Source organism: Etheostoma cragini, chromosome 15 (assembly GCF_013103735.1).
Source record: "Etheostoma cragini isolate CJK2018 chromosome 15, CSU_Ecrag_1.0, whole genome shotgun sequence".
Taxonomy (NCBI): domain Eukaryota; kingdom Metazoa; phylum Chordata; class Actinopteri; order Perciformes; family Percidae; genus Etheostoma; species Etheostoma cragini.
The window spans coordinates 18302920-18370664 of record NC_048421.1 but is presented as its reverse complement, the minus strand read 5'-3'; the positions used below and the strand labels follow the sequence as shown (position 1 = coordinate 18370664).

At 39.6% G+C, this 67745-nt stretch overlaps 3 protein-coding genes and 2 long non-coding RNA genes across 6 annotated transcripts in view; 2 read left to right on the top strand and 3 right to left on the bottom strand.

Annotated features, from left to right (window-relative positions):
- The window catches only part of cbx2 (chromobox homolog 2 (Drosophila Pc class)), an 8033-nt gene extending 3128 nt beyond the window's left edge, over window positions 1–4905 (top strand). Inside the window, exons 4-5 of the mRNA XM_034894465.1 lie at window positions 1115–1184; window positions 1261–4905. Coding sequence (XP_034750356.1) covers window positions 1115–1184; window positions 1261–2619 — 1429 coding nt within the window. The 3' untranslated portion in view covers window positions 2620–4905. The remainder of the gene's footprint in view (window positions 1–1114; window positions 1185–1260) is intronic.
- A 2433-nt stretch (window positions 4906–7338) lies between these two features.
- On the bottom strand, window positions 7339–58143 carry LOC117958192. Its single transcript, XR_004659656.1, has 4 exons — window positions 58060–58143; window positions 37304–37439; window positions 35602–35767; window positions 7339–7982 (listed from the first exon to the last, which is right to left on the bottom strand). It is a non-coding gene; the product is annotated as an uncharacterized LOC117958192 (long non-coding RNA).
- Window positions 23296–24768, bottom strand: nog1 (noggin 1). Its single transcript, XM_034894467.1, has one exon. It carries the CDS (start codon window positions 24354–24356, stop codon window positions 23688–23690), a length of 669 nt encoding a protein of 222 aa, XP_034750358.1. The 5' UTR covers window positions 24357–24768; the 3' UTR covers window positions 23296–23687.
- A 2868-nt stretch (window positions 58144–61011) lies between the features above and the next one.
- The window catches only part of LOC117958571, a 6794-nt gene continuing 60 nt past the window's right edge, over window positions 61012–67745 (top strand). Inside the window, exons 1-3 of one of the 2 annotated variants that reach the window (XR_004659755.1) lie at window positions 61012–61023; window positions 66315–66318; window positions 67712–67745. The exon at window positions 67712–67745 is cut by the window's right edge and continues 60 nt beyond it. This is a non-coding gene — a long non-coding RNA (uncharacterized LOC117958571). Of the gene's footprint in view, window positions 61024–61954; window positions 61967–66314; window positions 66319–67711 lie in introns of those variants that run through there. The other variant, XR_004659756.1, reaches the window with a different exon arrangement.
- pctp (phosphatidylcholine transfer protein) overlaps window positions 66346–67745 on the bottom strand; it is a 7082-nt gene continuing 5682 nt past the window's right edge. Inside the window, exon 6 of the mRNA XM_034895035.1 lies at window positions 66346–67249. Coding sequence (XP_034750926.1) covers window positions 67175–67249 — 75 coding nt within the window. The 3' untranslated portion in view covers window positions 66346–67174. The remainder of the gene's footprint in view (window positions 67250–67745) is intronic.

Below are 67745 nucleotides of genomic sequence, written 5' to 3'. Positions count from 1 at the left end.
CGGAGGGGCGGAAAAAATAAATGACTGTACTTTCCCGCAGTACTTGTCCCTTGTAGGCTATTTGCAGTATATTAAATCGTTTTTTACCTAATTATTTTGCACTAAAATGCCACTCGGCTGTCGGCTCTGACAGCGCTGCATCAGCGCTCTGTGTCCCCGCACGGAGACATGGAGACATGGAGAGACTATTAGTTTTAAGCTTTTACTCTTACTCGTGCTGGCGCTGTATATTAACAAGTTCTTAAAACCTCAGCCCTCCACAACAGCAATGGGCCTCATATCCTGAGCAATAAAGTCAACAATTCCTTCCGTGATATTATTTTAGCGTTAGGATGACAGAGGCTTAACATCCAGCGGGGTCTGGGGGGGTCTGGGGGGCGCTACCGTAGTTGCAGGTAGGTGCGCCGTTAGTAATAAAACAATTATTATACTATGAAATATGCCAATTCTGATATGTTCATATAGCCTACTCAAAGCAGACAAGTTAGCTTACCGTTTTTAGGTGATTCGCCATGTTTGTAGTCCAGCTGCGATATGCAAACTGTTGCTTGCAAACTTTGTGTTCAACTTTTTCCCGTTATCTGTTTTTGTAAAATGCTGCCACACTGGCAATGTCTTCCACATGGTAGAGGAGGACTGACTGGAAATTAAACTGTAAATTCTGAAGACAGACTGTTACCTGTGAAACAGGGATGCTCTGAAAAACCCCCCATTGGCAATTAGTGCTTTCCACCCATAGACAGTTACGGTCTATGCTTCCACTGGATGAAATAACGCGGCAAAAAAACGACCAATCAGAATTTTGGTCGTCCTCCCAATCGACTAGTCGACTGGGAGATTAGAGCCCTAATTATTTTTCACACGCTGCCTTTTAAAATGTTTTTATTTTGTATGTATTGTAGATTTGACATTGTAAGGAAAGTTTTATTGTACAGGGATATTTGATTGATATTTTGCCGTCTTTATTTAAATGTGTTGGCCGTCATATTGCTCATCTACTTAGTTTTAATCAAACTGAACACTGAAACAACAAAAATGTCAAATTTAGGCACAAAACAGTCCTACAAAATCCCCAGCTAAGCACGCATTAACATTATTTTTTATTTATTTACAGAGAGCAAGAAAAAGAGTTGCTACTGCGCAAGAAAGGAAAAAGGCCAAGGGGACGACCACGGAAAATCCTGGTAAGTACAATTTAAAACCCAATGTTTTTCTTTGTTGTCGTAGTACACTGTATCTGACACATGCTCTTCCGTTTAGGAAAATGTGCCTGAAGCTCCAAAGTCAAGCAGCTCTTCATCTGCGTCGTCATCAGCGTCCTCCGATTCCTCCTCATGCTCCTCCTCATCCTCCTCGTCAGAGGATGACGATGATGATGATGACAACGACGGCCACGGTAAACAGGCACCCCCGGGTGTCAGAACACGAGATCTTCACCCTGTTCCTCAGAAGAAAGCTCAGATTGTTGTTGCAAAACAAGAGCCCCCAAAGAAGCGAAGCAGGAAACCTCAGTCCACTGAAGCAAAGGAATTTCCACAGAACAAGGGCCCTCGCAAAATCCTGAAGTTGTGCAAAGATACTGATCTTCCAGGGGCAATCAAGAAGCCCGTTCACCCAGCGAGCTTCACCTTCATGGGTTTCCACCGGGGCTCGCCTCGGGATACAGTGGGTGGTCTAAATAGCTGCCCTCTGACCCAGGTCGGGGCTGTTAAAAACTCTGTGAGCACCGTGGGATCTTGCAGGTCAGTCCAGCCTGCCTCCCTCTCCCTGAACAAATCCAGCCAGAGCAGAAATGTTGCTGAGGGTAAACGGTCCATCTCCTGTATGAGCAGTGGGACAAGTCTGGATTTGAAAGCAGCTACTAGTAAATCAAAAGGGGTAGCCGCGTTGAATTTAAATGCATCCAAACAGCTCGTTCAAGGAACCACTCAGCATACACTAAGCTCCCCCAATGGACAAAAGAAACCCCAGGTCCCTGTGTCAACGATGCAACGGATACCCAATACTACAGCAGTGGCTTCCTTACCATCAAAAAATGCCTCCTCCAATGAAGGTGCTGGCCCTCCGCCAATCAACCTTGAGAACAAACTGGTGCAAAGCAACGGCGCTTCTGGAAATGGCACTACTCCAGCGTCAGGCCTGAGAAATGCAACAAACCCAGCAAGGAAAACCACTGTCTCCCAGAATCAGGAATGTAATTTGCCTAAGAGTCCAGCGACCCCTGGACAACTTCAGGCAAGAAAGGGCCAGCCTGGAGCAGACAAGGCCAGGGAGGCGATAGAAATCCAGAACCCTAGAGTCCAAGCCAGGCCGGACAAGAGCAGTGTGCAGAAATCCTCCACAGAGGTCCAGAGCCAGCAAGAGAGATCAGCCTCCAAAGACAAGAAAGCGAAAATGAATGACATGAGCACAGGCGAAGAGGAGAGCAGCTCAGACTCCGACCAGGATCCTTCCTACGTTGAACAGGATCGCTCTGTGGCGGTCCAGAACCAGGACTGGAAGCCCACACGTAGTCTGATAGAACATGTGTTTGTAACGGATGTCACTGCTAATCTAGTTACTGTCACAGTCAAGGAGTCGCCGACCAGTGTGGGCTTCTTCAGCATTCGCAACTACTGACAGGACTCCAGACACTGCAAACCAGATGGGCTTCGAAGCTAACGGGGTGGGGGTTCTGAAGGAATTAGATAAAACCTTTGGCTGCGGAGTTCCTGAGGAATGCATCATCGGTGGTCAATTTATCCTTCATCTTCTTTTAGAAAAAGACCAGTTTTTAGTTTAAAAACAAAAGATAACAAAGAACAGAACACCAGTTTTTTTGGATTGTGATTATTTATTTGCTCATGTCTACAAATTGTTCAAGAAACCGCAGCGGAGGAAGAACAATGCCCACCAAGGTGCAAGAGGCTGTGTTTTGGTCAAGTCTGATGAAACTGATCTTTTTGGTTTCAGTGAGTGCGTCGTAACTGGGGTCCTGGCAAAAAACATATTCAATCATCACTCATGCCCCGTGTAGGTTGCCGGTAGGATCATTCATGTTGATCTGGTCTGTGTTTTCTCTTGAGATCTCTTTTGTCCGTACCATACACCACAGCAGATAAGAGGAATGTCTTCATGATGAAAGGGTGGGCATGAACAGGATGCGTAGCTTCTCTTATGGGTAGGAGACATTTAGTTCATGTGTCAGTGTTGTATATCCATTTCAATCAATTGCTAATGTAAACCGGAATTTTTAGTATAGCTTTGTTTATTTTTTTAACATTTCAAAAGTTAGCTACCTCGTTCCTTTGACATTTGCTGCAAATGTATATTAACTTCTCGGGGGATAGGAAAACCTTTCCCTCAAGGATATACCATCATGGTGTCCATATAATTGGTATTCACATAGCTCTAAATGTATTATAACTCTCATGCTGTATGAACTTGTGTCAGTACCAGCGACAAGCTGAAGCAGCAGACAATGGCTTTGTTTATGGTGTAATGAAAAGCTCCATCAGAACAGCCTCTGAGTTCCAGCCGGTGTTGAACTGTGCACACCATTATCGTCTCAAAAAGAAGTTTCATTCCACAGTACAGCCAGTTTATCAGCATGGTTTCTCCAACCAGGCTGAAGCATGTGCGGACTCAGATACAGTATCTTAGTGTTCAGATAAGACTCAGCCTGAGGTTTTCTCTTCTGCCTCTGCATCACTTCTGGACTTAATTCAACAGCAACGCCACTCTTCTCTGACTTGTAATTAAAATGGACAAACACCCAGGAGTAGATGCTTGTGTTGACATGACAGGATGATCTCGGTCAGTACACCTGACAACGCCACTCCCTCAGTCTGTTGGAGCTTTCCCATGAGCCTTTGAGACTAGGCAACTTCTTTGAAACCACTGTGGGAAACAGTTGGGTGTGGACAAAGCTTGACAATAAAACTGCTCCGCATTGTTTGTCGCCAACCACAAAAACACCAGATGTTGTTGGGTCGATTGCTGCTGGTGTTTCAAAATGTCGTGGACTGAAATACCAGATACGTTTTGTTTTCTTGTTTTTCTTTTCCTTGCAGCTGCAGACGTCTCATTTTCACCTGCCTGCGTGGGTTCAGGAGCTGCAGGCCAGGCCTCCCAGAAAAAAAAAATAAAGATCTTTATCTGATGTAACGGAAAAGAAACCACAACAATGTGCGCTACTTTCTGCTCCCTTGAGAGGAGTTCAGCAACAAAGCACTTCGACTGAACTCTTTTGTCTAATCCTGCTCTGCAGAGTGTGCCTTTCCTTCTCTCAAAGACTAAACACAAAGGCATTACCCCAAAGATAGCTAGAATTTCAGGTTGTTCAATAAGAGTACCCGTAGATGGCCTAAAGACCGCGTCATTTTCATGTTCTTGTCTATTGTTTTGAAAACGGGAAAAAAAGGACAACACAAATGTATGGAACAGACACATATTTGATGCCTTAATGAAGCAATAGATTAAAGTTATTGAAGTACTTTCCATTCAGGACCAGCTGAAAACAATGTGTTAATTCTCTTGTCAATATAGTTTCAGCATATATTACTTAAAAGTCAAAAACATGCATCAGGCAGTAGAGTAGATACAGTTTAGTCTAGGCGCAGTCACAATGTCACTTATCACTACTATGGTATAGGCTATGGGGTAGCGCACAGTGTTTATATGAGAATGTTTTTTGTTATTTTTATTGTATCTGCTTATCTTAATGAAAAGAACGAACGTGGCATAAGTAGGTTTCCAGTTGTGATCTTTTGTTTTATTTTAGATCTACTAACCATCTCAATGGTATGTTCTCTTTATAATCTATTTATTTCAAATGTAAGATCCTTTCAGGGTAGGACGGTGTCATCAATCCTTGTATTGTGCCACTTGTCAAATTGACTAATAAATACAAGAAGTACAACCTTATGTGTGACTCGTTTGTTTTGCCAAACATTTGCTGGTTCCAGCTTCTAAAATGTACGAATGTGCTGCTTTTGTCTGAGTTTAATGACTTTGATGTACAAAATGATTAATTTGAAGACATCACGCTGAGCTACTGCAGTTGCTATTGGACATATTACAGACTAATCAATCAGTTACCCTACTTCGAGCACAAATCCTGGATTTGATCTTTCATTCCCTCTTAAGCAGTGTAGGTGTAGTCTTCATTAGCACCACTGCTAAATAAATCACAAACAGAAACTCCGTTTTTTATCATCTTTTTTTTTTCTCGTCTCCGCTGCAACTCATGGACACATTTACTATTACAATCACTAGATGGTGCTGTTGTACTTGAAGGCAAAAACACCCAAGAGTGCTTCAATTGCTTAATTAGCCATAATTATATAATCTGTTCGTTATGTTATCTGTTCAACTCAATGCATCTTATTATGCAGCAAACAAACTCACTTTTTTGATTCTCTTACCGGAAAAGCTTCCACTACAGTTCTACTTTAGTATCCTCTATAATAATAGTACGACAGCATTCACTGATATTTCCTCTGTATTAAAAGACATTACCATGATACAAACCGCATCAGGTTTTTGTTCTCAACAATGGCTAAAGTTTTAAGTTATCTACAACCACAGTTTCTAATTTCAAGAGCTTGACCCACTGGATCCTCATCTGATGATCTTTGTAACATTGTAAACCTGTACATGCCTCTGACATGCAAACACTTACACTGTATGGCCAGTGATTCAAGGGCAGCCGCTCATTCACGTTGGATTTGCCTCGACTCTGTGTAGGTATTGAGTGTGGCGTGGCTACACAATACCTTGTGTGTTTTTAACCCGCAAACTTGGAGTCCAGAATGCCACTGAGGACAGGGGATGCAACTGCAGAGTAACTCAACTTTTGATTTGGCACTTTCAAATCAAATAGTCTCTTAGTAACAGCCAAGTAGATTTCTAAAAGGACAGATGACAACACAGCCAGTCTGTCTGTTCGGTTTCCCATCATTCCTCAGCTGCCAGAACTAGCCATTTTGTTGTAATAAATGGCTATTGTCACATTTAGCTTGTGTAGTATGCATCACCTGTAATCATAACAGATCAGAAAAGTAAAATGTTCTTTGTACAGAAATGATTGGCTGATTAATCAATTTGTCAAAAGACAGAAAAATACTTGACAATTTAACAATTAATTTATCTATTAACCGTTTTAGGTGACATGAATTCAGAGTTTCCCCAATCTGAGAATCTGCAGCTTTTCTATAATTCATATAATTGTATACTGAATGTCTTTAGGGATCTTAACTGTTCAGACAAAAAAAATGATAATTGAAGATGCCACCTTTGTGTTTCCAAAAGGTTTTGATTATTCATATTTTAGAAGCCGATGTATGTGAAAACTGAATCTGCAGAGTAGTTACTATACCTTGAATAACAAGTACAACATTTCCAACTGAATTGTAGCATAATATGGAGATACTCAACTAAGGTGTAAATATATCAAAACTGTACTTAAGTACAGTACTTAAGTAAACAGAAGTAGGTATAATTGGCCTGTATTCTGGTTCCAGTAGCATACATGTGGGGAAAGTGGTGTAAGCAGCTCATTTTACAGCATTGTTCTTGTTCTGCTGAAGAGACTAAATGAACAAGAAAGTCTGCAGCACCTTCCAACACACAGACACCCCTCTCCCTCTTTCACCACCCCTGTATTTACACACTCTTAAAAACACTGTCACACACCCTGACTAACTGACAGAAGTTATCATTACACAAAGCACTCGATTACATAATTTATAGAGATCCCCGTCCCAGTCATGTGGAATTCTCCCAAAATAAATTCAAGTAAACACTTATGCGACAAAGAGGCACTCACAGTGGCCTGGTATGCATAAACAGTATGAACAGTGTGACAGTGTAATCCCAACACCCCCCCCTGGAAATGAGCATAAACCCCCACCTCGTCACCAGCGTCGATGCACCAACCCCGATTCCCCCCCACACCTGACTCCTGGCAAAATAAGCCAGACTCTAATCCATCTTCCATCGCAATAACACACACCCCAGACCATGTTATTTTGAAGAGCATTCAGCAAGTTCATCTCCGGGGATGTTTTTGTTTTTTCCCCCAGAAGGTCTTATTGTTTTAGCAACACAAGATGCCGTAAATCAATCAGCTCTTTGCTTAACTCTGGCCTTTGTTTAAAAGACAGAAATATGCTTTTTCCATGATGCATTGTTGTAAGTAAGCAATTGATACAAAGGATGCAACCAAAGGGATGAGTAGGGATGCACGGGAACTTATTTTACCTACCTTTTCATTTGCAGAAAAAGGTTTTACTTTTCTTTGCAGGCACACAATCTACACTATGTAAATTACAAGTACAAAGTATAGAATTTTTTTTCAGAAAAGTACACAGTGGTTTCTCATTACAGTTGTATTTTGTTCTTTTATTGCTTTATAAAGGCTCCATATTGCAAAGAAGCCATAGTAAAAAACTTTTTTAATTTTCTACTTTGGCCAGACTCCAAGCTGGGTGCTGACTCATATTAGTATTTCAAGGCCAATACGGATATTGATATTTCATTTTCTCTGTTTGTATTTGTGTTTGGAATCCTCCTTGATGATTGTAACCAAACAGGGCTGTTTGAGTTTAAAACGCCTGGGATGGTTGCTATTCGATTTCAAAGGGAATGTTTAGAAACCTGATCCGACCCTCCAGCGAGCATACCTTCTACACCCACGTCTCCCTCGCCCCTCATTCTAAATCACTCCACTGGAGCAGTGTAAACAAACTTCAGTTTGCTCTCTGATATTGAGAGGTTAAGACAAGCGGCAATCCTCCACTATGACAACACGGCCTCAGACAGACGATGTCATCTGTCTTACCTCACTCTCCATCCATCACTACGCCGGAGTCGACATGTCTGACAGTCCCACTCTTGCTTTTCTCGCTGGCACAGGCCTCCACATCTGTCACATTTTCCTCCAAGCTTACTTTTATTACGCCGGATGAACTCCGCCTCCTTCCCTCTGAATTCACTGACACCTGAAAGGCAAGCAGGCAGAGAGAAAACCTATTGATTAGTTGTGGTATTTGATGTCATCATGGTTCCATAAAACACCTTTTCAATTGCCACTTAGCTACCTGTAAACAATGACTGATGCAATGCAAGAGCCATATTGTTCCAATAGAATTCATTTCAAGCTTCTACACATCAAATGTCAAAGTAATAAATATATGAAGTAACTCAATGAATGAATGATGAGTAAAATCTGAAGGAAATTAATTTATAGGGTATTGAAGTCAATGGTTAAAGTGTGTATGTTACAAATTACATAATTAACATTTCACAATAAATTACATTGAGTGATTTTAGTTTTTGAGCTGGAAAAGGCAGAACAAATTGATGAAAAAAATTATTACAAGTTATTATTAATTAAGATTAATTAATAATAACTTTGACTGTACTGAAAAGGTTGGAGTTTGGGTCAGAGCTTGTGTTTGATGTGATCAATTGCTTATCTCACCTCCATGTTGAGGCTATTTCAAAGGACAAGCTAATAAGAAGTTAATAAAATAAAATTGGGGATCATAAGCAGGTCAACTCTAGATACTTTGGAAGAATGATAAATGTTATATATTACGAGCACACAACTTTAAAACAAATTACTTAAAGTTTCACTTCCTCCAGTCCTTGCCCGCCACACTTGGGATAACCACAACTGATTTATTGCTATTTAAAGAAGTCAGACAGAAGCATATTGCATATGAAAGAAAAGTGTGTAAGAGTTTGTCAGTACAGAACAGATAAACTTAATGGATGGAATTAATTCGAAGCAATCTTTGTAAAAAGTCTTAATATGTCGTTCAAGTCAAACCAATAATTTAGCCCATTAAAACATGGTAGAAATACCGTCAACTGTCTGTAGCTCAGTTGACAGTATATCTTTGGTCAGTAAAGCCAGTAAGTAGATACTGTAAATCCTTGTAGAGTGGTAAGATGTTCTTGGACATCTGTGTCTAACATACAGTTAAATAGGAACAACCAGGCCCAGTGTTGTGTGAATGGCAACATGCAGTTTCATAACATAAGCACAGATGTGTCTATAGATGACATCGTAGTGTTTACAGATTACAAAAATGTAAGGACCTAAAACTGAGCCTTGAGGCACACCGAATGATGTGTCAGAGTTCAAAGACAGGTGAACTGCAAACCAAAAAATCTCTACTTATCAGGACACTGGTTTCTCTTTTATTTTTACCTATCTAAAAGATGTGATGCCTCAAATGTGTCAATACTTATATTTTCCTGTTCCTGTTTCCTAAATGCAAAAAATAAATCTAAAATATCTACCAAGAAATAATGAAAACCATTAGTGCTGCGATTGAACCTTTACATTGTCACTGATTCAATGTAAATATAAAACATTGATAAGAGCAGTGAAAACTATGGACATAACTGTACAAGCCAGCATTTACATTATCGTTTATTGTCCACACTAGCGGCATGGCTTTTTATGTTGGTTGGTCCACAACTTTTGTCCAGACTAAAATATTGACTGGGACTGGATAGACTGCCATGATTATTTATAACCGAATACCTTAAAAACTAATCCCATACTTATCAGACTCTGCTTACGTTTAGAGCTAACTAGCAGCATGCTATCGCACTAAGCTAAGGTGATACAAATTGTACACATTATACCTGCTAAAAATCTAAATCTAAATCATAAGCATTTCGCTAAAAGCACCACTGTGCAGACTCACACAGCTACTAGCTTAGGTGGTCACAGGGGCGTAGTACCCCCCCGCATCCACAGCTATTCATTCTAGTATCTTTTTGGGCCCTCCTTACATGAGCGCCCAGGGTACTCAGTCCTCCTTTTCCCCTCAGTCCGACGCCCCCTTGGTGTTACAGATATTATCTGTCTGTTGCCTAATAACACAAATGATTAAGTAATAATACAATAAGGGAAAACGTAAAAAAATGGCAATAAGAACAGGATATAGTAATACAAAAAGTAAGGCAGAAAGTAAGTACAACAAAGAGTCTGAGGAGTTATTGTAAAAAGGCCATTTTTGATATGAAAACCAGTTTCTCTTCCAGTTAGCGCTTTCTTTTAACACCCGCAGGGCAGAAATAAATAGGAATCTCCCTCTGCTGTGAAACCGAGGTAACAAAGTCAAACTGTATCTACCAGACAGAAGGTGCCAGTGGGAAGTTTGCCCCTCTGATCTTTGCATAATCTGCTCTGGGGAAGACACAGCTACTCTCCTTACCACCTTCAAAGGCTCATCTACTTAACTTTCAGCCTCACATCCTAATCAGATTGAGGAGAGAAAATATTGACTATTTTACACGACAAAGCAATGCAAATATTTAAAACCATTGGTATTATACACTTGTGGAAATGGAGCTCAAATATTGACAAGTTAGTTAGAATCAACACCTGAAAATGTATCTTTTTTTTGTAAGGTATTTCAACAGTTCCAAATACTACATTAATATCCCCAAAACTGGGGCCCTTTGGTCAACCCAAATAAAACTCCATTAAGCCAATGGCACCAGGAGAGGCGCTGATAAATCAGCGGCAGGCCCCCGAACAAGGCCCGGTGCCGGCGGACCTGTGTGCAACAGGACAACTCTATCGATGAATTTCACAGGTCATTACTCTGGCTCCAGCCATCGCAGCCTCCAGTGGCTCTGGAGACGGCCAGCTTTTTCTCAGAGACAACGGCTTACTGGGCTTTGTGCTAGCTAAACAAGCGTGTCTGTCTCACAGCAGTAGATTAATGTCTAGATAGAGGGTTTGCTCCTCGGGGAGACCTGTAGAGGAGCCATCCTTCAACCTTTGGAGGCCGTTACACAATAACAAACTAACAAAATCTGAGAGTGGGGCTCATTGACTGAATCCTGTCCTCTGGGGCTACAGAGAGAGGGGTAGACAGAGAAAGGGCTTTCTGAATTAAGTCTCACCAAAGAGGGGAATCAGAGTGAGCACAGAAAAAATGTGTTTTTATGCTCTGCATGTTCAACCAGCGCTGTTAGCTGATGGATGTGAATATTGAGAAACAGTTAAAGAAAAGTATTTTCTTTTTAAAAGAGAACCGCCTTCCAGTGCAGCAACTAATGATTATTTTCTTGATTGGTGAATATTTTTAAAATTTTCCATCAACAGATTTGTCTATAAAATGCTCAGATTATTTCCCAGAATCAAAGAGGAAGCCTTTGAAATTCCTTTATTCCTTATAAACTATAGCTGAATCCAGAGGACGTTTGGCTTTTTTAAGTTAAAGGAAAGACAAAATAGTTGCCAATTAACTGTTGGCCAGTTGACTAATCAATTAATCATTGCAGAGCAGCGAGAGCATTTTTATTGAGTGTCACCTGTGAGAAGGTTTGTGTGGTAAACACACAAACTCTCGCTACTTCACATGAATGACAGTAAACAACACAGGATCTCTGGCTGCCTGCACCCCCCACCACCACCCCTGAGGAGAAAGGGGGTCACACAAACACAACATCTGACTGGCTCTTAATTTGTTTAAAGCAGCCCATTCAAACAGGATCATCAACAGAGAGAAAATCTCGTTTCCAAGGCTGTCGCCATGGCTCGAGCCACGTTGTTTAGGGGAGGGAGATCAGGACGCAGCTGACAACTCAACTGACTTCCAGCACACACAGCTTCAGAGGCGCCAGGTTGTAATTAACACTTTGCAGATTACGTTTACAGGACCAACATGGTCTGCCTGGAGTTTTACTACCGCCTGAGTTGCACTTCTGCCCTTACGGGGATACAAAACACTCTCTGTTTGACGTTGGCCTGTCCTGTGTGAGAACGTATGACTGATTGCGGTGAGAGTCTTATGGCTGTTTGCTGTTCTTCAGAGATAATGAGAATCTCCGCTTGCCTCTGCCAGTTTTCCAGCTATGGCTGGATGAAGACACACGCCGCAGTCTGGCAATATTAATCTATTTCTGTCCCCCTATCGGCTGCTTTCACTTATTTATTTGAGCTCACGCTGTTGGTCTAACGGTCTTATTAGAGGAGCCGTGAAACTAATCCATTTCTTGGCAGCAGGCGGCAGACAGCTGGGCAGTGAGGAGTCGCAACAAAGTGGCTGATATAATTGCGGTGTAATCATTTTCATGCAGCTCCTCGGCTTCTTCTTAGACTGCAAGCAGTGCTTCAGGTTAACATGCCATGGTAATAAAGCCGCCATTAACAGTGCCAATGACCCCAGAATATGAGAGCCAAGTCAAGCCAGCTTTCATCAAACATGCCATTTTGTGCAGATTTCTCACACAAAGGGAGTCTTCAAACGCACACAGACATGCACAGTATTAAAAATGTCAATGTAAGGTTCTGTCTGAGGGACCAAATGGAGCAAATGTTTTGAGAGCTCTTGATTTACCAAGTCAAAACCGTTCAAACAGATTCTTTAGTGTCAGTCTTACATATATATATACACACAATGTATCAGATGAAGGCAGCTAATTTCCTGTTCTAATATTAGCCTTGTTAACATGCTGAACACTTATGCTTTTTATTTAAGGGACCACAGAAGTGCAACAATTTGTAATTGCAATTTGAGTGCATCGTCACTGACACAGGCAGAGGAGAATCTGAGTTAGTTACACTTTAAGTGCAGCTGTGGAAAACATCTGCACACATCTGTACCACTAGATGGCAGATATCTCCTGACATACTTCAATGCAGTTACGTCCTGTTCAGCAGATGATTAATATTGATTGATATTCCTTCAATGAAAACTCAAAAACTGATGGCTTCCAGTCGTGCCAAAAAACAAATTACATTTTACAGGCTAAAAATAAATAATTTAGTTTAAACCCAAAACAAGACATTCTTCAAATACTAAATCAACATGCAAAAAATTACCACTGCAGCCTGTCAACAGCTAACTGTGAAAAATATTACTGAGAAAGTTGATATAGATCACAATACAGAGAGGTGTCAGTCTCAATGGAAAAAGCCTGGGTTTTCCATTTATCTCCCCAAACCACACTCATGTCTTAACCACTTCACACTGAATTAAACTGAAGTGGAAACCCACTCTCCAGACTAGCAGTGATTTTTTCCACTCCACGGCTGGGTGATAAATCTGTAGTCTTCCAAACTCTGCCGCCTCAACCCCTTGTTCCTCTCTTTTATAAGCTTTCTTCTTCTCCCTCTGTTCAGGCATCAGTAGTTTGCTTTGCTCACAAAATAGGTAGAGGCTTTGTGAGTTTGCAACAATTGAGAAAAATGTCCTCCAGCATGGCGCAGCCTTCTGGCTGCTCACTGTTCTTCAAAGATACAGTAAATAAAATCTCTGCTTGCTTCTGCCAGTTATCCAGATAGTTCCCAGCTCCAGGGAAGATGCTTAGGGGCAAACAATACAGTAGACACATTTTGTGAAACAAATGTGAAATAAGAATAGAGGATATAATTGTCAGGAGTTTTCAAAGCGAGTGAGTGGGGTGTCTGATGACATTTCTATCCCTGCCCAAACCGGAAGAAAACAAAACTCCAAGAAGGAGAAGACACCAACCGGAGAAATTACGGGATTCTGGAACTTCTGTCGCTATGGGCGGACGCCCAATTCTTCAGGACAGCTTCAAGGAATGGCAAGAGACCCGTTGTTGACCGAATAACCAACTGGCTACGTGACCGTACTGTAATCCACATCATGTCCTGTCTCCTGCACACTCCATCCAGGCGCCAAGCCTCACACATCCCAAACAGAGTATTTCCATTATGTAAGATTGTCAGTCTCTTATTGTCTGATTCATCAGACATTGTCCGAGCTCACGTGAGAAAACAGCTTATGTTTATAGAATAGTTCAACATTTAGGAAAATGCACTTTTTCACATTCTTTCTGAGAGTTGGATGAGAAAAGTGGTACAACTTTAAAGTAGAAGTATGGAACTGAAGATGGAAGGAGAGATCTTAGTTTAGCATCAAGACTGATAGTAGAGGAAAACAGTTGGCCTGGCTCTTTTCAAAGTGATACAAAAATACTAACACATAAAGTTACTCAACATGTTGCATCTCGCTTGTTTAACACCCAGACAAATGGAATCTAAAAACGTCAATTTGTGGTTTTAGGAGGTGTTATGTGCTGGCACTCTTCATTGACAATCAATAACTACGGTAATGTAGCCAGTAAAACCAAATAGATACTGTGAGATACTTGTCAGTCAGTTTTCTTTTCAACAAGTGAGATTGAACAATGAAGAAATGTATCTTTGCGACATACAAATGTGGCAAAATCTCACTGCTGATATCTGGGTTTAAGATTGGCGTAGGCACCAGTCCTGCCCATGAAACATGCAGTATTGACGTGACATGTTTGTGCAGAACCTTGACAGAGGGCAATTATATCAGGTGTGTTAATGAGGCGCTGTGACGTCACGGTGGAGACGTGAGGTTGCTTTAGTCTCAGTTTCTGGTGCTGGAGGGCTTTGGCTCCTGATAACCGTCATGCTTCACAAACATTTGGCCCTGCTTTCAAGCAAGGCTGCCAACATTGTCACTCTCAGGTAGTCTCAGGTTGTCGCATGCATTCACATTCTCTTTGTCATTCTGAGACAAGCACAAGTTGACACTCTCAGAGAGAGCGAGATGTCTTAGCAAAACAAGCTCTTATGTCCTGTGAAAGTTTCTGCTCAGTTTAGAACAATTTTTTTTTGACCGTCCCCTCTTCAGTTTTTGTTGCAACATTAACTCCTAACCCTGAAGCAAACCAGCACGGAATTGGGCCTGTTGTCCTTCATTGTTTGACGGTAGACTGTCAGCGCCATGAGGTAGGCCAGCAACCCAAGAACAAGTAGGGCTGCACCACAAGAGGAAAATACATAATTATTCAGACTTTGCGATTGCTATATGATTCACGATTATGGAGGCCATGATCATGTTTGTATCATTATTCTCATTTTCATTGAAAAATCCTGTAATTAAATGTGGTTAAATTATTATAGTGTGATCTGTGCAAGGATTTGTAGCAAACAGAGATTTTTTCTTTAGTCTGTAGGATATGATTTGTAGGCAAGGACGTCTCTGAGCACCACATATTTTGCCAACAAATATTGCCCCCTTCTGCTATTTGGATATTGCATTAGGCCATATAGTGATTACGTTAAAATTGCGATTAATTGTACAGCCCTACAAGAAAGCAGCGCTACTACCTTGTCCTAAAGTATATGAAGAAACACATTTCACAAAAGGCTCCAGTCTTTTCTACAACATTCATCCTAAGAGAGCAGGACTCTCTCTCACTAAATGTGATCAGAAATGTATCTGTGCTGGTTTTTATCACTCTGCAACCATCCCGTGAGCCAATACTTTGCACCCTCAGTATTTTGCAATATCATGTTTAACCAGGGCTACACTCCTTGGAAATACTTTCTAAAGTTATTGTAGGTGAGGAGCTAAATCATGAAAAAGGGTGGACCTGGAAACAATTTGCAGAGGTTCTGAAGGACATTGGAGAATCTTACAGACCTCCAGAAATGATCTCTTTAGATACTTTAAATCTGACCAAACCACAGACGAGTGTGAAGAGAGTGAATCAATATATACCCTTAGTTGGCTCATGTAGTGAATGAGTAATCCTAAATAGGCTCAAGAGGTGCCAGTGGAGGGGGTGCTTGGGAATAACAGGGAGACACCGGCAGCTAGGTGGCCAGCCAAAACCCCGGGAGAACAAAGGCCCAGGATCCCCTGTGTGTGTGTGAGTAAGTGCCAGCCTACCCGCGGAGCCCCAAACCATCATATTTACATGTGACGCTCAAGAGTTAATTGCAGTGAATTCCTGTGCTGGGTGCATAGTGGGGGCCGTTGTTGATTTATTTTACAAACACAGTGTCTACTCATTCCTTGAACAAAGGTGAAAAAAAGTTTTGAGGTCTTGCAAATCATCTTATGGGACAAAATACTTCCCTTTAATTTGAGATCAGGGGTTCAGGGGTGGCAATTGTTTTTTTCAAGTTATGTCACATAGACAATTATGGTGAGAAGAATGTGAGCAGTAGGTTAATAGCCGCTATATGATAATATTTTGGTTATTTATTCTGTGTTATCATGGGGCTTTCATCTTACATTGGTGGCTCCCTGAGGAAAACATAGAAGTTCCACACATTCCTCCGATTACCCTGTGTGTTTGGGAAAAGATTTGTATTTAATTCAGCTTCTACAGAAAGTGTTCATGTGTGCGCTTTCAGCTGCAGGAGAGCTAAGAGGGCCCCTTTAACAAACCAGACCTCATCCTCACAGTAGTTGATGGACAAAAGCCAAAATGTGTCAGGGTTGCTACAGTTCCTGATCTTTCGTAAACGAACAGTGGCCTCTCAACTCTCTAGACTTGGCAGAGTTGGCCCATGCACATCAAAGTAGGGTCTGACCTTGCATACCAGATGAGGTTTGGATTAACGAGCTCTGGACATCAAACAGCAGGATCACTCCCCACAAGTCATCAAACCCAGCTCGGTAAAATTTACAGCAGACAAAAATGCTGGAAAAATCAACATCAACCTTGCCACACATCTCAGTTTGAACATCGTGACCAGGACGGGGAGCAGCAGCAGCAAAGAGGATATTTCAAAAGCCTCCAATTATCTGATGTGTGGGAGAGCACAATGAACTGGGCCACATGCCAAACAGCATCCTTTACCAAACAAATAAAACTTTTGACAGGACGTGTCTGCCTTTCAGAGGACTGCACACCAACAAACTGCTCAGAAAGGGTAGTGATGAACTCGTATTCAATGTTCCTTGATTCCTGTAACTTCATTTAAGAAATGACATTCATACTTTTATCCAAAAAAAGCTGGTCAAAACACAAGACATATGTAAAATGCAGGCAGGTAAAGATCTTTTTCCAAACCCAAATGAATTATTAGAACCCAAAGGTTCGCAGTTTATCCCTAAAAAACATTCTACCAGATATCAATGGGATTTCGTACAAATTCAGCACATGGACCAATGAAGTGATTCATTTTGGCTGCAGGTGGAGGATCGAAAGATTTTTTCAGGCCTAAATACACTTTAAAAAGGTTTGCGTGATGTGTAAGTGTTTAGAGCTGTTTCGAACAGCCATATTCAAAGGTGAGGTGAAAAGTCATGAGGTGGGGTGAGACGTGATCATCTTTTAAGAAACACTTTCGGACTGTTTCTTCTTAAAGACATATACGATGGTGTACTTATTTGTACGTTTAAAAAGTGACAAAAATAGTTGTGTTAGCTTGTATGTTGAAGCATACTGAAGCTCAGGGACAGGTGGCCTACGATTACCGTTATTCACACTATTAGGTCTTTTCATAAATTGGGTGGTAAAAAAATGTAGACTTGCAGCCTTGGATGAAGTGTGCCCTCTCAGCTTTGTCTGATTAAACAAATACTTTTAAGTACTTTGATTAAAACTACATCACGCACTAGAGGGCTGCTCTACTGATAAGAGGCCAACAAATAAACTTAAATAACTAGGGCTGCATCAATTATTTCAATTGTCAATGAATCTACTGATTATTTTTCGCTTAATTGTTTGGTCTATGAAATGCCAGTTGTCAAATGTATATTTTTGTTAGTCCAACAGTCAAGAACTAAAAGACATTCAGTTCTCCTGTTCTCGCTTTGCCTAGTCTCGCATTGCCAGCCCTTCCTGGCAATGCGAGGTCTGGCTAGTCACATAGCATTCCGGTATGAGAGAAAAACGTGCTGTGGTTTATTTGCACGTCTTAAAACCAATCATAATCGTCATGGGCAGCACTCTGGATGGAGGACCGGTGCCTTTGCAAATGTACATTCCAAATATTTGTCGTGCAACAGAAAACTCTGATTTGCTGCAGAGATCTGAGGAGCAGTTAACCATTGTCCTCATACATTTAGTAGTGGAGTTTAATATTCCAACACAAGGAGAGCCAAGGGTAACGGACATCCAGCCGTAAAGAGTGACAGAGTGAAATTACCGGCGGCAACGGACCAATCCGTGAAGTGGAAGGTCGTAGATATAGACTAGACTTTGCCAGACGTTTTTCAGCGGTACCGTGTCACGCTGACGTATGGTCTAGCTACACCGTTTATCAATCTGGGATAGGGGGAAAAAATGTTCTGGGTTGTTTGCATTTATACTTACCAATCACAACCACCTTGGACGGTGCTAAACTCCAGATGCAGCGACAGTGTTCTTGCAAAATAGATAGCAGACAGAGTGGAAGGGGCGAAAATGCCTGACATCGGATGTAGGGCTTTATCCCAGCATTGTCCATCAGCTAAACCTGACTATTGTACTTCCAACTTCATAGTTATCATGAGGTTTAAGTGATGCAGATGTGTTGTATTTTATTGCTCAGAGCTTTTAAACAACCACAACATTGTTGATAGTAGTTTTCATTTGCATGACAACGAAGAGCAAAGGAAGGTGAGCCATAAAATGTGATCAGGAGCTAATGTTTTAGAGTATTTACAATGTAAACGAAAGTGAAAAATACTTTGTGTATCCCACCCAGTGATTCAATAACCTGAGGCACCAAGTGGTTAGTTAACACAGAACCATCTGAGAAACCGTTCTTATCACCAATTTGGAAAAGGGATGAGGACTTTCAACAAAAAAAAATACCATGCAGGTGATTGGACAACAAAAACTTTCTTTTTGACCATAACTAAATAATTGGAGGGGAAAAAAGAAGTGTTAGCCCAGTGTCAGATTCATATCTGAGCTGTGTGAACAACTAAAACAGCTGTTACCTGTTCCATTGGGAGTGAACACCTGCCTTCATTCAGACACGTTGCCCTGAGGCCTCTGCTGCAGCCACAGCTGGACATCTGGACAGCAACTACTTTATATTTGGTCATAGTGACAGATGAACGCAGACAAATGGCTCAGGTCAATAAAGCAGGGTTTGTCTTCACTGACATGCTTATGAAATGTTAGTTAAAACAGGTCAGAGAGGTTTATTACAGATCTCAATTCACCGATTGAAAACTGAATCCAGTCATTTCATTACCAGGAGTCATGTTTATAATATAAAAGTGGATTTGGACACGCCTGAAAAGCACCTGTGCCTCGCCATGTCAAAATAGGCCCAAAGAATCTTTTAAAGAGATTTAAAACAAAAGAAAACTAGAAAATGACACACATTGTTATATAGCATAAATCCAGTGTACCTACTGTACAGTGGCAATTACAGGGGGATGATAATACCTGCAGTTCAATTATTTTTTTTTAAATAAAAGTGCGTCACTTAGACTATCTTGTCTTTTTAAGTTTTAATGCTATATCTTGCATGAAATGTGTCTCACAAGCGGAACAATGTCTAACTCTCTCTGGAATCTCTCCAGCCTAACTCTCTCTGGGCTACCAGTTTCATTAAGATCAAAAGGTATTTTTCAGCTTTCATCACCGCATACAAAAGCTGAAAACGTTGTGTATCATTTTCTGATAGAGTTGTGGTCCAAATCATATAGTGGTGAAAATGTATTCAGAGCTCTCAAACCCGACCATTACAGCACATCCTTTCATATGCTTTATTTGAAATTTGTCATTTCCATTAAATAAACATCCCTCAGCCGTCTGACTTTTACAAACTCTGCTGGCATGCTCGGCTTGTTATTGTATTCTTAATGAAGGTGCCACAAAGGCTACCTTTGGCTTATTAATGAGCCACTGGAAGTTATTAAAACTAATGTTATCATCTGTAATGAAAAATGAATGACTTATGTTTGATATTGTTGGCAAAACTAACAAGGAGAAGTTTGCTTTGATCAGGAAAATATCTGAACCCTGTAGGAGAATTTAATCAGCAACAAGGTTTTGGCTTTAGAATTTCTCCATAGAAAAAAAAAAGTTGAAAAAAGAAAGAAAGTTGATTAGGTTGGGGGTGGAGAGTAAGGAAGCAATACAAATGAGCCCATAACCAAAGAGATCATTAAGTTAATGGTTTACTGATGGCTATAAGCATTACATTGTTGGGTATTTCAGACTGCAGAGATCTGTGGACAGCCGAGGCGGCTGATCGCCGCGCTGAGCAACGACACTGAGAGCCAGCTCAGAAGTGACGAAGGGCATTAGCAGTCCTGCATCCTCCAGTCTGCAGCTGGTATTAGCTGGCACCGAGCGCTCTGTCAACACATATTACTCCACACACAAATCATCTGACCGGCGTCAGCACTTTGCCTGCGCTTACAGCAAGAAAACTGACAGCGAGATAGAGAGAAACAAGGCAAAATCTTGACCATAAAGTTGTACAAAATAATCACAGAAGAGATACTGAAAGGTTTACAGAAAGCTCCCTACTGAGGGAAATAGAGGAACACTGGACAGGACTTGTTACTCAAAATGTTAAACAAAAAAAGATTGAAATATAATAGGAAGTAGTTAGAGAGTCAGAAAGTTAAACGAATATCTGTTTTATTCCTGTCAGCTCTTAACTGACTAACCTTTAATCCTTTAATGCTCGACTATGACACAAAAATCCTGAAATAGGTGGCTATCCAAAGAGCTTGTAGACTGTGAAGCCTGAACATCATGAGCTTTGTGCAACAGGACAAACAGTATCATGGAAAAGACAAGAGGATCAGTGCCACACACAGAGGTTCTCACACACTGAGGATCGCACGCACACACACAAACAAACACACACACACACACACGGCTATTCATCGTGAAGGCTATTTATTGTGTTTGTTTAAGCTGTATAGTAGAGATCTTCGCCTCTACGTTGCTATCCAGTGACAAGCACAGGGATTTGTCTGCTGCAAGTGTACGTGCAGAGCTGGCTCTGAGGCTATAGAGCATCATTACGGACTAAACACAACTGAAACAAAACACAGGCTTTCTGGTGCCCCACAGTCTACCCCACTGAGGCAGTGGAAGAACAGAGGGAGGGAGGGGGGGTTTGTCTTCAGTTAGTATGCGAGAGGAGTTATGCGTTTTTGCATTGCAGCTTTGCAAAACTCAGACATTTAAAGCAACTCATTTATTGAAAACTATTATTTTTTACATCTTAAATTCTAGCAGTGGCTCCATCTTTACGAACTCATGTTGGCCAACAACTCTGTTCAAACCCACAGAACTATACTTCAAATTCTGATGGAAGATCCCAAAAGTTTAAAAAAAAAAACGTTAATCATGTGCCTTTATTGATGTTTCTTTCTTTTTATTCCTTAATTTAGAAGAAACTTGAGGGAAGAGTTCAAAAGTTTAAGGGCATCATCAGATTCAGTAGAAATTATGCGATGGTTGTAAAATGAGAAGAAGGTACCCGCCTGCCAAATGTGAAGCAATCCCTGATTACACAGCGGTGGAAGATGTAGTGAGATGACTTACTTCAGTACAAGTAGCACTACCACAAAGTGGAAGTACAAAACGGAATTCAGAAGTGTACTTAAGTAAAAGTAGAGAAGTATCAAAAGCAAAATGTACTTACATGAATAGGCAGAACAGACATGTATTGTTGCATTATATGGTGCAACCTTATTAATGATTTTTTTGATGATGTACACAGCAATTTAAAGCTAATTTTAACTACTTACTTACTTTGCTGCAAGGTAGTTCAATCAGTAGACGAAAGTAGCTGAGTAAATATATTTACTCAAGTCTCAAGCCCAATTCATGTACAGTACCCAAGTATTTCCATTATACTACTACTACACTATATCTCAGAGAAATACTCCACTTTTTACTCCACTATGTTTATTTGACAGCTATAGGTAGTTTCTACAAATTTTACATTCAAGACCAAAAACATATGATCAGTTCACAAAATATAATGATATATATACCCAACAGTATATAAAGTAGTGACAATTAGCTCAATCTCTACCAGCTACAACATTTTAACAATTAATTAATGTCATATAACTCACAGAGGACATTCTGCTGGTTAAAGAGTACTTGTACTTTTGAAACTTGCAAGAATATTTTGCCAATATTACTTCTATACATTTCCTTTCTATTGGTTTTATTATTGTATTTGCTACTTTACTTACTGCAGGTAAAGTATATTGACAATTCTGATTTTAATCTATAACACCATCATATCTTATGAGTTGATGTTTTGTATCTAAAATGTAAGTCTACAATGTAACTAGTAATTAAAACTGTTATGTAGTGGAATAAAAATTACAGTGTACCTCTGAAGTGTGCTGGAGTGTTATGGAACGTTATTGTTCCTTTTCTATCATCATTGTTTTATTTCCATTTTTGCTAAGCGCTCATTGGAGTGGTGTTTCTCAAGTCCAGTTTAATGGATCACTTGTTGATCCTTCAATCAATTAAGTTTAACTCTTGTTTTTATCTGCCATTTCCCACAGGAAAGATCCACTCAGCACCAGGGAGGAAATCTTTAATGAACAGCCAATACAGTAGGTTGTTTTCTAACACTTATTTATATTTAAGAGCAGCAATTAAACTATATTATATTTGAATGCATGTGGAGCATCAGGCTCCACTTCTCCCGCTGGAGGAGAAAGCCATGCAGCGCTTCTCTTCAGCTCTGCTCCTGCTGGGCTGCAAATGGGGAGGAGGGGTTGAGCAGATGAAAAGAATGAGAGCTGTTAGCAGCTGCTGATTCCTTCAATCACTCAATCTCTGCTCCTTCCTTTATCAGCAGCATGTAATGGGCCTGATGTATGACTGACACGTTTAGAGTGATAAGATAGTGTTGGTTAACTGGAGGCCAGGAAAGAACTATTCACCACATGTTGTCTGTAAATCAATCTAGGGCTGGGCAATATATTGATATTATATCAACGTTGATTTATGAGGCTAGGTACCCATGAAGTTAGGGATATGTAATATCATGATATGACCCAAGTGTTGTCTTTTCCTGGTTTTTAAGGTTACATTACAGTAGAGTGATGTAATTGTCTCAACTTACTAGACTTACTAGCTGTTTTATTATCTGCCTTAACCTACTTAGTCATGGTATTCACATTGTTGTTGTTTATTTTTTAGAATTATTTGTGTAAATATTGAGAGAAAGCACCAATGGTCAACCCTCCAATATTGCTGCAATACAGACATCATTTTTGATTTTTTTTTTTATATTGCCAAGCTCTAAATCTAACACTGATATTGAATTACTGTGTGACAAATCCACAATACCCATCAGAATTATCTACTTCCGAACACATCCTCAGCAAACCCGCTTTTAATTACTAGTGTTACCACATGAATTGTAATATGGAGTAAACCATGGTATAGTACATATTTGCATGATTGTAAAAAGCTAATGATGCGTAAAATGCTCTTCGCGTGAGAAGTTCCAATTGTGCACACTGTGGCAGGTGACTTAATGCATCCAATTGCTCAGGCTGGGTAGAAGTGATCAAAAGAAGGGAAAAAAGTCATTTAATATCATTTCAGTGTCGCTTTATTGTACGAATATAAAGAATAAATAGCACATTTCCTTAATTTACAGGATAAAACAAGTCACCGATACACAACTGTATCAATAATCCACGTTTAGCTTTGAGGTCGATCTGCTTCATCATCCAACTCTGGAAACAGCAAATCCTTATACGTGGCTCTATGCGCCATATCTCCATAAATACAAAATATATAACCACTTTTCTCCACAAATAAAGTAGCCTCTGGTTACAAATAATACTGACTTTGTACAGGGAGCTATATATAACTGCATGGCACCGCATATACAGAAAATACATTCCTACACTCGGTAGTGCACGTGAAAAAATAATCACAAAATAATGAGCGTATAATTTATTATTCAGTCTCTCTCTTCTATTTTAACTTGAACAGGAGCATTTGCAGTCTGTGATGATCGGGTACTGCACCGGTATCCAGGCGCATTTCAGTCCCCCTTTCCTCTGCACGCATCTCCATCTCAGTATCGTCAGGTGGGTCGAGTTGGCGGGTTTGCACACCATCCCCTCCGGAACAGAACACGACCTTTTACTGAGGCAGCTGCCAGCCCTGACGAATCGCGGCCAGAACCTGTTCCCCAAGTCGGTCCACGTGTACACGACCGGGCAGAACGAGTACGCCCACAGCCACTGCTGCAGCCGTCGCTTTAACTTCTTACTGGGCTTGTGCTTCTTGCCGAACTGGGCTTCGAAGTCCACCGCGCGGATTTCTTTCGGCATCACTCCACCGGGCTTTTGGACCTCGGAGTCGTCGAGATCATCGTTCCCGGTGTACTTCTCCTCGGTGGGCGGCAACACGGACAAATAGCGGCTGTCAAAGTCTCCTAGGAAGCTCTTCAGCTCGGTCTCATTAAGGTCCCGCTCCTTGGGGTCGAAGACGGGATCTGGGTCCTCTTTTAGTTCCACGAGCGGCAGACTGTCACTCGGGATGGGGCGGAGAAGATAGTAGTGCTGACAAATCCCTCTGTCCATTAGAAGTCCGAGGGAGAGCACGAGCAGATACATGGCTAAAGACTGTTGAGACTGATCCATGTCGGACGGTCCGGTGGTGAGATTAGTGCGCACGGGGGGCTGGTGTTAAAAGGGCCACTTTTCTTCTGCGCAATTACGCGTGAGCTGTGTCCAAACCTGCTTTTTTGAGTGTCCCTTGAAATTCACAGTTTCCCCATGATAAAAATCCGTTACAGAAATGGGAATAAAGTTCATCCGTTGACAGCATCAGTGGAAACAGTTTATGACAAACTGCGTGACAAAGCTCAGATCTCTCTCTCTCGGGCTCCGCGCGTGCGGGTTCGGCATGTTGCTCCTCTCGTCTCCTGTACAGAAAAGCGTTGAGCGTAACCCGCGACCTCCCATTATATTCTCCACACGGAGCGTGACGTAATGCGTGCGCCCCTCTTTGAATGTGGGTTTGTTGTCTAGGAGGAGATCCCCAATACCTCCTTCTTCCACCGCACTGAGGAGGGAGGGGTGGGGGGTTCACAGGGAGAGGAGACGCCCCCTCTTGGTTTTCGAGACATCCTTGAATCAGTCTCACAGTGGGAATGAATGTTGAAGCCTTTAATCTGAGAGTGCTGAGAATCCCTCTGCTAGCGCTAGAGTACAAAGCAGCCTTAGGTACCAGCACAGAGTCCCGCGGACTCCCAGAACATCCCAAACGTATTGTAAACAAAAATCAAAAAACAGGAACAGTTACTCAAGTTCTCAAGTACATATGTATGTATTTTGCTTCTTTAGTTATCCAGTACTACCTTTACTTGAAAGGATCCGAATATTTATTTCAACAAAAACAAAACTTGAAGTCCCAAAATCTTTTACACCATAGATCAAGAGGTTCAAGTCAAGTCAAGTTTATTTATATAGCACATTTAAAACAACTACAGTTGACCAAGGCGTTGTTTAGAATTTCATTGGTTCTGCTTTACGCCCAAAATCAGGAGCGCTAGGATCTCAAGTCCTGCTTGTGTAACTGGGAACATTTGTGGTCATTCAAAGTCAAATTTAACCTTGACAAACAAATTTGATCAAAAGCATCAGTCTGCAAATCTCAGCTTGATGCCCCCCCATCTGTACAATAATAAAAAAAGCAGCATAATAATTTGGACATACTGTGGCCCATGTCCCTCCAAACAAAGCATCACTGTTAAAATGCACACAATTTTAGATGGTCATGTCTGTTCAGACCTTTATTTTTTAAATAAAGCAGAAATAATGATTCTCAATTACTTAATGTACACACATATCTTCTTTTTCTTTAAGCCCCTAATAAGCAGCATCAGCCAGCCCGTGGGTGAGTTATTACAAACTAATGCTGTGCAGTCAAACATTGTTTGTATGAAATGTAAAAAATTACATTTTAGTAGAAAACCTAAAAGTTTCTAAAGATACCAAATATGTCAGGCTGACTTTTGTGGAAATGTGTATAAAATAATGTGTAGAATATTTCAATTTGTGTGTCAGTGAGCCATTAAAGCCATTAAAAAAACAAGTCTTGGTTTTCAATGTTTACCTTCAATAAAGAGCTAAAATAAGCGGATTTCAAACTAGATGTAATATTGTTAGACAGCGAGGAATAAGATCACTTTAACCATGTGAAAGCTTTAGGGGAAAACACAAGTAGAAAACTGTATGTAAAGGGTACATTTTAATTTAAACATTTCTTAATTGAATTGACATTTTTCTATAAGTAGAGTTATGGCCTAGAGTTCTTGGGTTATATGCAGTGTGCCTTGTTTGATTGTCTGGGGCCTTGTCGGCCCCAGACAATCAAACAAGGCACACTGCATATAACCCAAGAAAAAGCAAATCACCCAATTAGCAGAACATTTCCCTTATTTGAAGAAAGGCACAATTTACAGCCTGAATATGAGATGAAATGGCCTGTTAATTACACTTTTTGCAGTGTATTTATAACTCATGTGGGACAATATTTCTACCTGTAACGGTGCCACGGCGAGCCTCTCAATAAAGCCGGCCAAATTAGCTCCCAAATAAACAACGCTCACTAAGCAGCAGCCATGGAAAGTATCACAATTTGCAAACCTGTCTAAACTCGTGCTCAGAGAATCATTCTTTGAAAAAAAATTTAATGGAAGAACTTAGCCAGCTGCTACATCAGCCATAAACCATCCGCTTTAGATAAATGCATCTCTGTTTCATTTTGAATGAGCTAATTCACACAAGCACTTGAGCGACTTATTTAGTTTACAGTAAATGATGGTGAAAAGTCTGGAAAATGTCACCCTTACATTTTTCATCTGACCAGCACGTATCATAAACTACCGCCCCCCCCCCCCCCCCCCCCCCCCCCCCCCCCCCCACCCCACCCCCCCAAAACACTTGACAGATCAATCCAGTGTATTCACATGTAGGGCTCACACATACAGATAACATAAAAACATCATGCAAAAAAAGGAAGAAGATTGAATCACTTATTTCCTTTTTGACAATTCAAATGAAGTAGTTCAACTTGCTGGCAGAAAATAAAAAATAAAACCAGCATGTTAAATTATATTTCACTCGCTGGAATATTTCATTTCTAATGTGGCTGCATGGGTGAAGTCCAAATATGGTTCTCATTAAATGTCATCAGGATTGCCAGGCTCATTTAACGCTGAGTTGTTTTTGTTTCTTCTAATCCCTTCCTACTGTTTTACCACAGGAACAGTTTGATAGTGAACTATTCCTCCTTAAAAAGACAGTCTACTTGAGACAGACGCCTGCTTAATTGAGACTTAGATTTTTTTCATTCTGGAGTTAACCAAACACAGTTCCTTTTGGCTAATAAACCGGCCGATGTAATGGCCCTTTTTTGTGGGGTCTGGTGCTTGAGACGACTTTTAAACCTGTGCTTAAGGATATGCATTCAAAATGAATCTCCTTGTTTGAGCCATGCACAGGTCATTGTAGCCTTCCCTGCTGATTTCTCATTTAGTGAGGAAAAGCAGACTTCTCTCTTGGCAACAGCCTTCAGCGCTGGTACGAAGGAAAGGCACGCTCAGGTAGAAACACACAACAGAAAGGACTCAAGGATTCTGATAGCTTTCATTCATTCACGCAAGAGCAAATCACAAAGACCTGAGAGATTTAGAGAGTCTGCGGTCTTTTTCTTTGAAACAAAATCATCCAAGCAGACCTTAGAGGCCTGATATCCCACCTCTAGTGGCTCTGTGCTGAAGGTTATTGGTGACAGAAAGGAGTTACAGTGCCGTTCGGAAAGCACAAAGCACCTTTCTCCCTTATCTTCCTTCAGTTCGCTGTTTCACACCTCGTGCTAATTGAGGCCACATTGCCAAGCTGAATACACACAGACATGAAGTGGGTGCTATTCTGTTTACTCTGGCACTTGGGAGGTGTGCAATTTGCTAGTTTGTTTAGCACTATTTTCCATTCCTCTGCGATCCAAGAGCACACAATCACAATAATCACTCCTGCTGTGGGTTTAATTAAAATTAATTGCTACTCCTCACTGACCGTTAGTCCAATGGCAGATTTGCAAGTCACACTTTTTCATTTATATGGACTCTGTTACCCACTTATTCTGAATACTGCTGAGAGTCAAAATTTGAAATAGTCATTTTAAGTCTTAAGTCAGTTTAGCAACTGATTGGTTGAATATTTTTATGTCTGATAAATATTTCAGTCCACTAAAATCCTTTTTAAAAGGTTTAATTGTATTGACATTTATAAGGGGAGGCAGTTAGACAGTTCAATACCAGGTATTGAACCCTGGACCCCCAGCGCATTATAATTATTAAAATGGGATTAAATATTACTCTAACGGACCCTTTATGTCCAATCTCTATCATCTTCAGAGCACTCATAAATATCTGTGCTTTTAACGAGCACTATAATTAGCACATTTAGCTCATTCTTCCCCCAGGTTGCAGAGTTGACACTCAAAGCACCCAAAGCCTGGTATGAGTGTGTGTGTTCCTTCCACTCCCTTCATAAAAGTTTTTTTACAGACATAATCTCTGCATCCAAACAAAGTCATTAAACCAAAACTCAAAACAAAGTACTCATTGATGATTACTCTGAAGACTGACTTTGTATTCAAGCATACAGGTGACAGACAACTTCATCATTATAAAGTACATGAAAAAATACAGGTGACAGACAAGTTTATCATTGTAATGGACGTGGAAAAAAGTTTAACTTTTATTTATTTATCTGACTTAAAAAAACTGTCACTTAATAAACTAAAGTCCTACAGAGATAACATGGTTCTAATCTCCACTGCAATTCAGCTATTTGATATTACACAAATGGGTCTTTCAGGGCCATTGTAACAGGTAGACTATTTTATGTATAGGCACCTAACTTCTGAACTATGACTTTTTCAAACTTTCTTGGCTCATTGTGCATTATAATTTTTCCAGTATTTTCTTTTTTTTTTAAAGAAGTTTTGTCAAGGTTGTTAGAATTCTGCAGCAACTGATCCCAACGTTTTTTGATAAGCCACATTATTAAGCTGTGATGTAAAAACACAATCAACACAAACAGGAAGTGAGGTCTACATGTAGACTGTATATGAGGATGGCTGACACTTTCTCCCAGTGTACACAAATATGTCAGATGTATATTGGATACGGGCACTGCCGTCTTGCACTAGTGAAATAATTTGGCGCCAGAGTGTGCGCAGTAGTGATCGGGTTCAAGAAAATTAAGACTTGAACAAACATCAGCATGATTAGAACTACCTAAAATGACAGAAACTATCTTTGGGGGAAATGTATTTGACTAGGCTAACATGGAGGGGGTAGGGTTTAAGAACTGTATTGCAGTCAGCCACCAGGGGGCAATCAAGATGTTTTGGCTTCAGTTTTGGAGAGCTGTTGTTGTGCATCTTATTTACATTTTGTATGGTTCAGACCAGCACTAGCTCTGAGTGAAAAAATACAGCGTCATTAGTAATTTCAACATGACCGCTGGTTGGCTTAGCTGTGGTGCCAGTAAAAGGTGTTGAGGCAACTTTTGCCAGACGTTGCCATCCAGCAAGCAGCTGTGGTGGCCAATTAAATACATGCAAGCATACATTTCTGGTAGATTAATTTGTAAATGGACAATGCACACTATTTCTGTTTACCATGCAATCATCATGACAAAACATAAAAACAATCATGGCCACCGTGAAACCTTACCAGACTTATTAGAGAGTCACAAGGACCGAGAAACGAGAACCGACAAGAACCGATGCTTTGCTACCAAGCCAATGCCAAGATTCTGAAAATGTGACGGTACTTGTTTTTCCACAGTACCAGACACGTGAATCTTCTGGACCTAACGGGGACAACATATACGCTTAGAAAAGTTCTAGTCTGCCATGAAATGTCAAAGGAAGAAGAACACCTACCAGCACGAAAGAAAAAAAACCCGTTGAAGATGGTGGCAAGTGCAACTGCAGCAACAGTTCCCCCTTGACTAGAAGAAAATAAAAACAGTAAGAGTTGCTTGTGGAAGTAGTTTGAGTTTGAGGCAGATCATCGGGGATTCATTTTAAATTAGCAAAAACCAGTATGCAAACAGTGCCATCAAACATCATCAAACAAAAGGGGGAAACACTTCTGACTTAGCGAAGCACCTTAAAAAGACATCTAGATGTTTTGAAAGAACTCAAGGTGAGCCAGTTTCAATTCATGTAAACATTACATTAACAACGTATCCAAAGCATCTTATTGTCCTTATACTGAAATACACGCTACCATTATTCTTTGTTTGAGACAGCTGGCAAATAGTTTTTTCCCATTTCCAACTGGGTATCGAGAATCGGGGAATTTTACTCGTATTGGTATAGACTACTACATTTCCAGTATCATGACATAATATTGTGCAATGCTACGCCTTCTGACAATCCTTGAGACTCAGATCTGTTATTTAAACAGGATTATATTTCTTCCTTTCATCAGTATCTGAAGCAACTTGCCTCCACCAACGCAGCCATAAAAAAAAGGTCAGGGGTTTGTCTGTGTCCCCTAATGTAAGAAATAGACTTTTGGTCTAACACAGAAACATCACCATAAGGACAATTTGCAACAGATATTGTTTTTTGATCCGAAAAGATTGCCATCATGTTTGACAATTTTTCCACAACCCATGTCACTTTTACATGGAGACTCAAAGCTCAAAGGTTAACTTACTAATGATTCACAAATTTCGTCACAGTCTTTCACAGCAAATGTGGCTGGCTCAGGGATTATTCGAGTCAGTTGGCAACACCTGTGTCCAGAGATGTAGTAATTGTGACATTTAGCTTGAGACACACAAATCCAGGGTGAAGCTGCTGCAGAAAGAGAAAATCACTGAATGTTTATCAATAAAACTTCCACAACAGTTGGTGACAATTCTAACTTCACTTCCAACTGCTGGTTTTTGACAATCTTTGAGCATTACAATATTTACAAAATGATTCAAGTTCATTCGCACTGTCAGATTATTTTCCCTTTTGAACAGTATCAAGTAGAGTCAGCTTTATTTCAACAGGATCCTCATCAGCTTGTACTGATCAAATCCTAGTATGGAGTAATACTCAGGGGTACACAGTCATACACAACTGGCCTCACACTCTCTCCTTTGACATGTTTAACATGTTGACTCTAGGTCAGCAGTTTTAGATCAGCCTTTATTTTACTGGAATCAAAGTAAATATTTGTGGTCTTGATGGATGATTCAGCACTCCATCAACCTGCCGTGTGATATAAATGAAGCCTGACGAGCAGCGCAGACACACAGCAGGCACGGGCAGCTGCGGCTAGCAGGACATTTAGCGCATTTCAGCGCCCTGCCGAAGCAGAGGCGTTGATCCCCACATGGCGATCTGGCTGGATTTCTACAGATCATCAGAAGCCAAAGCGGCAGCCGTGCCAGAGGCTCCTGTGAATGAGCGAACAGGCCAGGAGTCAGAGCGTAGTGGTGGTGGTGGGGGGAGATGACGGGAGGTCACCGTGTCTCCAGCCCCTACAACACAGACGGCTGTTTGTGCCATGCAACCCCCGCGACCCCACCTTGGTCTCAAACTCGCAGCTCCAAATTCACACTTCATAAATCAAGATGACCTGTCCTCATGTGAATTCATCTCTCTCTGTGCTGGATCATAGTGGTACTATTGTTTCCACAGCGAGGATTCATTTTCAGAGACATAAGTGTCCTTGAGGCTGATGCACAGCCTTGATAGCTATAGCAGCTCCTGGATGTCCACACCAAAAGACGTCCAGGACTGAAATTGCAGTCCTCCGTGTCAGGCCACGTCTGGTTGGTTATATTTTCTACTTCTCTGGCAGCTAAAATAGTTCCAAAAATAAGAAAACTAATTGGCCAGTGTTTATTTTTGTATGGGAGAAATACTCTAAGTGTTTTCAGCAGGTTGTTTGTGGCACGATGGTTTAACAGTCAGGGCTCTCTGGGAGGTACGGCTCAGTCCACTGCATGGAAAAAGAGCCGTCTCTCCCCTTTTTTTTTTTTAATAAATAAGGTCTTTTATACAAAAATTGGTAATACAGTATAGTTGTGTGTGAGGCTGGCAAGGCAACGTGTGACATCATGAGTGTTGACTCATGAGCAGATGAGTGATGCACACTGAGCTTTTTGCCTCCTCTCAAACTCATGTTTGTACCACAGAAACAGCAGTAAAGCCTCTCTCTACTTGTGTCTGTCTTCTTGTCTCTCTCTACAGCTAGAAGGGGGGGCTTGGAGGGGTCTGGTAATGAAGCAAGTGTTCCTATGCAAGGGGGCTGTCAGCTCTACACACAGCAGACCTCTGTCACCTGCTGCCACCAGCGGGAGGCTCGAGCGACGGGCGTGGAGCCAAGCTTGGCGGCCAGTAGCAGGGCCCTGGCTCCACCTATAGACAGCTCAGCGGGTTGATTTACTCTGCCTCCATGCAGCGAAGTCTAAGGACACTCATGTATACAGTGTTGTAGTAAAAGCAGCCTACAGCCAGGCCAATGACTTGAGTTATTACACCCCATCGTCTCATGTTGACATGAAACAAAGTGTGGTTCTCAATTTTGTATTGTTTGGCACGCTGACGAAAATTGAATGGATGGCATAGCTTATTAGTTCTTTCTTCACTGAATTAGGTGGGGATAAGAACCTCTGCTGGCACTTTGGAAGTGGAGACTTTTACAACGGCCATTTAGGGTTCAGTATACTTTCAGTGTAAAAAACAGAGTAGTTTTGACGGCGTGTTGGCTGGGCACATCTAAAGGCAAAAAATGCTTGCCATCATATACACGTCCTGGCTGCCTCCCTGATTCTTATTCAATAACTCTTTCTTTGTGTCTTAGTGCATGAATTGCACAAATACAGATAACAGCACCCACTTTCTCTCAGTCTCTCCTAAAAGGTATTCACAATGTTGTACTTGGTTGTACACTCAGAGTGGCAGCGTACAGATAGATAGATAGATAGATAGATAGATAGATAGATAGATAGATAGATAGATAGATAGATAGATAGATAGATAGATAGATAGATAGATAGATAGATAGATAGATAGATAGATAGATAGATAGATAGATAGATGGGTGCTGACTAGGCAGCATGATTATTGCATAACCGACTTGAGAGGGCAAATGCTCACATTTGTGGCGTCTGGCACTTTGGGGAGGTGTTCTCTTTACCGATGAACCGGATGATACTGACTGTTTTTTGGCATAGAAATACATAGAAAAAGTCTTTGAGTTCAGCTCATGAAAAATGGAAGCAAAAACAAAAGTGCTGCTTTTATAATTTTCCTCCATACTTTCTTACCTCAGCCAACGACTGTGTAAATTTGCCATGCATGTTGGGTTGACTTTGTGGAAACCTTTCATCAATGTATGTCATTGGTTGAGAATTTACTTGGGTTGGTGGGTGGCGGTTGGCGCAGGTTAAGATGGCACGGCGCGTGATGGCTTCATTGGGTTCAGTGATAAACTAGTCAAACAAAAGTGTAATAAATGACCAGATAACATTATCAGATAATTTAGAAATTAAATAACTATTTACATATTAAACAAATAAATAAAATAAAAATATTGTTGGACAATGCTACTTCTGACACAATTTCTGGGTGCTTATTTGGGCTAAATATGAGGAAAATATTTAATATACCCTATATTTTAACGTTGAATATCGCGATAATGATGCAAAATCTACTCATTTCTGTCTTTCTCCTGCCTCCTATTCTGTTAAAGTACAACAAAATTGCTCTTTAAAATGAAAACAAATGACAGGAAAGGGTAGCCATTATGCCAAATGTAACGGTTCAGCAGATAAAATACCCATAATGCTGTACTATAATCAATACAGAAAGTTACATTAATATCAACACTGTTTCCTCCTAACTCTTGTTAAATCATATATAAATATGGCTTTTTTTAAGTGTTTCAATCCATGGTTTGGCAATCCTAAACATGCTGTTGTGTAATATTAGGTTACATGTCCTGTTGTACTCATTTAGATCTCATCTGAGCAGATTTCTGTCATTCAAACAACTTTGAGTTGTAGATCAAAACTTGCACAGACAATTTTATATAATTACAGCTTTTATTCTGGCTTGAGTCCAGTTCGGGGAGCTTTCACAACGGTGCGGTTGTGGTCCTGTGAGGTTTTTTATTAGTACAGTTCATTCCATTGCAAGACAACAAGCAGCATTAACGTAACGATAGCCTCTGCCCGAATTGCAGTGTTGATGCTGTTATGCACGTGTCGTGAGACTTCACAAGGGGGAGGGGCTAGAGGCAGAGAGACTGAGGGAGAGCAAGGAAAGCGAATACGCTTTGTGTTTTAAATAGCATTACATTCTGTGGCGCACTGCAACGAATTAGTCTATGTGTGGGAAACATTGATGTAACTATAACATTTTTTATGCACCTTTTGGTAGAAAAGGGAAGTAACCATTTGTGGACAAGTTGCGTTGGACACATGCTAAAAGTCTAAAGTGTGTACTAGTGGAGTGCAGCATCTTGTATGTTATTGATTCTGTTGCTTTTAACTGTGCGCAGCTATGAAAAAGTGAAAAAGTGATTCTATTTTTGTGTGCTTTGAGTCAAGAAAAATGGAATGATGGCTGGCAGATACACCTCTGCTTTTCACTGCAGCTGTGTTTCTTTCAATTATTAAGTGAATTTTAAGCAACAACAAAAATGCAGGTAGGTGTGTGAAAAGGTAGCTGCGTTTCCATCAACTGGTTCAGGGTGGATTAACCAGGCAACAGGGCAATACTGCCAGAAGTGCAATAGGCTAAAACCCGCCAGTAAACAGAGTGGAAGAACCGGAAAGTAAACAAATCGCCTGGCCATCAAAATGCTTACAAAAATTGTGTGGAGGGAGTTACAAAAGACAGCAGAGTTCATCTTAAAGCAATAGTGCGTAGTTTCTGTCTCCCCCTTGAGGAATTCTAAGTAATGACAACAAAACTGTTAGCGCAACCACATGACACAAGCCTTCCATGACCGCGCCCTACGCCCACCCCTCTTCTACACAGTTACTTGTAGCCAAGAAGGACACGGAGGATTATAAAAATATGATGGTCTCTTCAATAGAGGTAATTATCTTGACTCAAGTTTCTGTGCAAAGAAGTTGCCGTACGACAAAACTTTCTGAACATAGGTATACTGAGAAATACAAAGAGTTGTGTGGAGCTGATAGTCTTAATACACTTTATATCAACTCACTTGGCAATGACTTGAATGTAACATATGTTGATTATTGTAAAAAGGTTACGCACTAAAGCTTTATGCAAATAAGCTGCAATGCAGTACAGCTATGGCAAGTACTGGAGAATAGTATGTGTCTTTAAAATGATTGCTGCCATAGTAGATTTCCCTGTGTTATACATCACACTGTACATTTCTAAGTCTATGAAATACATCAACACAAAGTAAAAATGACATTTTAGAGATAAGAAATAGCTATGGTCAAAATGTATGTATGAGACAGCTACTATGAACGTGTCAACACAAAACAAGCCAGTGTGAGTGCACATAAGGTTTTCAGGTGAGCTGGCTGGCTCTCTGTGAAGCTAGAAAAGAAAAAAGTGCAGCAGAGAATGAGACATAGAAATAAAGACTGACAGCAAGAGGAATGGGACTTGAGCTGGGGGGAGAGTCCACTGCAGCACTGACTGCAGTAGCAGTCAGTGCTGCAGTGAAAGGGTTAACCCGAGACAGTAAAGTGAATCCAGATGTGCTGTTATTATTAATATCTCTGGCTGATGAATGGGAAGGTAAAATTACAGGCGCCAGCCAGGGAGGCCCCGTGTGTTGCCCTGCCACCCAGGCGCTTCCCAGCTCACCTCCACAGCTCCAGCAGCCGCAGAAGATCAGGGTGAGGCCGTCAGTGGGGAGAGGCCGTCAGCGGGGAGAGGACGTCTGTAAGCCTCCAAGTAACTTTAGCATGTCAAACAACCAGCAGGCAGGTAGACAGACGGACAGACACTTTCACCAGCCGGCGGTTTGGCACTGGGCAGAGAGATGGGACAGACGCATGACTTCATGCTTCTCTTTCATTTTGGTCACTGCTCTGTGTCATGTCAAAATGAAGGAAGGGTTTCACACAAACACATAACTAAAACGGGTTTCTAATGTGGTGTTACACAGATGTTTGAATCAAATCTCAATTACTCAATATCTTTAAATCTGTCAACTTACAGTTCATGCAGCATTAATATTCAGTGTTAAGAATTAAGACAAGGGAAGTAGAGCCAAAGAGTCAATCTACAAAAATGGATTGCCAACTATTGTAAAAAGATTGATTGTTTCATTCACTTTTTTAAACAAACATGCTAAGTATTTCCTGGCTCCATCTTCTCAGAATTGCTGTTTTGGTAGTTGCTAATTAGACAAAATGAGAAATTAAAATTTTAAAAGGCCTCACAGATCTGTGCGTTTAAACCTCTGTGCAGATAAATGTTTGTTTAACTATCAGCTGCTGTTGAATTGAATCGTCAGGCAACTGTGTGCGACTGATAGGAAGGAACCTATAATCACTTTATTGGCTCTATAAGCTCCTCACACCTCCTCCAGTTCACACCTCAGTCAGCCTCTCATGTTGGTTCAACATGTGACAGTGTTGTTGCTGTGAATTCAAACAGACATGGAGACAGACGGGATTTCATACCACTTCTGGCAGACAGAATTGTTTTTCTCTCCCTTTTTCCCTTTCATCATAAAATGTGACACTAAGGCAGAGAAGTTTCTGTGTTCTGTTATTCAACAGGAGCTCTGCTGGTTTACATCAGCAACTTTGTAAAAATTCACAAATAGACCCAGCAGAGCCACAGACCCCTGCTTAAAAAGTATCTGTGCTAGAGGTTCTTAAACTGTCAAGATTTAGGTCAGCCTTTTCACTTTTTATTTGCAAAATAGTTAACACTCCGCATTGTAGGCTGATGTGTTGTCCATAATATATGTGTGACTCTACAGAGAAGGCAAAAGAAATGACACAGCAGCAGTTTACACAGTTTTAGGTTAGCATTTTATTTGCTACTTCATACTTGTATAGTGGTCTGTCCTGTGTGTTGGGAGATTGTATTACATTTATGTGATGTCAGTCAGACTGTGGATTTCAATAGTGAAAGTAATCTATCCTGGATCAGTCAGTCCAGGGTCCACCTTTCTGAAGATACATTAAAAATATTTTCAGTTGAGGCTTCCAGCCACAATAGGCAGTCATTTCCATCTCTAAAACTGGAATTTTTTACTTTGCTTTGATGCTTTTTAAAACGTTTGTGTCATGTTACCGTGTAGACTGCTTTTTGCTGAAAGATGCATGTGCGTGTATGAAAGGGATTGCATCGCGGGTGTCAATGCGACCACTAACATTTATGACCCGCAAACCAATCAGAATTGCCACTGCTGCGTTGTGACAACAGAAACAGACATACATAAATATGCACCCCTATAATGTGTGCTCCGTTCCATTGAAAATAATAAAGAGTTAGTAATGACAAACCCTGCAGATATTAAATGGTCAATAAATTCAACACCACTCCTTACCAGAAGATGTTGGTCCATCCATGCTGTTATTTTCTACACTTGCTTATCCTGTTCAGGGTCACGGCACGCTGAAGCCTTTCTCTGAAAGCAATGGATGAGAGGACTGGAAAAGTGTGTCTGATGAGGGAAGTACCAACTGAAAGAGAACGAAGAAGAGAGTTTTTATTGGTTTGGTATCTTGTGTTGATGGAGAAGTTCAAGAAATCAATGTAAAAATTGAAACTTCCCTATCAAGAAGGAGCCATTGGCCATTTCTTTAAACATCATAAACAACAAATGGTTATGTTAGGTACCAAAGCAGGAAATAGTCTATAGTTCAAAACCCCCAAGTAAAAAGTAACAACTGTCATTGACTCCTATTTTAAATCAAAAACATCGTTTATTAGTGCTAGGTATCTTTCAAATTTGATATTGATACCAGTATGATACCTTGAATTTGATACCGGTTCCTAAATTATACTTTTTACGATACTGATTTTATAAAATCCATCTGAATAAAAACTGTTTATACACAATACACATTATGGTAAAAAAATATATATATTTTTCAGCCTCTACGACGTGTAACGTTGGACAGCTAATCCCCAGCGATATTAGACATTGGTACAAGCGTTCTGCATGGTTATTAGCTCACTGACGCTGATGAGATTTACTACTTTGGTATTAAAATTTTGTATTGAATGACGAGGCATTTTTTGATACACGATACTATTGAGGCATTTCTGTCGGTGCCTAAAAGTATTGAAGTTTGGTACCAAGCTTGCACTTTGTGTGCAACATAGTCTTTGCAAAAGTCAGCTGCTTTAATCTGTGTTTTTGCCCGCGGAAGGAAAATGGAACCATGTCCTGGTTACAAGTAGAGCCCGACGATAAAGAATTTTTAAGGCCAATATGAATATTTGGTTATTTAAAAATCGATATTTATTTCAAAAATAAATCCAGAAACGCGTAACAAAATAGATAACATAAACAGATTTCCCTAACATTAGTTATTTGTAGTTATTTATGAATTTATACTAAATAATATGATAATATTTTGTTTTAATGTCACAACAGAACAGAAGTAAAATTAAAATATATTAAAATTCTGATAAATAAAATGTAAAAAAATACAAACTTAAGATATGAAAGTTAAAGTCCTTGAACAAAAACACACATTTCCCCCCCAAAAAAATCACTGTCGCCAACAGGGACGGTGTGGATTGCCCTCTGGTGGACAAACTATGCAACACCAACGCTCATAATATGGTTGACTGTCCGTTTTTATTTTATTTGTGATGAGATATTAATTTAGCAGAATAATTTATTTGTCATTTTAAATGATTCTGATGAATGACTATTGAATTTTTTTATTTTATTTTTACTGGTCCATAATAACTGCTGATACCGATAAATCGGGAAATGTCTAATATCAGCAGATAATATCAGCCCACTGACATATCAGTTGGGCTCTAGTTACGAGCATGTCAGGCTAGGTCCAAATGACCGAGTCTAATTGGTTTAGGTCAGGGTTTTGTAATGGCTGCAGGTCTCTGGTCTGTGTTTCAATGTGTCCAATTCCCAAGTAGATCCAAGCAGGGTAACTCTCTGAATGTGGTGCGTCATAATCATCACAAGAGATCACTGCTGCTGCGGCTGCACGTTTATTGGCAGCATATCGTGCTGAGAGTGTCAAAAATTTTGGAAGCTGTTTACTAGAGTAGCAGAGGCAAAGCAAAACAAGGCAGGAAGAGGAGAAGGTTCCTGGTCGATGGAGGATGGAGCAGAAGCAGCAGACGGAGGGGAGGGTGTAATAGAGGGTGGTGAGAACTGAGAAACGAGTATAAATCCAGTAGGGGAGATGGAGCCTGGCTGGCCACAGGGGCTGTTGTTTTAACAGTCAGACACAAGAGGGGGTGGTGCAAATGTAGGTGGGATTTGGATGGGGGGGCATCCCTCTCGGGTTGCTGCTGTCCCCAAGAAGTCCTGTGGGAGCACCCCCAGCCAGCCTCTCTGTCGCTGTCTGCCCATCCGCCCCCACCACCGCCACTATCACCGCCCAGCATGGGGCCCCCACCATCCCTACACATGACAGCCCAAAAGACAACCTCACGCTGGCTTTACTCACCCTCCTTTGTGCATTTTCAACACAGGGATACCAGACAAATTATGCTTAATGACCGGCGGTGGTTGCCAGAGGAATGGCTGCTTTGTTGCCAGTGCCAAGTGTGTAAATGTTAGAGTGCAACCTTATACAGCCACCCTCGGCCCTACTGAGCAGATGCCCCTTCTGTTGCTGGAGTAAACAGGCTGGACCAGGTTCAGGACCTTGGGGTGCATCCTAAAGCCCCTTAGTAGTTTCATTTCCAAAATTGCTGTCTCTAAAGTAAGCTAAGCAGTACATGTTTGACGGTCACAGAGCCTGGCTTAGCTTGAAGAAAGATGCATTCACTTTCTTTGCATGTAATCATTGGAATAGTTTCTCTCTTACGATAATATAATTCAACTGACAAATTAAAAACAAGACCTCTCCCTCATCTTAAGTGATGATTTTGCAGGTTTTGTTTTAGGTCTGTTCCAATTCCATCTAGTTTTTCTTGTGCAGGTCACATGTTTGATATTGTTTTTAAAAGTACCACATAGTATGAATAAATCTCTCTAGCTTATAGGGAGAAAAACAGCAGTTAATGTACAGCCAGGATGGTGGTGGAAGGCTCATGAGAAACTGTTGCAAAACAGAAATCAAAGGGAAATCTGTTTTTTTACAACAAAACAGACAGAGCCAGCAGATTGTTTTTTTGTCTCCATGTACCTTAAAATTAAACATATTGGAAAGAGATAACATTATTTCCGATATGAGATTACTTGGTCTGTCTGTGAAGTACAGATGTTTTCTCCACTATCAATGTCATTGGTGTATTGCTATGAAAATAGAAATGTAAAGTTAAAATCACCAGTGAGCAGCAGCCTTCCATGTCAGATATTTTTAGTCGACAAATGTAAAGCAAAAATCAAAATCCATCTCAGCAAATCTGCATGATTCTCCATTTTCCAGTGCAAAGGCACTGCATCATTTCTGTTTACAGAATTTTTGTGCTTTTCTTTTTGGTTTCTGTATTTGCAGCGCGTTTGTGTATTTGGTTGTGTTGTGTATATTTGAAACGTGTTTTTGTATTTAGGTGTGTGTAATTGCAGCGCCTTTGTGTATTTGGTTGGGTTGTGTGTATTTGCAGCGCGTTTGCTAAATGCCGCGCATGTCTGTGGCCCTGGGTGACATATTCACACACACACGCACACTTACACGCACACGCACACAGACTATTCACTCTTGTTTGAATAACGCCAGCTCCAATTTTTGGGGATTATGGAGCCTTAGTTTTAAAAGAATAAACATATTTGTGAGCTTTTCTTAAATACTTACAGTATGTCTTCAGTAGGAAACAGATGGGGAGCCACAGACAAGGTAAGACAGTCAAAAAGTTAGAGTTAAAGAAGTTAAATAAGTTATGGCACTATTCTTACATTGTGTGGAAAAGATATATACTGAACTACTTTGATGATGAATATAATCTTGCATTAGTTGTTTTTCTGGATTTCTTGTTCTTAAACTTCAGATCAAAACGTGTTGCAGAGTTTTTGCTGTGAAGAAAATGTTCCAAGCTCTGATTTATCTCCTGTGGAGTTGAATTACAAAGCAACATTCAGAACAGGAAAATGTTAATTGATTTCTAATCAATGTAACTGAGCCGTGTGGGTAAGGCAAAGAATACAAGCTAGGATTTTGACTAATTCCAGGAGTCTGAAAAATGAGGAGTGGCAGAGAGAGGAGACTTTTTAAAAAGCTGGAGTCAGTCTGATTGCTCCCCAGGGAGACATTTCCACCCAAGTGTCCCACAAATGACATGTTTGTATGTAACGTAATATGCTTTCTTTGAGAGGTGACGCTTTAGTGGGAGACACATTCTTCCCAAGGGCCCTGCAGTCAAACACTAAAAATGTGTTGGTTGTTTTACTTCATTTTCTTTTGTCAAACATAAAACTACAAGTGAGAGCTCATACCTGCTCAGGTGGCTGATTAAGTTTGATTTATACACCCTGCAGATTCCCGGAATTCAGAGCATAAAAAATTCACTTCATTTTACATTCATACTGCTTGTAGAATGCAAAGAAACAAATGAACTACTTTCAAAATGTGTAATTTAACATTTTATTTTAAGTTCTTTTAATTTAAAGCCTTATGGTGTTATAAGCAGATAAATGTGTTAACTAATGTATTGGTCAACAACTTTAACTCTTCCTCAAGCACCCCTCAATGGAGATTGGTATATAAACATATTATGAATGAAAGAAGAAGGTAACATTTTTGAGATATACTGTACATTAATATGCACTCAAATTGTCCCTATAGCTGTGTACAACTACATTATAGTGTGCTTTTCAACCTTAAATTGAATGTTTATATACTTCTTATGAATGCTAAATAGCGGGACTTAAAGTGTTACCCTGATTCTTTTAAGGGATTCTTGTGGGCAAATTTATTGGACTATGAAATCGAACATCTGTTCTGCACACAAGCAAATTAACAGGCAATTTGTACAAATGAGATCTGTTTTAGTTTAAATTAGACTGTCACATAAACACAGAAAGAAAGCAGTTTTCCACCGCTGCAGGCTGTGTGCTGTTTGTTTTCTAAAACATTTTTCTCACGCAGAATGAAATAAAACACAGACACCCAACATCCAAAGCAGACAGCGGTTGCATTCATGTATTTGATAAAAGTCAATGTATTTAGTATTTAACCCGTGTCCATTTTTGCCCTAATGTGGCTGCAAAAGTGCCCAGATGCAGAGAGAACAGAGCTTTGTTGAAAGCATCACATTGGTTATACAACTTTTTTTTTCTCAAAGCCAAAAATAAAGGTAAAGACATACAGTAGCACAGCAGGAAATAAGAAAACAAAAGAAACAATACAGCACACAGCAGAGAAGAGTAGTTTTGCCTTCAACATTTTCTTCAAAGTCATGGGATCCACAAATGTTTTAATTTCATGGACCTCCAAAAAGACAAACACCTAACCATTGGATAAGATCTAGTGTGTGCTGTTTGTTGTTGTTATAAATGTATTGCTGAACTGTAGATGACTGTTCTACTTGAATTCCACATCAAGGACCACCACTACTCTACCCAACAACACTTATTACACTTGTTACACTATTTTATGCATCCGTTTTGTAGGATGCTTTAAAGTTTACATCAATATTATGTAAATTATTTGAAAATATAATTTTAACCTTTTTGCAACTATGGATCTAAGAGCAGGGACCTAAACCAAAAACGCATCATACAGTATTCAGCATTCTCAGGGTTACATCTGTTGAGACCTGGGTTCAGCAACCTTAGGCACGCATGCCAATCTCAACCAATGGGACACTAGCAATATGTGTGAAAGAGTTTTTTGGAAATGTTTCTAACTGCATGCCTAAATGACCTCTTTCACAGCCATTGGCAGGAGCACAACCTGTTATTGACGGTAGTTGGATTGACTTTTTTCCCCCATCCGCATTCAAGAACTGCCCTGATTTGCCTGTGATTGGCTAGTACCAATTGTCTTCTTCACAGAAATTACTTGTTTTGTATTATGTATACATTATATACAGGGCGTGATTCGTGAAAAAAGCAGCGGGAGGGGATGTTTTTTGATCATGCACAACAAAATAAAACATGCAACCCTTAAAATCCCTCTTGCAATACCACCATGGATATAGTGTCACTCTGCCAAGCATGCGAAACACTTGAATATGCACTTCAAGATCTGATGGAAAACACGTCGGAAAGCAGCGAAAATAAAACCGGCATTCCGGAGCTCTCTAGAAGCTAATTACAACCAGCAACGTTTGCTCAGATTTTATCGTTCTATTAAACTATAGAATGTTCATGTTACAGCGCTTCGCTTAGTTTAAAATACTTCTATTTTAAGTAGGCTATCTACTGGTCTATCGGTGGGACATTTTGTCCCTACCGGGGCTAACAATAATTCAGCAGAGGCAGGGATGTGTACATAGGGCTGCAAAATGAATGAAATTTTTGATCACAAGCAAGATTTTCACTTCCCACAATCAAATTTGCGTGAACGAGCTCTCCTTAAACCGCGCAGCTTAGTTTCTAGATGCAGACAGTCACAGAGGACAGAGTAACGTGAGGAAAATACCATAATAGATAGCAGTTGTCATATGTCGGTGACAAGGTTTACAAGTTTACCAGTAAACGCAACATTTTGTTCCGTCTTTGTTGTTTTTCAGACAACAGCTGTGAGCAGTGCTAGTCCGTGTCTGTTAGCTCAAAGGGATCTAGTGTGCGACTAACATTTTTCTGGTCGCACTGATCCACCTAATGTCCTCGCAACTGCTGCCGTTCCACAAACAAAGCAATGTTGTTTGTTTCGATATGGTTTCATTTTGCATTACATGGCCCATTTCTTCTGTAAAGCCGTGCATTTGTTTGGATCTCCTATGGTACCCTCCGCGGTCCGCTGCCATTAACTCACACATGCCGCGATACCAATATGGAGGGCACAGCGGCCGCCAGTCCACACTTCTGACATTTGTCCACAGTTGAATTGTTATTAACACAGCTGTATATTGTTAAGCTTGAGCGGCAAACGTGTACTTGTATCAGTGTTTCCGATGGTAACTCTGCTATCGCTGCGGCCACAGCAAAAAACACAGCAGAAGTTATTGAATGTAACTAACTTCGTAGAGTAATAGCGTGTGAGATGGAGCCTGCTGGACCTACAAAATTTGTGCCCCATGGCTAGAATATCACAGGTCATAAAAATGCAGCGCTGTGGCTATACAGACATTTCATGCACACGACGTGTGCAACTCTGCTGAGCCGCCATTCGATCCATGCTTGACCCATTCATAATGAGTCAGCGGTCTCTCTGTGAGTAGCATATACGTCCATCACACTCCCTCTCTCTCGGTAGCTCTTCTAATCAGTTATTGTTGAAAAAAAGTGAAGGAGCTTTAAAAATACATCGTAGTCTATTTATATCAGATAGCTAATTTTCATTTACATGTGTTACAGCTGTATGTCTATACGACAGACAGAATAATGTAGCATAATATGGATGTGAAGGCAGTTATAAATAGCCCATTTTAGGCTATACATGTTTTCTTTGTTAAAATCAACAAACAATCGTAATAATTAATCGTGATCTCAATATTGATCAAAATAATTGTGATAATCATTTTGGCCATAATCATGCATCCCTATATGTACACCTAGAAAAGGGGAATTCCGACAGCTATAACTAATCAATTAATTAACTAAATTAACTTAGCACCAGGTTTAGTTCCCAAACACACGTGCTGCTGCAGAGCATTATTCTCTGTGTTTGTCTTCCTTGCCTACTTGTAGCATATCAAATGTTCTGTAGGTAAATGTTGTTCCTTTGGGGAAAATCTAGATTGATAGATGGTCTGCCATGTTGCGGGACAGCAATTTGGCATGAAATGGTGCACTGTCACCAAGGTCCAGTGATCAAAGGAGTCACAGGGGGTCAGCAGGACAGTTCAGTCTTCACAGCCACACCAGCCCTCCTTCAGAATCTCTGAATATTTTTCTATCGTATCCCCCGCAGTGTAAACTCAGGAGGTCTGACTTTTAGCTGCACACAAATCAATTCTGGAACCATTTTAAGTTCCCCTTTTACACATTGATATGAGCATATAAACAATTAAATGGTTAACAACCTATACAATGTAGTTGTAAGCAGATAGAACTTTTTATTAAAAGTATGCACCAACAACTATAACTTGACACCTATAACTGAAGTCTACAGACAATGAAAGACAATAAAATAAACCACAGGTGATATGATATTAAATATATCGTCACAGGAGAAGTTATAATTGTTGACATAAGAGATCACTTAGTAAGAACTTGATTTAAGTGTTATAAACCATGTATATAGTTTTATAACAAATTTTAATTAAGTGTACCTTTATTAATAAATTGTTAATTTGACACTGCAGTGTCATCTTCTTTGGATTCTGTGTTGATAAAGTTTGAGTTTCTGTAGGCAGCACTCAAATATCACTGCTCGGGTCAGAATTTGTTTCCCAGGAAGAACTACCCGTCACCTGGTATTTACAACTACAAAAAAACTAATGAACTGGATACTTGATAAAATCACTACTTTGTGCTAACAGCAAAACAGATATATGCCTATTTTAAACTAATCCTTTCATTTTGTTAGTTTTAAGTTGACCACACGTCATTAACCTGGCAGAGGGAGGTTGTTCAGTAGTTCCATCAGATACAAGCTCATTGGGGATCAAAGAAATTCTCGGCCAGCATGGGTGCTGTTTGACTGTGAAAACTCAACGTTGTGTCCCTGACTAGAAGGGATTCACTGTGAGATAGAGACAAAGAGGGGATCAGTGGCCTGCCCGGCTGAGGGCAGGGAGAGAGGGAGGGGGTTAAAAGCAAACAGCCTACTGCCAGTGTGATATATGTTTAAGCCCACTGGGTGCAGAGCAGAGACACCCAGCTTAAGATCCTTAACTCGTCTCAGCAACTGGGATGGTCGATCCCTTCCGACTCTGTGACTCAAGCTGGTGCTTTATTAAAGAAAAACAGAAGCTGTGCTTAAATGCCCATATGAAGGCAAAGACAAGAGCATTGTCTCCGTTTAAAAACCTCTTTAATTTGAGGAAGCAGCTTTTCATTTTTTTTTTTTAAACAAATACAATCTTGAACAACTTGTGTTATTGTACATTGCAAACTAATTTGACCCTTTTAACAAATAAAATAACTTTTACCAGGCAACATTCCTCACTGTCTTTAAAAGTATGTAACTTCTTTTATTGGGCTTTTATTGCTAAAAAGTCATACCTCTTAAAAAAAATGTTTTTAGACAGGAAAAGAATGTGAAAGTTTCTGTGAATGCCGTCTAAAAAATGCTGTCTAAAAAAACCAATCACAAGGACTGGGTGTGAATTCAGTATCTACCATACTATAGGACATTTTTTGTATTCACCCATAATGTAGTGCATATGTAGGGATATTTAATATCATTGCTAACGGCATCAAAACTAAGAAATCACTATGATGACATTTTCAAGACTAATAAATAAAAATGTTCATTTATCTGTCGTCCAAGACTAATATCTTCTTGGGACAAAAGTGACTCAATTCCTCCAGAAATCTACCTCACAATAGGCTGATTCAGTTTCAATGTTCTTTATTCAATTAGTAACTATGTTTAATGCACAAAATATCCTATCTGTGCCATATTTGGAATAAATGTGGAATAGTAGTGTGCCTGTAAACATAGTCCCTGCAAACTGTTGTATGTATAAATACCTTTACTAAAATGATTTACAAGCAGGGGAAGTTTAGGGGTTTATTATTCAAATGCCTGTGGTAATAATCTTTGGGTTTGCATGATATAGTGATATTTAATCTAAGCGTATCAATTGTTTCATGGTGTCATAACTGAGAAATTGTTATGATTAAAATACTTTAAAAGATAAATACAGATTTTTGGCCCTATTAAGTAAGGAATGCCAATGGAGGTTTTGGAAAATGTATCATTTATGGGCTATATATTTATAATTACTGGATTATATCATCTTTTTTAGTGTCATAAAAGAAACCGCTATCATGACCAAACAAAGGCTCATTCAGCTGTCAACCAGGAAAAATATATTTTGGTCAAAAATTTGACGGAATTCCTCCACAAATTCACTTCACAATAGGTTGATGCAATTAAAATGTTCCCTAGTGAGTCAGCGTTAACTGATGAGGAAACTGGAGAGTTTAAATTGACTGGAACGATGATGCGTCTATAGGATAAATAGGACACGAATCCACCATCATCTGTCCATCTGTTTTTTATATTCGGGCCGACACTGCTCTGCTCTGTGCAGCTGCTCTGACCCATTCTTACCCGGCATGAAAATCCATCATACCGTCTATGAACATTTATTGCCCCATTCAGCTTCGCAGACACTGAAGTATGAAAATAGTGGCTCGGAAACAGAGGCCCTGTACCCGACCTTGACTCACAGCTACAATTCTCTACCTTTTCTTTTCTTTTTTGACGCCAACTGTGGTCTGCAAGTAAAGACGGGGGGTGGGGGCAGTGCTATTTGCCATGCTGTAACAATTAATTAGGAGTCCCTCAAATTACCTGAGGAGTCCAGAGACAGTCAACCGAGAAGCTCCCACTAAGTAGACCAACTTAGACCACCCAGATCACTTAGAGAGCACTGCTGCTGTTTATGTCAATCATTTTAAAAATAATAGCAAAAATTAATATTGTTTCGTTTAAGGGGAAGCATGCAGTTCAAAAACGCAAATCAAAAATGATTTGAGCAGTTTTTGGAGCGCTGATGATGCAAAATGTTTTGAAAAAAGTCACATTTTAAAACACTGTGCACACTTCCACTCTTTTCCCTGAGGAGCTTTTTTATAAAAAAAACAAAAGTAAAAAAAAATAAGGCACAGGAACTTCTGGTCTTTGCGGCGTTTGCAGAATGGCAGCGATGTAAACCAAGTTATAAAAGTTGCAGCTTGACAAATTTATTCTACACAGCTGATTCATTCAATATTGTTTCCCAATTCACAGAATTCTTTGCAGCGATAAACAGCCTGATCCGGTGAGGACGGACAGAAAAGCGTTGATGGTGAAAACCGTGGAGTCTGTGGTTGGGTTGTTTTTAGTGTATTTGTGATTCTGACTGGCCGGGTAGCTGCCTTCTGTACTGCCTGCTATGGCTTGTACTTTGCTTTCCTTCAACACAGCAAGACAAAATCTGCAATCACTATTAGACTTTAATCAATCTGGGATATTGATGGTTGATTACCTGTAAGCAACACTGGTCGTCATTGACAGTGATGGAAATAAAGGCGTTACTAACGGCGTTACTTTTTCAGTAGTAAGTAATCTATTTGATCACTCTTCCCATCTTAACTAACGCCGTTAGTTACTGCCAAAATATGCGGCGCGTTACTATAATTGAAGCTGTTTTTTTTTTTTTCATCAGACCAACTAGATCTCTGAGCCAAGAGGCAAAGACTTTTTCTTATTGTTCTTAGTGGGCATAGCACGAGACAAGCGCATAAATGCTGACGATTGCCTGAGGTTGAATAAAATTTCATGGTAAGCCAAATAGAGGTAGAGTTGGGCGGGTGTTCAAAAGCAGGCATAGTCAGACACAAAACGAACAACACAAGCAAGTCAGTCAACAACAGACAGGTATCGCAAGCCCAGATGACGGGCAATAAATATCAAGAGTTCCAAAACGTCTATAGTGTTATTTGTACCAATCCACTATATATACAGTATATAATATCTACCTACATGGCATTTGATTGAGGCTAGTCTTACTTTGTCCCATAGCAGCATTAAAATCGTTTAGATTTGTGTACATTGTTTCTGTTAATAATTAAGTGTCCATTTTATTATAATAGTCAGATTTATCATAAATAATTGATCATGCACATGAATTTTAGGTTCAGTTACAGAGGGGTGGAGGGGGGTTCACATTTGATAATTTAAAAATTTACTTCAAAGAAACACAATAGTTAATTCCTGAGGTAACTATTTCCTTTTCTAATTTGTAACTGAGTAACTAATTTAGTTACTTTTTGGAAGAAGTAACTAGTAACTGTAACTAATTACCTTTTAAAGGTAACTCGCCCAACACTGGTCATTGAGCTAAATAGAAAAAATTACTTTAAGTCTTTTGAATGTCAGCAATTTTCTTAGCCGAACAAGCCAGACCCACATCAAGATGTAGGGTCTGGGAACTCACCATTGGCAGGGCTCAATCCGAGGGGCGGAGTAAACGGTTGTCTTTCAAATTCCATCTGCACGCAGTAGGATAGCGCTACAACCAACCAGAGCAACGCTAGTAGATAGATTAAACTTTTGCCGTATCCGGTCAGCAAAACACATCTTCCTTTTTTAAGATTTTTTTTAAATAAGACACAGTGCTTCATTTTAAGTCTTCCAGAGTTGCGGAGTCGGGTATGGCTCCAGCCTGGAGACCTCCCGTCTCATGCCCTCCCGGGTATGCAGAACCGTTGCAATTCTGCCGTCCTTACGTTAAGCCCGCCCACCGACTCAATACACAATGTGATTGGCCTGACCAGGATTTGTTTTTTCCAGCTTGATAGCCAACAGAGAGTTGTTAGACTGACCCTACCTTCAAATTACATTTGCTGCCGCTAGGGTGCGTCTAGTTTTCCAAGCTACAATTTTCTACATTTCCCAGAGTGACGAGGTTCTCTTTCTTGTTTAAGACTTTCAAGAAGGTTTAATTCTTGCCGAGAAAGAGACACTGAAAAGAGAGCAATGTTTTTACTTTAAACTATATAATTTTTGTATTTTTTACTCATTTATCTGACACTGTAGTCACTAAAGAATCAACACATTGCATGCATCAATAATGTCACCCTGAAAAGGGTCCATCCTTCAGAATGAGTTCCTCCCTGTTGTACTACTTGTACTGCTTCTTAATAGTTATGTTTATTAGTTACCCACTGATTAAGAAAAAAATAATAAGGAGCAAAGCAACTAATTTCATCTCACCATCAAGACGTTAAAGCAGTGACTGCTCCTGTTCTACCACAAAGTTCTACATATAGGTGCAACACAGAATCATTTGAATTTAACTATTTCTGTTTGATGCTTGATAATGAGGATTTGATATTTCATGTTAACCACGACATTTCAGTGAAAGAAAGTGCTGAGTCCAAACCAGTGACTGTAGGTTTTAACCACATTTCAAACATGTCAACATGATAAGAAGTCCTCTGTATTTGGCCAGATTAAAACAAATTTCCTTAATTAATTCAATAATTAATTCTAAATTTCTAAAAGTAAAATCTTAATATAAACCAATAACAAACAGAACCAAATGACCTTCCTATGAGAGTGATGTCTATCCATGGCTGTGGATTATAGGACAGTGTAACTGGTTGAGAATCTGATGAGGATCTGGGGAGCCGACAGTGAATGATGTGCAGCCGGTCATTCAGACACTCTGAGATTGGCGTCTCCAAAGGCTTAAGGAGAAGAAGAAGCACGCTGGGGTTAGACTAAACAAAGCCCTGTCCACTCGGCCTCTCTGGGGACTACAAAGGGCAAAGTTGCTCCTCTCAATCCACTTCCAATCCTGACCAGGCCGCTCGGAGCATGCGGCAGGTAAAGAGTTCAGATTATACGGTAACACGTATAATCACTGCTGCATATTCTTTGAGGAAATGATGAACATCCTGTCACTTCAAAGATGTACTCATCTATCAGGTCAATGCTCTTTTAAAATAAATACCATGTCATTACGGTAATCATTGCATAAAAAGATGGACAATTAGAATGACAAAAGGACATGGCACAGAAAAACACGATTCCTATTTAGATTATTGACAAGATTATGAAAGGATTTCGAAAGACACATCTCATTACGTTTTGAACAATGTCTTAATTTACTGCTAAATTAAAAAAACGGATTCATCATTTAAAGCAAACATGCTAAACTTTGCCTTAGCAAACTTTGCAAAACAACCAAGTTAAAGATGTCACGCTGGGCTCTATAAATGTATGGAAATTGTCACCTTTTTCAAGAGGATTAAAGTGCTCAAAATATTGAAAAGAAAAGTCTGGGATTGCTTCCACACGGCTCTCACAAACCGTTCCCCAAGTCGTCAACTACCGACGCTTTGTCGCGGCCCTTCGAGTCTGATACTGAAGCATAAGGCACTCATATGCACTAACATGTATGTGGAGCCGGACCGGCTAGAGAAATAAAGACAAAGAAAAACTCAGATTACAACACACAGAGGGAGTGTGACTCTGCTCAGGATGCCAGTACTCCCACTATATCTTGACAAAGCAAATATTGGTTTACTGGTATATTAATGTTCTGAAAGTCATGTACAGCCTCTTTTACTGGTCAGCGAAAAAAACTAATTAATAATGAAATTTATCATTAGTTGCAGTCATATTACAATTTCAAATATGTTAAATTTTAACCAGTGACAATTTTTTTGCTTCAAACTTTAGAAAAAACATCAACTGAATTGTGATGGAAATGGAAATGTATTCATTTGAAACAGGGACAATGCACAAATAAACATTAAACTTGTTATACAACAGATTTTGTCTTGGACCAGGTTATAGCAACTATTGCTAATTCCCACCTGTAGTCCCTGGGCATTTATGACACAAAATAATAATTTTGAAAAACATTAGCAGGACTATAAATGACGTGGTGACCATTCAAATTAAGCAGTTTAGCAAAAAGGAAATGGCATCTGATTTACTCAAAACTTTGCAAATTTGAGACTGAATGTTTGTGTTTAGACATGGAAAATAAGAGAACGCTGGCATCTTTTGTTTAATAGAAAAGTGCTTGGTAGGGAATTTTTTTTATATTTGTCATGGTAAGGTAGTGAAATTAGTAATATTTTTAAACTGTTTTATGTTGTATAATGTTAAAACTTAGGCATCCTGTGAGCACCATTATCAAAAAATGTCAAATGATACTCAGCCCTAGGTATATATCTTGATAATTATTGTCTAGAGTGAGAGCCAGAAAGGAGTGAAGAAATATGCATGAGGAGATAAAAGGCTGGTTTTGATCTATGATACAGCATGCAACAGTGGACATGGGAGGGCTGATGCTATCACCTAAGAAAAAGGGGGGCCTTAACAAGTCTCCATCCAAAGTCTATTTAAATTTTCTTTAAACAAGCTCAGATTTTAGCTCAACTCATTCCATATTTCTTTTGAAGCTTGGTATTCCAAGGTCAAGCTTTTTCCTCTCAAAATATTTATTCAGCTCAGCCTGCTTGTGATTGTGTATATATCCTTATTTTGAAGAGTGTGTGTGCCACTAACAGTTTAGAGATGCAGAGCTAAAACAAACTACAACATGTGGACTCATCCCATGTAATAACCGTGGCTCCAGACTCATCCAGACAAGCCCGAATGACAAAGCTCTGTGAGAATCCAGTCAGCAGCTTAAATTCCTTGTGAGACGACATAATAACTGTAGAATTAAACTAATTACAAACACAAAGTTAACAGCGGCAGAGCTGATACGTGCCAAGCTGAGAGTCTGGACCTTGGCCTATCTCCTGACTCCAAAAGCATGCAAACAAAATAACCAGATTAAATTGAGGTGGATTGAATAATTTATGTACACAAGTGTTATTTTGTTAACTCTGTTTTGCTTGTGGATGCAGGAGGTTACTGTTCCAACGTGAAATCAGTCAAAACAAAATGTGGAGAAATGATTCTACTCTGGACCTGACGCTGACCCCTGACACAAGTGTGCAATGCAGTCGATTAAGACGCATATTTCCAGGAGAAAGTGAAAGAGGCAGAATTTCTGTCGCCACGGCTGCAGCCATTAAACACTTTCGATTCCTGCCGGTATATGTGGATTCAAGGGCAAAGCCATAATGAGCGGTGGCATTAATGATCCTGCAAGATGTGCTCCCGCTAGAGCCCGGATTACTGCAGTTAACTGGGTCTGTAATGGGGTACTTTTTCAAGCGCGTGACTGAAACGAGCCAACGCAGGGAAGGACTCAATCATATCTAAGTGCATTACTGAAAAGCAGCGAGAGGATGTGCAGTCGTTACTGCTCATTACTGCCGTCGTACAGAGAGATCGGCTCAGGCGAGGTTTTCCAACAGGTTAAGAACACAAATATGCAGCCCCAGGTTAATTAAGCCTTCCTTGCATTATGCACTTTCAGAAGCCAAATAGGGATTTCAAAATGTCTAATTATATCATTTACCAGTGATTTGATAGTCTGGAATGAACACCCTCGGAATGATAATAACAGTAATATTGTCACAGCCATTGTGTGTCCTCCCCCGACTCCCACCTTTTTGACAAGCGACAGTATAAGGGTGACTGCCCTTTGATTCTGGGAATCTGTAAATCTGTCTGCAGGCTACAATGAGACATCTCATTTGAGGTATTTGTGTGTTTTGGGTTTATTGGTCCCAAAATGCCCCCTATCCATCTCTGACCAACACAGCATTTTTTTTTTTACTAGGGAATACACTGTTGAGAAGTTTATAGAAGAGCACTTAAGTTCACAGACGGGTTCACTGCTGGCTCCGTATGCTTGGTGTGAAATAACAAACATTTCTCTTAAAACCGTTTCACTGCTCAATAGAAAGTGTGGGGTTACTAAAACCCGCATAGCAGTGGAGACACAGAGATTCATATCTACACACATCATAAAACACTTTTCTTCATTAATGTCTTCGCAAAGTCATTCTTGGTTAATTTGATAATTACGGTGTAAAATGCAGCATGCAACAAACCACGGACTAAAGTGCTACCTAAGGCTGAAAAAGGCATTTAAAGAAAATTAGGTACAAAAGTTATATTATATTACTATGATTATATGTGAAAACCGTAAGAGCACATCAATACGTAAATTGTAAAAGGATAACACTCCACTGAACAACTGCTGCAGTTGGAAATGATCCTGCTTTGTTATTTTTATCATCTTTATTCCTCAATACAAGCTAAGGAGAATTAGTCAATGTTGACATTTCATGCCTAGACATTGATTAAGACCAGTGGCATTTAATTTTTTAATTTGTTTTTCATTCTTTTAACCGGCCTGCCCATATGTCTGATATAACGCTAGGGAGGAAAATTCATCTGATGTGCTCATCATTGGATTTTAGAATGGATGGATGGATGGATATAACCACTGAGCAAATCAAAACTTTTTAGGCAGAATTAAGAACGGGGATGTTATCGTTCCTGTGCCAGAAAAATCCTAACAAAGAAATTGGCCACAAAAATGGCGGGAAAGCATGGATGAAATTGCCGCAGCTAAACACGTTGTCATAAGTCAACTTACACACAACAATAACACATTTCTTGAATCAACACGACCAACGTTGTTAACTGCTACTAGCATTAACTACTGCGGCTTTCATGTTGACTGAAAATGGTGTAGATAGGACATATTATGTCAGTCACACATTTGATTGTTTAGGGCAAAATACTCAGTTTCTGCTATTATGCCCAGAATGTCTGACTTGATAATAAATGTCTGGAATAGGAAAATGTCACTGTGGCAGACAGCCAGACCGATTACAAAGCTGATTGCAACATTTTATTGTCTCATTTGTCCATAAACAAAAAGATTAATTCATCAGAATAATTTGAAAGATTCTATACATACTAAATGCAAAGGGCTTTCACAGCTTCAGTAGAGGAGATTGCTACATAATTAAACCTGCCTACTAAACGTATGACTTCTCAATAAAACTACACCAGTCACAGGTCAAAAGATTTCACAGAGAAAAATTTCACGTTGTTTTACTGCAGGTCTAGTATTTCTCTGCTGTTTCTTGAGGAGTATTAGTGTGATTTAGTCTAATCCAAATAATCACTGAAGGTAAAGCTGTGCTCCAAGAAAAGCACTAGGATGGTGCCAGAGCAAATCATGCTATTTATCATTCCATGGTAAACATGTCCCTGCATTACATGCATTTTTAACCAACACCCTTATTTTCTGGGTGCTTTACACCTTCTGCCATTTAAATAAGACATTTAGCATATCAGCACGCACTTTGGTTTTATGTGCATGGTTAAGCAAAAATCATCTGCAGGAGGGATAATAACATAATTTAAGGTGTGGGATGCTGGAAGTTTTATTTAGTCAAGTGATGAATCAGCTCAGTCAGGTGCCAATCACACTAAATTACACACCTAGTCATCATGGAGAAAATATACTGACATTTTCAAGATAGTGTTAGTAAGTTATGCCGCTCGGTGTTCCTCTTCTGAGGAGGAAATGGGGCATGCCGCACTTTGGCATATCATGAAGAAGAACTGCCCTTCGATGACAAAGAGTGGAAAACTGACAAAGCTGGGAGAGAAAGCACAGATCCTTCCTCTCAGTATCCCAAAAGAAGCGCTTCACCTACTTTATGCACAGCCATTCATGCTGCTTTGTTTCAAGCTGCTTGGCTGACTGCGGGTCTGGCCTGCTGATTGCAGTGATAGACATGGAGGAATCTGGCGCTGGCTGCCAGAAACCACAGAGGAAAAAGGAGAGGACCCTCAGCCTGCCGTCGGGCTGTGCCGGCAGAGAGAGGTAAACACAACTGGTCCCTCCTTGGTATGCAGGGCTTATGTTGGCCCAGAGAGGAGCTGGGACTCAGAGGAGGTGCCAGTCTGTGGTATGCTCAGTAGAAAACGCAATTATTTTTAATGAACGCAACAACAAAAAACACCCAGGAAAACAAATAGTTGGCAATAATCGTACATTCTGAGCAACCCAGCCCATGAATAGTACTGTCATGCAATCAAATCCATACTAGCACAGACAAGCAGCAGAGTTTAAATTTAGAAATACATTCACTGTAAGTTTACCGTAAAGAGATGGTGGTCTTAATTGCAGTGTATCTACGTTTTTTTGCTTGCTTGCTTTCTTATGGTAATAAAGAGCCTCTCTACAGGATAGACAAGTATGCAGATACAAAGTCATAATAAGTAGCCTAAATTCTAATCCAGATTCAAGTCTCCAAATTGCGTATCGTGCATCCACACTAAGCTGACTAAATTTGAAAAGCAATCGTTTTCTCTTTGGCCACTTTTGGCTATATTCTTTACTGTAGATAAAAGGGAAAGAGAGCTTTTAAAAAACAAAGACGTAAGCCTTGCCATTAACTCATTTATATAAATGTACATATAGCTGAGTGGAGTTTTATTTGATTAATTTTTTACACTGAGACACTGAGATTGTAAAAGATTTGAGTCCCTGGTTTAACATGTATGACCCGTCAAATCCCTATTTACAAACTGCATCTTTAACTCATTAAACAGGTAAAAAACTGTTTGTTTAATTGCTTTAAAATTTACTAAAATCTTTTTTGAGATCTTACAGAATTATGATGACAGTTACAGAAGTGTAAATGATGGGTTGTTATTATTATTATTATTATTATTATTATTATTATTATAACTTCTAGGCAAGTCCCGCCCTACAAAGCAGTAACGAAGTAGCGTAACATGGATGCCTGGCCGATAGTAGCGTGTGACTGCTATTGAAGGGCGGGTCATTCCTAGAAATTGCATGGGTTCAATAATAACATGTAAATGACAGCTAGTGGATATTCATGAAGTAAGTTAGTTATTTGTTAATGTTTCTCAAAAAAGAAATATAAAGTAAAGAACTCCTTGTAGTTTCCTAAATGCTCACATAGATCATATCTAAATTACACCGCCTGAAGACAACTAGCTCTTATAAAGGAAACCACTCATCTGAATAACCACTTAAGCTTTGTACAGTTTGATGAATTATCATTCTCTGGCCTCAAAATGTTCAGAGTTTGATTTACTCGACTGATTTACTCAAGAGAAATACAGCTGTGCTACAGTTACTAACGTGGACATCAAGCTGTATTAGGTTGGCTGCATTTAAAACTGTAGCCTAAAGATGAATGTAAGGCAGAAGTCTAAACAATATCAGCTGGTATCTTTCCAAGTTCTTCTCTTGGTTATAATAACATCTATTACATTACATGCGTCTACAGACAGGCTGAATGTATAGAATTGATTTATCTATAGTTGTGCTGGAGCGGTTGAAAGTTTTATTGTATAAATTCAAAAAAAAAAAAAAAAACTTAGAACTGATCCCAAAACGTTGCCAATAAAACATACTAAAACAATGTTTATAACACTACAGTTCAGTCCTTCTCTAAAGGAGAACACGGGCAGTTATGAATACTGTTAAATGTACTTCATATAAATGTATCTATGACTAGAGATGCATGAACACAAGTTATGGAAATTTGACATCTAACGCTTTGTCTTATTCCTAGGTTTGTTTACTTATCCTTTCATTTGAACATTTCCCAATCTGAATCGGAAAACATATCTAATTTAAAATATTATTTTATTTTATTCTTCTGATGCATTAAGCATGTTTGTCTTGACCAAACTGATGACTCAAAACTTTGTTTTATATCAGTACAAAAACTCATGTATCTTACTGGGGGTTGTCTTAAATAAAATTCAAAACATGCAGCACTACCGGTGACTGAATTTCTTTGGATACAAAGCGAGCCAAAAGCAACACGATATGTGCTGTTAAAAGGTTGCCCTCAACAGTTTACTGATCACCTGATTGACTATACAGTTGGGTAAGAGACAACGTATTGAAATGTAATCATTGCAGACACACAAACACATTGGCTAAGTTCTTTTAGCCTGGCTGCCACCATCAGGGTAGGTGTAAACACTTTACAGCTCTGATGGATATAGGGGGGCTAAGTCTGGCATATTTGATAGCTTCTTCTAAACCAACAGTCCATCAAGCACACCCACTCTGCGCTGCTATTGGCCAGGTGTGCAGAGGTGAGAAAGAAGGCAGGATTTGAACTTCTGTCTCCGTTTGTTGTTTTTTTTGTCACAACTACTACATCAATTTTATGTTGTATGTTTAGAGTGCAACACTATCTTAACTTTGGTAGATTCTCTGGAAGTATGCACGGCTGCTCGATATGAATGATTATCACGTCTCCGCCTCTCTAGGAGGGCAGTTATAACACTTTTGCCTTCAGATGTAGTCAGACAACACATCATACAAACTAGTTTCTTTGAACCTGCCCCTGCCTTAATGGTAGGGCTAAACAATAACCTTCAAAAAAAAAAAAGATAACTAATACATTTATGACAAATGTACCCAATTACTTAAGTGAACTGATGTACTTACACTATGACACTTGTGGTTTGGATGCAAGACTGTCAGCCATCAGAGTGTCCTGACATCACAGGAAATAACAGGGTTTTCTCTCATTCTGTGATGGAGAAGAAGAAATGAAGAAATGTAAGCACTGAAGCTGGTATTTCCAGTTCCCCCTCTATAAAATGGGCTTATGCATAATGGGGTAGAAGGCCTTCCCCGAAAATAGCTAATTTGCACAGCAGAGTGTAGAAGAAGAATTAAAGGCATATTCAGGGTCAAGGATTCCCTTGAGTACTCCAATATCTCTAATAGTAATCTATTAAAAATCATTTAAAAAAAAAACATTGAAAAATAGGCTTCCAAGCCAAGCCATTACTTTGTTACTTCTGGCAGACAGCGAGGCACCTGGGAAATCTGAGCTGACGTTAAGGGGGAGCAGCAGTCAAGCAGCAAAACTATATCACTTTCTTAAGCTAATTAGCCCTTTATATTACCAATCAAAAGAACCTCACTCTAAAACCCAACGGCCAGCCAAGAAATATATTTCTCTTCCATTTGTGATAGACTGGCAGTGGAAAGACTCCAGAACTGAATATTATTCACCCAAGACATTCCAGGGGATAAAATGTTGCATTAAAGTGGGATTTAAGGGTCTGATTTTTGTCACTGCTACCACTGTTATTCCCAAACAAACAAATGAAAACTTTGTTGAAACTACAGCTCACCCTTTCAGATCAAATCAGTCAGTTCACATTAAAACTGGAATAAAGTATGTACATTGTCACTGCTACACTAATGACTCACTGCCTAAAAGTAAATAGTTATACCCATTTATAGATTAGGCCTGCTGAAAATGGCGTTATTCTGACATTAATACTACACAAAGTGGAAAAATGCAGAGTAACAACATTTTCTTTTTCCTTGTCGTACATGGGATCTACACTTTATAAGAGGGTTCAATAGGATACATGTTTCAGCCATTTTACTTTACACTTTGTAGTTTTCATTTTGTTTCAAAGGTTTCTCTCGACATTACCAAATACCACAAGATGTCTGAATGCAAAGGAGGTGAAGAATTATATCTTTATACGATAATTAAACAGCATGTTCTATTATACCTCTCATACTTATAGAACTCCCAAAACAGTCTTTATTTCTATTATCCGATATACTGTATGTACAGTAAGAGTATAAAGTATAAAAGCTCTTTTGTTTAAGTAGTCTCATTTCTCACAGCATATTATTGGAATGCTACATCTAAATTTATTATGTACTGTTATTTTATTTCTTATCTTCAGTTTCCTATTAATATATTGTGACATCTTTCTGATAGTATGTATTTTTATGCTGATAATACAGCATGTAACTTGTTAATGGTGAATCTTTTTCAATAGCAGAGTAATTAATTACTGGCCTAATATGGCCTTTCTCTCTCTCTATCCATCTCTCAATCCTTCTCTATCTCACTTTTGTTCAAATTAAGAAAATCATAATTTGCTACGCCCTTAACTTAAAAGTAAACGGTTTACAAATGAGGCTAGAAGTGTGACTGTTTAAATCTCGAAATTAAATTTAACTAATTTTCCCAAATATACCAGGCCTGCATTAAAGCTATGTTTACAGCAACAAAAAAGAAATGTGGAATCTGTTGTTGATACTTAATGCAATAAAGAGTCTGAGGTTCATTGTGGAGTTCAGTGCACTGTTCTCAGTAAGCCAAACACAAGACTTTAAACAGTTAGTGTACAGCTTCCACCAGCAGGGGGGGTAAAAACATCACAAATCTGCCTACATTTCCAGCTGGAGTTTGACATTTGGTGCAAATGCATCCTTATACAGAGTGGCTTGCATTGTATTGTATTTTCTTGTATGTAAAACAGACAAATATTTCATGCAAAACCTTTCATCTAATGCTGCCATTAAAAAGTAAATTGTTGAAACCAAACCCAAATTATCTTCGTCTAGTATGACCACTTTACTTTTGTTTTTTGAGGATACTACTAAGCTTTAACTTTTAAAATGTAACACCCCTGACTTTTTGTGCATAATATAAGCAGTTTTCATAAACAAATGCAGAATACAACAGTATAGGATACCGTAAATAAATAAAATATTAATTTTGTGGCTTCCCCTTACCCGAGGATGATTTCCAATTGTTACATGTTAATTTTGCATGCACAATTTAATAATGGGTCAAGTCTTCATCACCATCATTATTATCTTTATCTCTAGACAGATAATATGCAATCCTTCCTTTAACTGAACAAGCTAAAGATAAAATTTAAATCAAATGAAGCTGAACATATTTCTTCATCTCTATCAATCTGTTCCCCTCCCAGTTTCTAAACATAATAGACCACCAAAACCATCACTACACCACCAGCAAAGTGACCTCATAGGAAACAACGACCATCTTCTCCCCTAAGGAAACATCTGGGCCAACACGTCAGTCTCACAACTGATCAGCAGAGAGAGAGAACAGGGCAGGGGGGAGAGGGCGTGTCACAGCCCGCTTTCACTTTTTCAGCTCAGGGCAACGAGGAAATGACCCCGTAATTCATGGTTTCCACTGAGATCTCCTCTGAGGCAGCAAAGAAGTGGGCTTACACTCTACTGTCTATCAGGACTTTTATTGAAAATCATCCACCTCAGATGGATATTGTCCGGTTTATAGACATATTGTGATCACTACTACACTACACTGAACTTCACGCAAATATAGGTTGAAATTCTCATCCAATTCCAAGTAGACGATTAATTCATCAACTGCTCACTGCTTTTCTTCATTATAAGGTATATCATTATATTTATTACACTGAACAAAAACTGTTGGTCTAACAGAACAAGCAATTTGAAGATATCACCACGGGCCCTGGGGAAGTTGCGTTTCTGATGTTTAATAGACCAAACACTTATATATTCATAATATTTGATTAACTGACAAATAAAATTATTGTAACAGCTGTTTACAGCTGAAGATGAATATGGAAAGTAACTGATAGATCAACCAATACTGTATCATTGGTGGCAGGTCAAATTCATCATCTATCATTTTTAATATAATCATTCTTCTTAGTGTTAGTTTTATTGCTACTACAACTAAAATTACTGGGTGGAGAAGTATTCAGATGCTTAAGAAAAAGACAACAAAGTAAAAGGCCTGGATTTGACAGTGAAATGGAATGTATACATTGTTTGGCCAAAAGTACGTGGAAAACCCAGGTCCACAATTTTAGCTTTGGGGCTTTTTTTGCTGGTTTGGGTTTCAAAGTCTTATGGAAAGACTTCCCAGAAGACAGGAGAATGTTCTCAGCACATTAATGCCAATGGTTTTGGAAAGAGTCATTCAGCTGTCACACATGGCTGGAATAATGTTCATGTGTTCATCTCTATGTCACCAGAATGCACTGATAAAAAGTCTGTGTCAAATCTGGTGAACGTTTTAGACTCATCATCAGCAGCAGCAGCCTTGCCAACAACACTAATAATAAATAACAATAGTGTATACTTTATTAATCCCACAAGGGGAAATTACAATTTGCATTATTTAAATTACGTTATTACACACATGTCTGAATTACAGAAACATGCTCAGTACCTATATAGGCACTAAATGGAGAGATGTTAGAGTGAGGGGGCTGCCCATGTAAAGGCATACAAATTGTAGTTGGGGGTTCTGGGCCTTGCTCAAGAGCACCTTGGCAGTGTCCAGAAGGTGAACTTGAACCTCTCCTGCTACCAGTCCACCACCACACTTTGGTCAGTATGTGAACTTGAACCTCGACCCTCCGGTTCCCAACCCAAATCCCTACAGACTGAGCTACTGCCACCCTAATTAGAGACCAAATCTTCTCAGGATCTGGCTGTTTGCTTCCATACTGTGTTTTTGTTGACACAAAAGACACTGTCACAGCATCTCCTGATGGGGAAAGAAGTCACATCCACAGCTAGCTCTAATTCTATACTTCACACCTAAGCTTGGACATTTCATAGGGCTGGCACACATGGGAGATCACTTGTAATGAATAAACGTATCTGTGGTTTGGATGGCCTACAATAAAAACACATATTTAGGGAGCAAACAGACTTCTAAGCCCAGATGCCCACAGTATTCACATTTAAATAAACCAAAAATCGTCCTAGATGTGGCCTTAACATGCAAAAACGAAACTGGGCTAATAAACATACAATAGCTTTTAAATAAAAAGTTACACGGGATAAAAAATGCAATGTATGTGTGCAAAGTGACATAGTGTTTTAGTGGGTGTGTGGGTTATTATCTTATCATAGTCCCCATCTAAAGGTAAACTGGTTCACATTCAGTAAACACAGTCTTTTGAAGTTCACATGTATTATACATTCATTATTTTGTCATGCAGAAAAATAAGAATAAGAATTTTGACTGACGTCTTCAAGGAAGGTGGAGGACTCCAATGTCACAATCACCAAAACAAATAAAACCCAACTCATACGCAAAGTATACATGGATTCTTGTAAATGAACATATAAATAATGGCCGCGACTCCTGAACCTAATGTTAAATGTTAAGTTTTACATTTTCCAAAGCGTTTATCAAGCAGTAAGAAAACACAGCTCAACAAAATGTGGCAGTACATCATTTAAATATATAAAACAATGGCTGTGAAATTTAGGAAAACTCAGTCAAGCTAACTACGGTGTGTTTACGTACGGTATTTTGTTGGGAAGTTAGCCTGGTTATCATTAGCAGTCCGCTTTAGCGACATCCTCTCTACTAGCAATGCTAGCCTCTCCGATTAGCCTTGGCCAGACAGTGTATTTTACAATTGTGTGACTATTTTGGTCAAAAACAGCCACAAATATGGAGTAGCCAGGTAGCTAGCATGCCACAAAGTTACAGCTTTAACAGTAAGAAGTAAGATAGCTAGCATGCTAAAGTTTACGTTTAGCTAGTAAAAGCCCTGAAAATGAATCACTCCTATCCCCAAAACAAAGAAACAGACCATACATCCATATACAAAGCATACCTAAACCTCTACTCCACATTCTTCCATGAAATAACCAAATATGACATAATAAAGCCTAAACTTACCTGCAGCAGCACCTCCACCTGGTAAGGAAAAGTGTGCCTTGACAGGCTCGCGCACCAAAGAGTGTGTCTGTTCACGTGCCTGCGCGTTAAGGACCCGGTAGGCCTAGCGTTAGCTACTGTTAATAACTAGGCTAATCGAGACTTTTCTAGTGTTTTGTCTAGTTTAATAATAATATAAGTTAATGTTGAGAATTCAGCGTTTATCTAAGATGTGGATGAAGATAATTATTGAAATGTGTAATTATCCGTGTATTGTCCGGGAGCAGGTACCGGTGTTCGAAATAAATTTGCTCCCTATCAACATGTGCTACTTTGCCTTTCTGCACATGCGTGGGAGTATTATTTGATGGGGGATATTGTTCTATCAAAATACGCTAGACTACCCCTGAAATCTTAATATTTTAATGGAGTAGACTTACCCAGGTATGTAATCAAAAACGTAAAGATGCTGACGGAATTAAAAAAACACATTAAGTAGCATTTTGTGACAAGGCAGATTAAATTGTTAGAACACTTTTAATGGGTTTTAAATGACTCTAGAAAGGGTTAAGTCATTCTGAGATAATGAGCAAATTAACTGAAAGATTTGATAAGTATTTATGAGAAAATTAGACTTTCTGTGGCCATGTTTGCTCAGTGGGTAGAGCAGGGGAACATACTTCGAGGTTTATGCCTGGACGCAGAGTTTCAGGTGCATGTCTTCCCCCTCTCACCTAGCTGTCCTATCAATAAAGGCAGAAAAGCCCCCCCAAAAAAACTTTATTTTCTCCTCTGCTCTTCACCCTGTTTACCCTGTTAACAGCTGCAACACCACTCACCAGTCCATCAAGCTTCTAAAGTTCACGGACGACACCTCCCTCATCGGACTCATCTCTGATAGTGACGAGTCCGCCTACAGGTGGGAGGCTGACCACCTGGTGACCTGGTGCAACCTAGAGTTCAACGCTCTACAGACAGTGGAGATGGTTGTTGACTTCAGTAAGAACTCAGCTTCATCTGCACCCATCACCCTCTGTGACTCCACTTTTCCGCTTCCTTGGAATTATCATCTCCCATGCTCAACATCAGCTCCCACATCAAGAGAGCACAAAAGAGGATGTACATCCTGCGGCAGCTGAAGAAATTCAACCTGCCAAAGACAATGATGGTGCACTTTTACACAATCATCATTGAGTCCATCCTCCCTTCCTCCATCACCATCTGGTACGCTGGTAAGGGCAGACTGCAGCGTCTCATTTGGTCACCTCAGAGAAGGTGATTGGCTGCAATCTGCCGCCACTCCAGGATCTATACGCCGCCAGGACTCTGAACCGTGCTGGTAAAATTGTGGCTGATCACTCCCACCCTGGGCCACAAACTCTGAGTCACGCCCTCTGGCAGGAGGCTGAGGTCCATCAGGACCAAGACCTCACACCACAAAAACATTTTTTTCCCATCCGCCACTAGCCTCCTCAACAAGGGCAGGAACCCACCCTGACACTCTCGGCACTCCACCTCTGTCTCTACATGCCATTGCTGTACTGCTCTTTTTATTTTTATTTTTATTTACGACATACTGTGTACATATACAACTTGTTTATATTCTATTTAGAGAATGTGTGACATGTACCAACAACACCAGACAAATTCCTTGAATGTGTAAAAAACGTACTTGGCAATAAAGCTTTTCTGATTCTGATTCTGATTCTGATTAAAGCATTAACGTCTAATTCATTTTTTTTCTCTGCTCAGCATACAGATCTGCTTTCTAAATTGCACTTCCTGTGTCCTTTTATGAGAAAGAAAATCAGTTGTTTGATTTGATTTATTTCAAACCTGTGACAAATAAGTAAAGACAAAATAAAGAATAAAAATAAAATGAACAGATAACCTAAAACAAACTTAACAAAGCTACAGATTCTCATAAGCAACATAAATTTTATTAATATGTTGAAAAAGTAGTTGACAAAAGCGTACACTTTTGTGATCCTACCCCTTCTCCATATCTCAAACAATCAACTTAATATCTAGCATTTATACAATACACAGACAGCCATCCCACATCTCTTATGTACAAAACAAATATCCACCCAGTGCTAATCAGATATGACTTAAAAATTTACCTCACATCCATCCCATTCATCTTAAAAATGATTTTTCTGTACATTGTCTCAAATTGATATACTGTATATTTAGACTTTGCTGAAGTTACATTCCAAACCATTCCACAAATTCCCACAAATTGTACACATACTCATATTGGGACTTCATGTTTTAATTACCTTTCCCTCTAAAATTATAACTCCTTTTTTGTCCGCTAACAATTTTTGTTTGTTACCTGAATTGTTTGAACTTAGCACAGACCCCTAATGAACCTGAAAATACAGGTTTGTGCCTGACGTGGTGTTTATTATTGTCTATTAATCCTATATAATAATAATAATAATAATATATTTTATTTATAACGCACTTTTCATTCCAAAGAATCTCAAAGTGCTACACAAAAAACACAGAAAATGCCTTTCTGAATAAAAAAGTCTTCAGTTCAGCTTTGAAAGGGTCCAGGTTCTGTACTGCTCTCAGGTCACTCGGGAGCTGGTTCCAGAGCCGTGGTGCAGCTGAACAAAAAGCTCGGTCACCCATAGTACAAAGCCTTGTGGTGGGGACCTGAAGAAGCAATTGTCCTGTTGATCTGAGGGTGCGGGGGGAGGGTTTCAAGGTGATGACTTCTTGTAGATATGATGGTGCATGTCCAGTGATACATTTTTGTGTAAGCATGAGGATTTTGTAGTCGATCCGGAATGAAACAGGGACCCAGTGCAATGAGTATAGAATGGGAGTTATGTGATCATATTTTCGGACTCTCATTAGGACTCTGGCAGCGCTATTCTGAATGTGCATAATTTCAAAAGTGGCTGTTCACACTCTGTCTTGCTGGGATGTTGTTTCTGCATCTAGTTTTAAATGGGATTCAAATTAAGTTTCAATTTACTATTCATTTTCCATTATTTTGTCCCACCCATTCACATTAATAGGGATAGAAATAACAGAAACCTATCTCTGTAATACAGTTACACAGCACTTCAAACTACCGCCCCTTTTTTACTGTAGGAGCAGCAAGAAGTGTTTGCTGAGGTTACCATGGTAGCATCCCATCTGTGGGACATTGAAGTTCACACCCATTGACCTTTTGAAAGCATAATTTTACTTGAAAAGCATCATTGTGTGCAAGAAAAGTTCAACAGTTCGACAGTTTTCAGTGCTACGTTTAAAATGAAAGTTTATTGATTTCCATAACACCGCAATATTACACAGCAATAGGCTTTTCATGACCAGATTAAACCATTGTCACCTATATTAACAGGAGCACTGAAATAAGTACAGCCTACAATCCATACAGTTACACCTCAGGTACTGTATCTTTGACTGTATGCACCCATAATAAATCAACATAGAGTATAATAACATGATCTTTTCATAATTAATGAACCCTTGGAAATGAAAAGAAAATCACAAGAAGCAAACATTCCTCCAAAAGTACAGATTTGTCATTTTCACTTCATTATAATTAATGACTCATTCCAATGTTACCAAAACTACAGTACAATAAATCAAGTGACTGTATGTTGCATCTGTCATATTTCACATGTACAGTAAACACATTGAAAACAATGAAATCTTGTGAAAGAAGCATTCGTTTGAACTAAGCATTGTTGCACCATATAGGCCGCAAAAGTATAAATACATTTTAGTTTTTATATAAAAAAAGAATTTTTTTAAAGCTCCAAAATGCTGGGGGGACATGAGGCTTACAGTGATTGCACAGAAAAGGAAAAACAGCATTCATTGATACAGTACAATGAAAGAGAACTGGTTTCACACCAGCCTAGTAATGAGAACAGCTGGTCATGCACATCATGCCTGAGTCCACAGCCTGCTACAATGACAAGTAGCAGCCCACACCGTGCCACATGCACCGCATTCAGAAAAGTCCCATTTGATCCCACAGCATCAGACTACCTCCCAAAACTAAAAAACAAGGAAGGTAAAATTGAGCCCTTGTGCATGGGCTATTGTCCAGTCAGCTGCATTTCATTTCTTCTGGCAGAAGTTGCTGTAATTGCTGCAGGCCTTCTGCATGTCTGTTAAGAAACCCGGGACCCCAGTCTGTTAAAGACAAACACACAAAGAGCGTCTATCAGTGAGCGTCATAAACACATGTGCCAAGAAGACCCACCCAGGTGGGGCAACAAAGAGAGGAGCTTGTTGACGTCACCCTGCAACACATCTGCAAACAATAGTGATGGAAAACCATGAGGCAGCCAGAGGGACGGAGCTCTGCGAGGCCTGTGACTGAACCCTTTTAACACCCTCTTTAAAGACATCATCAAAGATCTGTTTGAGTAGGTCAACTGCCAACGTGTGCACATTTTAGGGATTGTGTGACGCGCTGCAGGGAAATAGTTTCTTCACGACTTCCACATGTTAGTGAAAGCTTTCTTTTAAATAAATATATGTATACATAATATATGTATATAAAGTCTAAATATACTATATCGTACATCCATTTCAAAGCTTCAAACAAGGCTCTCCTGTAACTAACAACACCAGTACCCCTGGGCTGAAAAGAATATAATCACGATTATTTTGGTCAATTTTGAAA

Excerpts from the sequence above, each read along its gene's own strand:
- nog1 (XM_034894467.1), bottom strand. The coding sequence starts at position 24,356 with ATGGATCAGTCTCAACAGTCTTTAGCCATGTATCTGCTCGTGCTCTCC.